Source organism: Coregonus lavaretus (assembly GCF_964263955.1).
Source record: "Coregonus lavaretus genome assembly, chromosome: 27".
Lineage (NCBI taxonomy): Eukaryota > Metazoa > Chordata > Actinopteri > Salmoniformes > Salmonidae > Coregonus > Coregonus lavaretus.
In genome coordinates, this window is record NC_140014.1 from 17,746,135 (window position 1) to 17,818,223 (window position 72,089).

A 72,089-nucleotide genomic window follows, 5' to 3' on the forward strand; every position below is an offset into this window, starting at 1 on the left:
AAAAGTTACCAGTAGCTACCCGCTAGGTTAGCTAGCCTCGTGCTTCACCGGGCTCACTCGAATACAATACTTACCTACAATAATTACCTACAATAACTACCTAAATATACTACCTACAATACCTAACTACAATACCTACCTACAATCTAAATACATGGTTTAAGCTTTACTCAACACCATATAAGAAGCCAAGCTTACCTCCTGCTAGAGAAAACACAACCTCACCCGACGTAATCCATCACTCATCACTGTCAAACGCTCCCAAAAACACTTTAGCGAGCAGGCCTTCCTAATTGACCTTGCCCAGGTATCCTGGATGGATATAGATCTCATTCTGTCAGTAGAGGATGCCTGGTTGTTCTTTAAAAGTAATTTCCTCTCAATCTTAAATAAACATGCCCCATTCAAAAAATACAGAACTAAGAACAGATATAGCCCCTTGTTCTCCTCAGACTTGACTGCCCTTAACCAGCACAAAAACATCCGGTGGCGTACTGCATTAGCATCAAATAGCCCCCACGATATGCAACTTTTCAGGGAAGTTAGGAACCAATATACACAAGCAGTTAGGAAAGCAAAGGCTAACTTTTTCAAACAGAAATTTGCATCCTGTAGCACTAACTCCAAAAGTTTTGGGACACTGTAAAGTCCATGGAGAATAAGAGCACTTCCTCCCAGCTGCTCACTGCACTGAGGCTAGGAAACACTATCACCACCGATAAATCTACAATAATCGAGAATTTCAACAAGCATTTTGCTACGGCTGGCCATGCGTTCCACCTGGCTACCACTACCCCGGCCACCAGCTCTGCACTCTCCGCTGCAACTTGCCCATGCCCCCCCCCCCCCCCCGCTTCTCCTTCACACAAATTCAGACAGCTGATGTTCTGAAAGAGCTGCACAATCTGGACCCCTACAAATCAGCTGGGCTAGACAATCTGGACCCTTTCTTTCTAAAACTAGCCGCCGAAATTGTCGCAACCCCTATTACTAGCCTGTTCAACCTCTCTTTCGTAACGTCTGAGATCCCCAGAGATTGGAAAGCTGCCGCGGTCATCCCCCTCTTCAAAGGGGGTGACACTCTAGATCCAAACTGTTACAGACCTACAGTGGGGTAAAAAAGTATTTAGTCAGCCACCAATTGTGCAAGTTCTCCCACTTAAAAAGATGAGAGAGGCCTGTAATTTTCATCATAGGTACACGTCAACTATGACATACAAAATGAGGAAATAAAATCCAGAAAATCACATTGTAGGATTTTTTATGAATTTATTTGCAAATTATGGTGGAAAATAAGTATTTGGTCAATAACAAAAGTTTCTCAATACTTTGTTATATACCCTTTGTTGGCAATGACACAGGTCAAACGTTTTCTGTAAGTATTCACAAGGTTTTCACACACTGTTGCTGGTATTTTGGCCCATTCCTCCATGCAGATCTCCTCTAGAGCAGTGATGTTTTGGGGCTGTCACTGGGCAACACGGACTTTCAACTCCCTCCAAATATTTTCTATGGGGTTGAGATCTGGAGACTGGCTAGGCCACTCCAGGACCTTGAAATGCTTCTTACGAAGCCACTCCTTCATTGCCCGGGCGGTGTGTTTGGGATCATTGTCATGCTGAAAGACCCAGCCACGTTTCATCTTCAATGCCCTTGCTGATGGAAGGAGGTTTTCACTCAAAATCTCACGATACATGGCCCCATTCATTCTTTCCTTTACACGGATCAGTCGTCCTGGTCCCTTTGCAGAAAAACAGCCCCAAAGCATGATGTTTCCACCCCATGCTTCACAGTAGGTATGGTGTTCTTTGGATGCAACTCAGCATTCTTTGTCCTCCAAACACGACGAGTTGAGTTTTTACCAAAAAGTTATATTTTGGTTTCATCTGACCATATGACATTCTCCCAATCCTCTTCTGGATCATCCAAATGCACTCTAGCAAACTTCAGACGGGCCTGGACATGTACTGGCTTAAGCAGGGGGACACGTCTGGCACTGCAGGATTTGAGTCCCTGGCGGCGTAGTGTGTTACTGATGGTAGGCTTTGTTACTTTGGTCCCAGCTCTCTGCAGGTCATTCACTAGGTCCCCCCGTGTGGTTCTGGGATTTTTGCTGACCGTTCTTGTGATCATTTTGACCCCACGGGGTGAGATCTTGCGTGGAGCCCCAGATCGAGGGAGATTATCAGTGGTCTTGTATGTCTTCCATTTCCTAATAATTGCTCCCACAGTTGATTTCTTCAAACCAAGCTGCTTACCTATTGCAGATTCAGTCTTCCCAGCCTGGTGCAGGTCTACAATTTTGTTTCTGGTGTCCTTTGACAGCTCTTTGGTCTTGGCCATAGTGGAGTTTGGAGTGTGACTGTTTGAGGTTGTGGACAGGTGTGTTTTATACTGATAACAAGTTCAAGCAGGTGCCATTAATACAGGTAACGAGTGGAGGACAGAGGAGCCTCTTAAAAAAGAAGTTACAGGTCTGTGAGAGACAGAAATCTTGCTTGTTTGTAGGTGACCAAATACTTATTTTCCACCATAATTTGCAAATAAATTCATGAAAAATCCTACAATGTGATTTTCTGGATTTTATTTTCTCAATTTGTCTGTCATAGTTGACGTGTACCTATGATGAAAATTACAGGCCTCTCTCATCTTTTTAAGTGGGAGAACTTGCACAATTGGTGGCTGACTAAATACTTTTTTCCCCCACTGTATATCCATCCTGCCCTGCCTTTCGAAAGTTTTTGAAAGCCAAGTTAACAAACAGATCACCGACCATTTCGAATCCCACCGTACCTTCTCCGCTATGCAATCCGGTTTCCGAGCTGGTCATGGGTGCACTTCAGCCACGCTCAAGGTCCTAAACGATATTATAACCGCGATCGATAATAGACAGTACTGTGCAGCCATCTTCATCGACCTGGCCAAGGCTTTCGACTCTGTCAACCACCGCATTCTTATTGGCAGACTAAATAGCCTTGGTTTCTCAAATGACTGCCTCGCCTGGTTCACCAACTACTTCTCAGATAGAGATCAATGTGTCAAATTGGAGGGCCTGTTGTCTGGACCTATGGCAGTCTCTATGGGGGTGCCACAGGGTTCAATTCTTGGGCCGACTCTTTTCTCTGTGTATATCAATGATGTCGCTCTTGCTGCTGGTGACTCTCAGATCCACCTCTACGCAGACGACACCATTTTGTATACATCTGGCCCTTCATTGGACACTGTGTTAACAAACCTCCAAACAAGCTTCAATGTCATACAACACTCCTTCAGTAGCCTCCAACTGCTCTTAAACACTAGTAAAACTAAATGCATGCTTTTCAATCGAACGCTGCTGGCACCCGCCCAACCGACTAGAATCACTACTCTCGACGGGTCTGACCTAGAGTAGACAACTACAAATACCTAGGTGTCTGGTTAGACTGTAAACTCTCCTTCCAGACTCACATTAAGAAGCTCCAATCCAGAATCTGCTTCCTATTTCGCAACAAAGCCTCCTTCAATCATGCTGCCAAACATGCCCTCGTAAAACTGACTATCCTACCGATCCTTGACTTCGGCGATGTCATTTACAAAATAGCCTCCAACACTCTACTCAGCAAATTGGATGTAGTCTATCACATTGCCGTCCGTTTTGTCTCCAAAGCCCCATACACTACCCACCACTGTGACCTGTACGCTCTTGTTGGCTGGTCCTCATTACATGTTCGTCGTCAAACCCACTGGCTCCAGGCCATCTATAAATCACTGCTAGGCAAATCCCCGCCTTATCTTAGCTCATTGGTCACCATAGCAACACCCACCCGTAGTATGCGCTCCAGCAGGTATATCTCACTGGTCATCCCCAAAGCCAACACCTCCTTTGGCCGCCATTCCTTCCAGTTCTCTGCTGCCAATGACTGGAACGAATTGCAAAAATCTCTGAAGCTGGAGACTCTTATCTCCCTCACTAACTTTAAGCATCAGTTGTCAGAGCACCTTACCGATCACTGCACCTGTACACAGCCCATCTGAAATTAGCCCACCCAACTACCTCATCCCTATATTGTTATTTATTTTGTTATTCACTGCGTTAGCACACTCCGCCAACCCTGATGTTCTACCAGTGTCTGAATCCTGGCTTAGGAAGGCCAGCAAAAATTCTGAAATTTCCATCCCCAACTATAACATTTTCCGTCTAGATAGAACTGCCAAAGGGGGTGGAGTTGCAATCTACTGTAGAGATAGCCTGCAGAGCTCTATCATACTATCCAGGTCTGTGCCCAAACAGTTTGAGCTTCTACTTCTAAAAATCCACCTTTCCAGAAATGTCTCTCACTGTTGCCGCTTGCTACAGACCACCCTCATATATTGTTATTTATTTTGCTCATATGCACCCCAGTATCTCTATTTGCACATTATCTCTTGCACATCTATCATTCCAGTGTTAATACTAATTGTAATTATTTTGCACTATAGCCTATTTATTGCCTTACCTCCATAACTTGCTACATTTGCACACACTGTATATATATTTCCTGTTGTATTTTTTTGAATTATGTTTTGTTTTACCCCATATGTAACTCTGTGTTGTTGTTTTTATCGCACTGCTTCGCTTTATCTTGGCCAGGTCGCAGTTGTAAATGAGAACTTGTTCTCAACTGGCTTACCTGGTTAAATAAAGGTGAAATAAAACAAATAAAAAATAAACAATCACAATTCCAGTGGGTCAGAAGTTTGCATACAATAAGTTGACTGTGCCTTTAAACAGCTTGGAAAATTGTCATGGCTTTAGAAGCTTCTAATAGGCTAATTGACATCATTTGAGTCAGTTGGAGGTGTACCTGTGGATGTATTTCAAGGCCTACCATCAAACTCAGTGCCTCTTTTCTTGACATCATAGGAAAATGATCAGCCAAGACCTCATAAAAAAAATGGTAGACCTCCACAAGTCTGGTTCATCCTTGGGAGCAATTTCCCATGGTATAAACACCATGGGACCACGCAGCCATTATATCGCTCAGGAAGGAGACGCGTTCTATCTCCTAGAGAATCCCAGAACAACAGCAAAGGACCTTGTGAAGATGCTGGAGGAAACAGGTACAAAAGTATCTATATCCATATATGAGTCCTATATCGACATAACCTGAAAGGCGCTCAGCAAGGAAGAAGCCACTGCTCCAAAACTGCCATAAAAAAGCCAGACTACGGTTTGCATCTGCACATGGGGACAAATATCGTACTTTTTGGAGAAACGTCCTCTGGTCTGATGAAACAAAAATAGAACTGTTTGGCCATAATGACCATCGTTATGTTTGGAGGAAAAAGGGGACCTTGCAAGCCGAAGAACACCATCCCAACCGTGAAGCACGGGGGTGGCAGCATCATGCTGTGGGGGTGCTTTGCTGCAGGAGGGACTGGTGCACTTCACAAAATAGATGGCATAATGTGGAAGGAAAATTTTGTGGATATATTGAAGCAACATATCAAGACATCAGTCAGGAAGTTAAAGCTTTGTCGCAAATGGGTCTTCCAAATGGACAATGACCCCAAGCATACTTCCAAAGTTGTGGCAAAATGGCTTAAGGACAACAAAGTAAAGTTATTGGAGTAGCCATCACAAAGCCCTGACCTCAATCCTATAGGATATTTGTGGGCAGAACTGAAAAAGCGTGTGCAAGCAAGGAGGCCTACAAACCTGACTCAGTTACACCAGCTCTGTCAGGAGGAATGGGCCAAAATTCACCCAACTTATTGTGGGAAGCTTGTGGAAGGCTACCCGAAACGTTTGACCCAAGTTAAACAATTTAAAGGCAATGCTACCAAATACTAATTGAGTGTATGTAAACCTCTGACCCACTGGGAATGTGATGAAAGAAATAAAAGCTGAAAGAAATAATTATCTCTACAATTATTCTGACATTTCACATTCTTAAAATAAAGTGGTTGTCACGACCTCCTCCGAAGCTGCCTCCTCTCCTGGTTTGGGCAGGCTTCGGCATTCGTCGTCACCGGCCTTCTAGCCGCTGCCGCTCCCCTTCTCATCATTCCATTTGTTTTGTCTTCTTTATTACACACACCTGGTTCAAATCCCCTCATTAGTATGTGTATAAGTGTTCCCTCTGCCCCCTTGTCCTTGTGGATGATTGTTTATTGTGAGGAGAGTGTAGCTTGGTTGAGCTCCATGTATTTTGTATTGCCGGGGTATATTTTCCCCTTGTGCCTGTTTGGTTCCAGTGCCCCTGTTTTGCGCACTGAAACTCTGTATTCTGTGATTTACCCTCCTGCGCCTGACTCCTTCAAATCACCCATCACAGAATCACCCACCCGACATGGAGTCAGCAGGAGAGGAGCGCATGCCTGGAGTCGTGGCATGGGTCCAGGAGAATTTGACGATGCTAGCCATGGATGGATCGGGAGAGGACCCAATCTGTCAGGACCAGCTGGGCGACCGGATCCAGCCACCCACACTCCAGCACTCAGAGGGATCCATATATCCTGACCACAGGATTTCGACGGGACAGCTGCTCTCTGCCAGGGATTCCTCCTCCAACTGGAGCTCTACTATTCCAGCATCAGCTCGGCCCCATCGGAGCGGTAGAAGGTGTCCGCCCTCGTCTCCTGCCTCTCGGGGAAAGCCCTGGAGTGGGCCAACGCGGTCTGGAATGAAGGAGGAGCCGCGTTGGACAACTACGGGGAGTTCGCTCGCCTCTTTCGGGCTGTCTTCGATCACCCGCCCAAGGGTCAAAAAGCGGGCGAACGGCTGGTCCACCTGAGGCAGGGGACGAGGACCGCGCAAGACTTTGCCCTGGAGTTCCGGACTCTAGCAGCTGGGTCCGGGTGGAACGAGCGGGCCCTCATCGACCGCTTCCGGTGCCATCTACGGGAGGACATCCGAAGGGAGCTAGCCTGCCAGGACATCATGTTGTCCTTCACTCAACTGGTGGACATGGCCATCCGTTTGGACAACCTGCTGGCGGCCAGAGGACGTCCTGGAAGGGGCCTGCTCGTTCCAACCCCACCCGACTCGGATCATGAGTTGATGGAGCTGGGCGGAGCGGCGATCCGGGAGAGCGGAGGACGACAGCGCCAGTGTCACTCTGGTGGCACAAGAGGACATTTCACTGAACGATGTCGTCAGCGTTCAGTGTAAGGCACTGGTTGATTCAGGCGCAGCTGGGAACTTTATGGACAGGTCATTTTCACACAGTCTAGGCATTACATTGGTTCCCCTATCCATTCAACTCCCCATCAGAGCACTTGACAGTCGACCATTAGGGTCCGGGTTCATTAGGGAGGTTACAGTACCAGTAAACTATGGTTACACACAAGACTCATCGCAAGAAAGTCACTTTTTTTATTATTGAGTCTCCTGCTTTCCCTGTTGTGTTAGGTATTCCCTGGTTAGCACTCCACAACCCCACCTTTTCATGGTCACAGAGGGTTCTCACGTGGTAGTCGCGAGAGTGTCAGGGTAGGTGTCTCTGTGTTTCCGTTGGTGCAACCACGGTGGAAAGTCCAGACAGTACCTCCACCGTGCCCAGTCCCCCCGAATACCTCGATTTGGCGCACGTGTTTTCCAAAACGCAGGCGACAAAATTACCACCTCATTCAGGCGGGGGATTGCGCGATAAACCTCCAGGTAGACGCTGTGCCTCCCAGGAGTCATGTGTATCCCCTGTCACAGGCTGAAACGGAGGCTATGGAAACATATGTCATTGAGTCCCTGCACCAGCGGTTTATACGTCCCTCCACTTCACCCGCCTCCTCAAGTTTATTTTTTGTGAAGAAGAAAGACGGAGGTCTGCGCCCTTGCATTGATTACCGATCACTGAACAAAGGGACAATACGATTTAGTTATCCTCTACCCCTCATTCCATCTGTGTCGAGTCAATCCATGGGGAGCGCTTCTTCACAAAATTAGATCTCCGGAGTGCATACAACCTGGTGCGTGTCCGAGAGGGGGATGTTATGATGAGTTTCTGGTATCGAGAAGTTAATGATGCAAGAGAGTAGTCGACACTCATATGGGGAGTTGATTCAGTCATTATTTAATGGTTACAATAATGGATTCAATGACAGGCGGTACGGACGTAGCCTCCTGCCATCTGAATGACTTCCATCCAAAATCTCTCAGTTTATATAATGCTCTCCGAGCTGCTTCTTCCAACATCTGCCAACCATCATTGAGTGTCACTCATCAACCACAATAGCATCCCCATACTTGGTATTGTGTCACCCTAGCCAGGCCATTCCATCACATACACCTTTTAAGATTAGCACAAGTGGCCCCCAAAATATCTTGGCACGCAAACCTTCTGTCCCTCACAAGTGACCTCTATAACACATGGTGTGTCCTTGTTCCCTCTCCTACATGCAGCTTATGAGTTTTACATACATTAATGAATCTTGTATCACAAGTCATTATAACAATCCCTCATTTTCTTTCTTTTTGTTGTTGCAAGAAGAATTCCATTAATATAACATTAATTGAACCAAACAAACCAAACATACAAATGAAATCCAGAAAATACCTTGATTCATGACAATTTGTAAGTTACATGGAAATTATAATATATTCAAATGAAAATATCCCAATAAAAATAACTTCAGTCTTGCCATCCATGTTCCTAGTGAATGATCACTAACAACCTTGAAAAGACTTCAACAGATTCAAATTACCATATTCCCCCACAATCCTTTTATCTCTATTCATACTCTTAATACCTTCCTGTATGTCTCTAATATTTCCCATAGCTTTAGTTAAATTCCCAAGACCTTCCTATTCTGATGGCAATTATGTACAACATGATTCTCCCTCTATAATCGCATACATTCCCCCTTTATCTACTATAATAGCATCCAATGCTATGCGATTATCAATTGTATATTGTTCAATGAGTAACATTTCAGACCCAATTGCTTGAAAACCCATGACTGTTAATAAGTTCAATGTTCATCTCTGTTCAACCCTGACTCTGTTCCCCTAATATGCCTGAGGAGAGATACAAAGGATAACACTCTGGTTTCAGTCCCTGTTAAATCAGTACAGCCCTGAACTAGTTAGGATTGAGGAATTCAACCAAAGTCAGATCAGATGGAAATATCATAAACATTCCTATGTCACAAATACAGAAGAACTGATTTTGTACATTTGCACACTGACAAAGACATGATCAGTCTATAATTTTAATGGTAGGTTTATTTGAACAGTGAGAGACAGAATAACAACAACAAAATCCAGAAAGAACGCATGTCAAAAATGTTATAAATTGATTTGCATTTTAATGAGGGAAATAAGTATTTGACCCCTCTGCAAAACATGACTTAGTACTTGGTGGCAAAACCCTTCTTGGCAATCAAAGAGGTCAGACATTTCTTGTAGTTGGCCACCAGGTTTGCACACATCTCAGGAGGGATTTTGTCCCACTCCTCTTTGCAGATCTTCTCCAAGTCATTAAGGTTTCGAGGCTGACGTTTGGCAACTCGAACCTAAAGCTCCCTCCACAGATTTTCTATGGGATTAAGGTCTGGAGACTGGCTAGGCCACTCCAGGACCTTAATGTGCTTCTTCTTGAGCCACTCCTTTGTTGCCTTGGCCATGTGTTTTGGGTCATTGTCATGCTGGAATACCCATCCACAACCCATTTTCAATGCCCTGGCTGAGGGAAGGAGGTTCTCACCAAAAATGTGACGGTGCATGGCCCTGTCCATCGTCCCTTTGATGCGGTGAAGTTGTCCTGTCCCCTTAGCAGAAAAACACCCCCAAAGCATAATGTTTCCACCTCCATGTTTGACGGTGTTCTTGGGGTCATAGGCAGCATTCCTCTTCCTCCAAACACGGCGAGTTGAGTTGATGCCAAAGAGCTCGATTTTGGTCTCATCTGACCACAACACTTTCACCCAGTTCTCCTCTGAATCATTCAGATGTTCATTGGCAAACTTTAGACGGCCCTGTATATGTGCTTTCTTGAGCAGGGGGACCTTGCGTGCGCTGCAGGATTTCAGTCCTTCACGGCGTAGTGTGTTACCAATTGTTTTCTTATTGACTATGGTCCCAGCTGCCTTGAGATCATTGACAAGATCCTCCCGTGTAGTTCTGGGCTGATTCCTCACCTTTCTCATGATCATTGCAACTCCACGAGGTGAGATCTTGCATGGAGCCCCAGGCCGAGGGAGATTGACAGTTATTTTGTGTTTCTTCCATTTGCGAATAATTGCACCAACTGTTGTCACCTTCTCACCAAGCTGCTTGGTGATGGTCTTGTAGCCCATTCCAGCCTTGTGTAGGTCTACTATCTTGTCCCTGACATCATTGGAGAGCTCTTTGGTCTTGGCCATGGTGGAGAGTTTGGAATCTGATTGATTGATTGCTTCTGTGGACAGGTGTCTTTTATACAGGTAAGAAACTGAGATTAGGAGCACTCCCTTTAAGAGTGTGCTCCTAATCTCAGCTCATTACCTGTATAAAAGACACCTGGGAGCCAGAAATCTTTCTGATTGAGAGGGGGTCAAATACGTATTTCCCTCATTAAAATGCAAATCAATAAAAAAAAAAATTGACATGCGTTTCTCTGGATTCTATTGTTGTTATTCTGTCTCTCACTGTTCAAATAAACCTACCATTAACATTATTGACTGATCATTTCTTTGTCAGTTGGCAAACGTACAAAATCAGCAGGGGATCAAATACTTTTTTCCCTCACTGTATGTACCACTCTAAACAACCCTATCAATACCACCCAATACTTCAAATGTATATAGTGACTAATATGTGAATACGGTAACTTAATAATCAACATGTTCATGATATCAGTCACAATCCTCACATTAACTTACATGTTTCAAACAGTAAGATTCAAAAATGTCTACTCGAAATAAATCATATAAGTGTATCCTAAGACATTACCATAATGTATCACTGTTTTAACCACAATATCTATATAAGACAGTTATCTCAATTGTACAAAGAATACCCTGCATGTCCACTATCGGCATATCTATTTATTGTGGCCATCGAGATGTTAGCTATTAAAATCAGATCCAATAATAATATCAGAGGATTAGAAATCCAGGGTTTAAAAACAAAGGTGTCATTGTACGCTGATGATTCATGTTTTCTTTTAAATCCACAACTAGAATCCCTCCACAGCCTCATAGAGGATCTAGATACATTTTCTAACCTCTCTGGATTACAACCAAATTATGACAAATGTACTATATTACGTATTGGATCACTAAAAAATAAAAATGTTACATTACCATGTAGTTTACCAATAAAATGGTCTGATGTGGATATACTCGGAATACATATCCCAAAGGAAATAAATGATCTCACTTAAAAAAAAAAAATGGAAAGTTACCAAAAATAGATAAGATCTTGCTACCATGGAAAGGTAAATACCTGTCAATTTGTGGAAAAATCACCCTGATTAACTCTTTAGTATTATCCCAGTTTATCTATTTGATTATGGTCTTGCCTACGCCTAGCGAAAAGTTTTTGAAATTATATGATAAAAAAATATTCCATTTGATTTGGAACGGCAAGCCAGACAAAATTAAACGGGCCTATTTATATAATGAATATGAATTCGGAGGACAGAAATTATTAAATATTAAAGCATTAGACCTATCACTAAAAGCTTCAGTCATACAAAGTTATACTTAAATCCGAACTGGTTCTCAAGCAAATTAGTAAGATTGTCTCACCCAATGTTCAAGAATGGCCTTTTTCCCTTTATTCAGATTACAACCACTCATTTTCAGTTATTTGAAAAGGAAATAATCTCCCAAATATCACTATTTCTAAAACAAGCCATAGAAAGTTGGTTGCAATTTCAATTTAATCCTCCAGAAACGACAGAACAAATAATGCAACTAATATTGTGGTTAAATTCAAATATACTAATTGACAAAAAACCTTTATTTTTTGACAAAATGTTAAAAAAAGGTATAATCTTTGTAAATGATATCATCAGTAGGACTGGTGGAGTTATGTTAACAAAAACATATGGAAATGTCTGCTCTACCCAAAATTACAACCAAATAATTGCAGCCTTACCGCAAAAATGGAAGAGGAAAGTGAAAGGGGGAGAAAGTAAGGAACTTGTCTGTCGGCCTTGCATTTAAGAACATAATTGGTTAAGGAAAACTGTGATAAATAAAAAAGTATATCGGTTTCATTTAAGGACCAAAGGATTGACAGCCGTCCCATATAGATTGCAAAATAGTTGGGAAGAGATTTTTGACGTACCGATCCCATGGCATAGTGTTTATGAACTGACATGCAAAACGACACCGGATTCAAAAATTAGAATCTTTCAATATAAATTATTATATAAAATTCTTGCTACCAATAGAATGTTATTTATATGGGGGATACAATCTTCCCAGCTCTGCAGATTTTGCTGCGAAGAGACAGAATCATTAGATCATTTGTTTTGGTTCTGTCCATTTGTAGCTTGTTTTTGGACACAGGTCCAGGAATGGCTAAAGGATTGCAATATTTACCTGGAGCTAACCTTGCAGATAGCATTACTGGGTGATCTGAAAAGTCATAGTCAATCGATCAATAATATAATAATACTTTTAGCAAAAATGTTTATTTTTAATTCACAATCTGTAGAAACAATGAGAATAGAAAGGTTCAGAACTTTTGTAAAACATCACAGTACAGTTGAAATATATATGGCAAATAGAAATTATATATGGATGGTGTTAAGAGATAGATGGGAGGTATTGAATAGAGTTGAAGGATGGGACTAATAACAACTAACAACAAATAATAACAAGATAACTAATAATGTAAGCATACTGTGTCCATAATAAGTATATAGGTTGTATGTTGGGAGCTTTTGGGAAAGAGCACAGTTAGAAAGATATGGCATATAGAAGGAAACCGGATGGACATCATGAAAATGATCGGAGAGGTTGAGAGTAGAAGTAGTTCAGGAGCAAAAACAAATAAAATAGAATTACTGTAAAATTGACTGTGTCCATAAAATGTAGATAGTAAGTATAAGCTGGAAGTAGAGGCCTAAGCATTGTTGTTCACTAATTTATCCCAAGTAGGGAAAGGATGGCGGTGTTGAAAAGTAATAAAGGGGAATATATATATTAAAAACATGGGGGATTGGAAGTGATGCAGACAATTACATTGATGGAAGTTACAATCTATCTGCAATATTAAGCTGATCTACCCCCCCAAAAAAATAAAAAAATAATATATATTTTTTTTTTTATCAAAAAAGATTTAAAAAACTATAAAAAAAGAAAAAAATGAAACAAAAAGAATACCCTGCATGCTGAAAATAGTTATACTAATGATTTACTTAAATCACTCAGTCATCTTATAAATTATAACCAAAACCAAATCACTTAACTCAACCAAATGTAGAATGACAATTCGTAGTGATTCACATTGGTCCTATCACTCAAAATTAAAACCCTCAACTTTAGCACCCATTACAACTGTCAGAGTGTACACTTATATTAACATACAGTATAAATATCCATAATTCTATTATGACCTTCCTCCTTCTGAAAATTAATACAGATTATTATCTCAATGCATTCTTAATACTATTAATTTATCAGTGTATATGCCTCCTACCCAAATTAGCAAATTTAGATAAATCCACATTTTTTATCCAACTCCTTCTTTCTCCGGCACTTAAATCTTCTGGCGTCTCTTCATTATGTTCTTCAGACAGCTTCATAGTTCAAAATGCATTGCCCATGACAATGTCCCAACTTCAATGTCTCATCAGATTCACCACCAAATCTACACCCCATTGTCTTGTCCATTTGCCAACCATTATACCAACAAAATGAGAAATGTTGTATTTGAACCGATCTTTCTCCATTCTCACTCAATGGTGGACTCATGTCACACTCTCTCGATATAAAAACATGAGAAAATCAGTTGATATCTTCGATTGGCTGTTGTACACCGGTTGCAGGTAGAAGTGGTGATTTAAAGGAACGTCTTCAACGCCTCTGATATTCATCTTCAGCCAGTTTAGAGGTTGTTTCATTTTAAGGTTCACACCATTCTAGGCCAAATTATCCCTGCTATGCATCAAGACACCATCTGTATTTACCTCCATAGAAGACAGAACATAACAGTTTAGTTGATTTCATTTCTAATCCAAGAAACCATATAAGCATTGACTATATGACAAATTATTATGTTTATTATTATTACCAATTATTCTTAATACCAATTTCTAATATACTTCCCAACTTCTGTTATGTAAACCCTCCAAATACAGAGAAGTGAATGAAGTGACAGTCAGGTGATTCTTTAAATTCTGGAAGATCTTTAAGTTCTTGGAGGTCTGTAGGTCTGTCCCTCCGCCAAGGGAATCAGCCAGAACACGTAGCTCATCAGTAGCATTCCCCTTGCCATCGTCTCCCATCACCTGATCCTTGTCAGCTTCAGCATCCTCAGCTCCCTCATCTCTAGATCGTCAGTGTCCTCTTAGTAGTCTGTTGCAGTGGTTTAGATGATACCAGGTCGATCTCCCCTCTATCCATACATCCATTGGTGTAGACTGGGTGACGATGTATGGTCCTTTTGGATCTGACCCTTCTTCCTTCACTAGGGTCTAGGATCATGCAGAGTCCTTCTCCATTTATCAACATCGCTCTGTGGAGTGCGTCCTTCTTGCAGCGTACCAATAGGGAAGTTGAGAGTCCCTGCTGCAAAGACACACAGACATAGACACAAAAGAAAACAATGCTCCGCAGTGGCGATGCCATCTTCCTCCTCTGGGTTTGAACACTCCTACAGTGGGACACATAGATCTAGGTATCTCTCTCTGCTACTTTCCCCTCCATCGAGGTAGCCAGCAACACCTAGTACTGACCTCCCCACCTAGGTTTTGTCCATCTCTGACTTCTTTAATCCTTTACTGCCAGTCTCCCATGTGCATACAATGCCCAGATTTTCCTGCTAGGTTTGGCAGAGAAGCCTTCACCCTTTGGGAAGAAAGTCTTAGCAACATTGTTAGGTGCAATACCATATGCTACTATACCCTGTCTTCATATCAGTCAGTAGAAGCCTTGATTAGGAAGTGCACATTCTTGCAGCTTGTTGTAGGTCACTAGTTTTATAGACAGGCCCCCTCTACATCCTGCCTTATATCAAAAATACATTTTCACCTAAAAAATGTAATCTAACTCATAACACATTAATTACTACTGCTCATATTCTTGATACAATTTGCATATTTACCAAAAAACCTAATTCGATCAGTACTTCCCCCTTTTGGACACATGACTCACATCGTGAAAACAACAACATAGCCTTTTAAACCAAAATAATAAATGACATTAAAATTACAACTTTTGATAATACCTTAACTCAATTGTATCCCCTAAAGTAATTCAAGTAAGATGAAAATTGACTAGCGCCAAGTGTTCCTCATTCAGGACTAATTCTCTTACCCTGACCTTATTATGGTCCAAATCATATACAGTTGATGTCGGACATTTACATACACTTAGGTTGAAGTCATTAAAACAAGTTTTTCAACCACTCCACACATTTTTTGTTAACAAACTATAGATTTGGCAAGTCGGTTAGGACATCAACTTTGTGCATGACACAAGTAATTTTTACAACAATTGTTTACAGACAGATTATTTCACTTATAATTCACTGTATCACAATTCCAGTGGGTCAGAAGTTTACATACACTAAGTTGACTGTGCCATTAAACTGCTTGAAAAATTCCAGAAAATTATGTCATGGCTTTAGAAGCTTCTGATAGGCTTATTGACATAATTTGAGTTAATTGGAGGTGTACCTGTGGATGTATTTCAAGGCCTACCTTCAAACTCAGTGCCTCTTTGCTTGACATCATGGGAAAATCAAAAGAAATCAGTCAAGACCTCAGAGAAAGAATAGTAGACCACCATAAGTCTGGTTCATCCTTGGGAGCAATTTCCAAATGCCTGAAGGTACCATGTTCATCTGTACAAACAATAGTACGCAAGTATAAACACCATGGGACCACGCAGCCGTCATACCGCTCAGGAAGGAGACGTGTTCTGTCTCCTAGAGTTTAACCTACTTTGGTGCGAAAAAGTGCAAATCAATCCCAGAACAACAGCAAAGGACCTTGTGAAGATGCTGGAGGAAACAGGTACAAAAGTATCTATATCCACAGTAAAATGAGTCCTATATCGACCTAACCTGAAAGGCCGCTCAGCAAGGAAGAAGCTACTGCTCCAAAACCGCCATAAACAATTCAGACTACAGTTTGCAACTGCACATGGGGACAAAGATCGTACTTTTTGGAGAAATGTCCTCTGGTCTGATGAAACAAAAATAGAACTGTTTGGCCATAATGACCATCGTTATGTTTGGAGGAAAAAGGGGATAGCTTGCAAGCCGAAGTACACCATCCCAACCGTGAAGCACGGGGGTGGCAGCATCATGCTGTGGGGGTGCTTTGCTGCAGGAGGGACTGGTGCACTTCACAAAATAGATGGCATCATGAGGATGGAAAATTATGTGGATATATTGAAGCAACATCTCAAGACATCAGTCAGGAAGTTACAACGTCAAGGTATTGGAGTGGCCATCACAAAGCCCTGACCTCAATCCTATAGAAAATGTGTGGCCAGAACTGAAAAAGCGTGTGTGAGCAAGGAGGCCTACAGACCTGACTCAGTTACACCAGCTCTGTCAGGAGGAATGGGCCAAAATTCACCCAACTTTTTGTGGGAAGCTTGTGGAAGGCTTCCCGAAACATTTGACCCAAGTTAAACAATTTAAAGGCAATGCTACCAAATACTAATTGAGTGTATGTAAACTTCTGACCCACTGGGAATGTGATGAAAGAAATAAAAGCTGAAGTAAATAATTCTCTCTACAATTATTCTGACATTCACATTCTTAAAATAAAGTGGTGATCCTAACTGACCTAAGACAGGGAATTTTTACTAGGATTAAATGTCAGGAATTGTGAAAAACTGAGTTTAAATGTATTTGGCTAAGGTGTATGTAAGCTTCCGACTTCAACTGTATATAACTATTGCCAAATTATAAACTTCTTCATAATTATCAGTATTATAAATGACCCTCAGCTCGGTAGAATAAATTACCTTAAACTCATCATCCTATGTCACTCGGTTTTCCAGTGTGGGTGATCAAATCACACTAGAAAGTCAGGACAGAGGTCAGAGGTAATTCAAACCCTTCAAAGAAGTGTGTCATTCTATAGTTGAATTATTTTAGGTGGGTTGTGTGTGTATTTATTATTTACCACCCCTGACGTACGTCAACGCTTGTGTGAGCAAGTTAATACATACATTTTATTCAAATTATTACAATATCACCTGTCTAGTAATCGATTACGCACATAACATTCATCCTATTTTCACATCGCCACATACTCCATATAGAACGTTAGAAACTCCTATGTACTCACATCAAATAATCTCGTCGTGTTTTTTTTAGAACGATTCTTACTGAACACAAATCAACTTCTTCAAACAAGGTGGGCCCTATTCTTCACCCAGTTTGATTTTACGCTATCATACATCCCGGGTACGAAGAACGTGAAGGCAGACGCACTGTCACAGCTGTACGACACAGAGGAGAGGCCCAGAGACAACAACCCCATACTCCCGGCCTCCTGCATTGTGGCGCCGGTAGTATGAGCGATGGACGCGGATATAAATCAGACGTTACGCACAGAGCCATCTCCACCTCAGTTTCCAGCTGGGCTGCAGTACGTGCCTGCTCTTGTCCGTGACCGTCTGATCTACTGGGCACACACGTCCCCCTCCTCTGGTCACCCAGGTATCGGTCGTACAGTGCGCTGCCTGACCGGAAAGTACTGGTGGCCTACCTTGGCTAAGGACGTGAGGGTGTATGTCTCCTCCTGCTCGGTGTGCGCCCAGAGTAAGGCACCTAGGCACCTAAGTTACAGCCTTTACAACGGCCATGGTCTCACCTGAGTATTGATTTCCGTACTGATCTTCCCCTCTCTCAAGGTAACACCACCATCCTGGTTGTTGTGGACCACTTTTTCAAAGCCTGCTGCCTCCTTCCTCTGCCCGGTCTCCCCACAGCCCTGCAGACTGCGGAGGCCCTGTTTACACACGTCTTCCGGCACTACGGGGTACCAGAGGACATAGTGTCTGACTGGGGTCCCCAGTTCACATCCAAGATCTGGAAGTGTTCATGGAACGTCTGGGGGTCTCGGTCAGCCTGACCACTGGTTTCCACCCCAAGTCTAATGGGCAGGTGGAACGGGTGAATCAGGATGTGGGTAGGTTCCTGCAGTCCTACTGCCAGGACTGGCCGGGGGAGTGGTCGGTGTTCTTGCCATGGGCCGAATATGCCCAGAACTCTCTCCGTCACTCCTACACTAACCTAATGCCATTCCAATGTGTTTTAGGTTACCAACCGGTTCTGGCACCGTGGCACCAGAGCCAGACCGAGGCTCCTGAGGTGGATGACTGGTTTCGGCGCACGGAGGAGACGTCGAACGCTGCTCACGTCCACCTCCAATGCGCTGTGCGTCGTCAGAAGGCCAACGCTGACCGCCACCGCAGTGAGGCCCCGGTCTTCGTACCAGGTGATCGGGTCTGGCTCTCGACCCGGAATCTGCCCCTCCGCCTGCCCTGCCGGAAGCTGAGCCCATGGTTTGTGGGGCCGTTCAAAGTCCTGAGGAGGATAAACGAGGTTACCTATAGGTTATTACTTCCACCAGATTATCGTATTAACCCCTTGTTCCATGTGTCTCTCCTCAGGCCGGTGGTGGCTGAGGTGCGGGAGGTCCCTCCGCCTCCTCTGGACATCGAGGGGGCCCCGGCGTACTCCGTCCGTTCCATCCTGGATTCAAGGCATCGGGTGGGGGGCCTTCAGTACCTCGTGGAGTGGGAGGGGTACGGTCCGGAGGAGCGGTGCTGGGTCCTGGTGAGGGATATCCTCGATCCCTCCATGTTGCGGCATTTCCACCATCGCCATCCGGCTCGCCCTGCTCCGCGTCCTCCTGGCCGGTGCTGCTGGAGCTGCGTGTCAAGGGGCAGGGGTACTGTCACGACTTCCTCCGAAGCTGCCTCCTCTCCTGGTTCGGGCAGGCTTCGGCGTTCAACGTCACCGGCCTTCTAGCCACTGCCGCTCCCCTTCTCATCATTCCATTTGTCTTGTTTATTACACACACCTGGTTAATATCCCCTCATTAGTATGTGTATAAGTGTTCCCTCTGCCCCCTTGTCCTTGTGGGTTTTTGTTTATTGTGAGGAGAGTGTAGCTCGGTTGAGCTCCGTGTATTTTGTATTGCCGGGGTATATTTTCCTTGTGTGACTGTTTGGTTCCAGTGTGCCTGTTTTGCGCACTGGACTGTTTTGACAAATTTCTGCGTAACTCTGTATTCCGGAATAAACTCTGTATTCTGTGATTTACCCTCCTGCGCCTGACTCCTTCAAATCACCTATCACAGTTGTGATCCTAACTGACCTAAAACAGGGAATTTTTACTAGGATTAAATGTCAGGAATTGTGAAAAACAGAGTTTAAATGTATTTTGGCTAAGGTGTATGTAACCTTCCGACTTCAACTGCAGGCATGTCTGTCTATTTCGCAAAATATCTCGCAATGTGTATATGTTGATTTTTTCAAGTCAGACACCATTTTAATCAGGAGAATCTCCTCTTTGTAATTATGTAAGTCTGGGCAGCGAGCTCGGTTGTCACCGATCACTAGACCAGAAATAGTCAGAAGTTTTCTTTTTTCCCTACTTCCTCATTACGCAGATATAAGTGGACACCATCGAGGTGCGGATGTTTACCTTCTACACACGTTATTATTATTTTTGTTTCGTCCTAAGAACAGATTGTAGTGGTAATATGAAAAGGGATAAATGTTTTGTGTCATTTAGGCTAAATGGAATTCTAAGCATCATTCCAGTCAAAATAAGCTCTGCGAACATTCTATTCAATTCATTTGCTATGGGCTCGCGCTAGTGTTCCAACTTAGCCAACGTTCTATTGCTGTTTTTCAGCCTTGGGTGAATTTTGACTCGTTCAATTGTGCAGCCTACTGAGGGGGACATGATTCAATTTAGCAGAAAAACACACATTCTCTTCTATATTTTGTCAACCAAACTCTCCTCATAAATAGATAGACACAGGGTTCCTTTTTTTCCTGAAGCTTCACTTCTCACTTATTCAACCCACTTGAACATCACCCAAATGTGTTGATCATATGCATGGTCATATACTGTAGCTCTGCTGGCGGCAGTGGAGAGGTGTAGTTTATGGTTTTTAATGTATGCCCATTTATAAACCTGAATCAGTCCTTAGAATAATAAAGGTTGAATTAAACCAGTATATATGAAACCAGTAAATAAGGCAATAGTGCCAAATAGTTTTGATGAGGCAGTTTGTGTTCCCATACATTTTCTTTGACATATAGTTTTAACTCTATTATTAACCCTATTATCCTTTTATTCTGCACATCTTCAATATTTCCATTTATTTCCCAAATTTAAATAATCGGAAAGAAATAAACGTAGGTGTAAAAATAAAATAATTTGTGTTCTTTTTGTAGCTAGCCATATGTCTGCCATAGGTTTGTTGATGCTTTGACCGTTTCCTGAAGGTGAATAACCAATCAAAATGAATCTCTGGCCCCAGGGCCAGCTCTAGCCTTTTGGGGGCCCTAAGCGAGAACATTAAGTTGAGACGCCGACTGAGTACCTACACATTTTAAAAAGCTGCCTGGGGCCCTAAACAACTGCATATGTCCCTTATGCCTGGAGCCGGCCCTGTCTGGCCCAGCTGTCACTCAGTGACTAAAAAGCATACTCCAGATGCATCAATTATAACAGAGTGTGAAAACTGGGAACTTGACCATTCAGCCCCTCGACAACTAAACTTTTTATGGACTGAATATGAACTATGAGCTGGAATGATGCATGACGAGCAGCTCCTGTCTAGTAAACATGTATCATTCCTGTTACCCCTGTCCATTTCAGAGAACGCTTTCACAGACCACTGCTATAAAGGTGTCTCAAGTTAATGGGCTTCTACTCGAGACTGAACATAAAAACACTTCATCACAAACAACATCCTTCATTACATCCAAGAGAGAATGGTTTAATAACAGCAAATAACTCCCACACGTCATAAAGTTTTAGATCACAGTAATGTTATCATAAGCAGGTGGAAACAGCCTTATACAGTATAATAAACAACATACTAACAGCTTTCTACTGGCATCAGACAGAAATAGTTTAAAATGAAACACTACATTATACTGTTTCATAATGTTTACCAATATTCAGAAGACAGAAAGCACATTGAAACGATTAAACAACTAAATGATTTCAATCAACATTCATGTACTGCTAACATTAGCATCCCAATTCAGTGACGAGTGATGACAGCCAAACATTTGTATGAATGTTGTGTTTTTTGTAACAATAGAACAAATCTATTGTGCTCTTTATTAATTGTTCTTGGGCTTTTTCCTCAAGGGTTTATCATCGTCACTACTTTGACTACCCTCATCCATCTCAGACAGACATTCTTGATCGTTGGCACGTTTGTTATGGTCAAGCAATGCACAGCCAAAAACAGTGTTATAGTAGCAGCAATAAGTTTTCACAGGAATTTTTTTCAGGGAATTAAAAACTCTCTCTCTAGTTTGCATTTTGTCATCACGATAAATATGGTCGAAGACTACTGCCTTATAACCGTTGTCTACTTTTCTGAAAACATCATTCAGTGGTTGGATGATGTTTGCAACTTTGCCTTCTAGGCATGACTCCCTACAAGGACTGTTGTGTGTGTAGAGTATCAAACACACTTTATCAGAAGCTTTGTTAAAATTGGATTTCAGTTCATTCAGTACGCGATATTCTGAATGAACCTCTTCTTTTTGAGCTGCTACAGCATCCTGTATATATGTGAATAGAGGAATAGCTGCAGTGACCCCACCACTGTTGAACACAACACCATTTGCCATGTCTTCCACAACCTTTTGAAAGTCAACGTTGCTTCTCTCCATCTTCCCATTGTCACATTCATCTTTTGTAAGACTGAGTGCAATTGTGAACTGGCCGCCCCTGTATTAGAAACCCAAACATACATACAGTAAATCAAGTGGTCGAAATGGAAACATTTAAAATGAGCATTTAAGACATAATACTGAATTTACGTTTCAGCCAAACAGCACCACTTAGTTTTCTATAAAGCTAGCTGAGGGATGGGGCTGGGGAATTGAAAGATGGGTCAATGCCAATTGCAAGGACTTGACAGTCCAACCAAGATCGTTTAAAACATATTTTGAAGCTACACTATAAATTGTTTTTATAAAGACTCAAATTACAACTAAAAACCTGAAAAATTAAATAAAACAACCTTATATTTTGGGTTATAATAGGGTTATGTTATATTCAATAATCATTCTTTAAAGTATCCGCTCAAAAGATTGAGAATAATGTTGTCTGTTATAATAAAGTTTAGAGTAATTGTCACATCAGCAAAAAAGACCCAAAAGCGATAAATGTAGATCCATGCAGAATTCCTAATACTAGGTAGGGTTGGTTAAACCATGGAGTTACATTGCAGAGTGCACAATAAGAGGATAACAGACTGTTCAGCCACAAGAAAAGTCATTGTAAAAAGCAATGTCGGATTATGATAGAAGCTCATGGTTGCTAAAAGTAGAAACAAACTAAAATGATCTTACTTGGCCATTTGTTGCCTTCTGCCTTTGTTCTTTTCCTTGATAATGTCCTGCAACTTTCTATGGTCGAACCTGGATAGGCAGTATGGTTATTATCACCATCACAGCATTTGGCAAAGGCAATGTGTACTTTACAGTAAATTACTGTGTTGGCACTACATGAATCAACATGCAAACATAAAATAATATAAATCACTTTATATGTTACCCACCTTTTGTGTATTATGTCTTCAATAATATTTTGCACATTTTGTTGTGATAACTCCGACTGCCCCTTCTCCACAAAGATGCTGATGAACACCAGTAAGGGAACGTAGATCTTGGCATCTTTGATGAACATGATAGTATACCTCTCTGCCGAATGACACCATTAGAAATACAGACATAAGCAGGGTTCAGATAGAGGTGCTGGGTGTGAGGTAGAACCTCCATAATAAGCTGGCCTGTGGCTTTCTGACACCTATCTCCTATTAGAGGGACAAGGCAACCTCCAAAGTATTCTTAAGAGAGGACTTTATTGACATGATATGCCAATGGGAATGGTCTAAAACAGAATAGAAACATGGAATGAAGATATGTGGTCCTCTGTAGCTCAATTGGTAGAGCATGGCGCTTGTACCGCCAGGGTAGTGGGTTCGATCCCCGGGACCACCCATACGTAGAAATGTATGCACACATGACTGTAAGTCGCTTTGGATAAAAGCGTCTGCTAAATGGCATATTATTATTATTATTATGATAACTACAATGAATAAAATACACATGTAATGTTTATATTAACGGAGGAAGAGTTTCACTGAATAGAATACTAATACTATGAATGGATGATAATGAATAGGACAATAGCAGTAGGCTGTAACAATAACAAGGAGAGCAAAGGGACTGTGTAAATACACTGCAACAGTGAATGGCAGGCTATTACATAGTAACAGGCAATAACAAGGACTGTATCCGAGTAGAGAATGTTTCATGGCATTACACAGTAATACGGCAAGAAATTGATAAATAATAGATCATAGGAAATACTGACTTATTGTTGCAGACAAAATATGAGTAATAACACAATAGTAATAAGATGAGAAACTGAGCAACACCAGCTATGCTAGCACACAATGCAACAATAACAGCAATAAGAACATATAACAAACTTACATTCTTTCACGCACCCCAAAGCCATAAATCAAACCACACACTCACAAGGAATCACACTGGGAAAGAAAACAACAGAGAATTACTTATACCCTTGTATGACCATAGGCTGGGCTGGCTGTCCAATCACAACCCAGAGGCCCTGCATGCTCAGGGCCTGGGCAGGGGTGAGGCACATGGCTACTCTCTGATTGGTTGAGCCGCAATTTTTCAAGTGATGGGTGAGACTGGTGAGGATGGGTGAGACCTAGACAACGTGGCACCAGCCAAATGAGGTAAACAAGTTGTAGTTTATCTACACCAGGGGTATTAAATCAGGGCACCTCCTGAGTATACCAATGTTACAATAACAGGCATGAGCTCTTGAATGCAGCCTCATGGCCTGTTAGAATAGGTGTTCCTTATTGTTAATTAAGTGCATGGCCTCTAGTATAAATGGTTGGCTGTCAATTCAGTCAGTCGGTTGGCATGATCTGGGAGGACGGGAGTGGTGATGGTTGTTATTATTTATAGTAAGCATAGTCAATTGTAAAAGTAGTTTTATGGCAATTCTATGATCACAACGATATACCAACTGACCCTGCTGCCAGTTCTCTGCTCTCACCTTAAGGTTGTGGTCTCTGGCTCTGCGTTCTGCTGCCGATTGGAGGCATTGCCTGGCTCCCTGTTACACCTGGGTTAACGTCCTTCAGTGGTTTGTGGTCCATTCATCAGCAGTTACCAGATCCGTTTGGCCCGCTGTCCCCAGCAGGGTGTCAACGGGAAACCCTGGTTTCTGTCCAAACATAAGAGCATTCAGAGAGTATCCTGTGGATTGGTGTTCTGACGTGTTGTATGCAAACAGTACCGGTGAGAAGTGTGCCGTCCATTATTTATTCTTCTCCAGCGGGAGAGTACGGAGCAGATCGTGAAGGGTTCTGTTAAATCGTTCACATTGGCCATTTCCCTGTGGCCTGTAGGGGGTAGATCTGGTTTTGGTGAAACCGTACATGCTGCATAAATGTTTAATAAGCTTGCTTTCTAAGCTTCTTCCCGGGTCAGAATTAATCTGGAGGGGAACGCCAAATACATAAAAACAGTTTGTTGCCAGCGCTTGGGCTACTGCTCTGGCACTCTGATCTCGGGTTGGGATCGTGTATTTGGAAAAGACATCGGTCATTACAAGGTACTGTATCGCAGTGCTTCAGGAGTCACTACAGATCCGGGTTCGATCCTGGGCTGTGTCGCAGCCGGCCGTGACCGGGAGACCCATGAGGCGGTGCACAATTGGCCCAGCGTCGTCCGGGTTAGGGGAGGGTTTGGCCGGCTGGGATGTCCTTGTCCCATCGCGCTCTAGCGACTCCTGTGGCGGGCCGGGCGCATGCACGCTGACACATTGGTGCGGCTGGCTTGCGGGTTAAGTGAGCAGTGTGTCAAGAAGCAGTGCGGCTTGGCAGGGTCTTGTTTCGGAGGATGAATGGCTCTCGACCTTTGCCTCTCCCGAGTCCGTACGGGAGTTACAGCAATGGGACAAGACTGTAACTACCAATTAGATATCACAATTGCGGGGGAAAGGGGTTAAAAAAAAAAAAACTGTTCTGAATTTATGTGAAACATCACAGCACAGTTAAAAAATATATTGGCACATGGAATCATTTTTTAAAGAAATTGTTATCCAGACAGATTGCACAGCACAAAGGTCAGTGGATAGATGCTCTCCCCACAGTGTTGATGGGTATGAGATGCACACTCTCCAGAGCAGGGGTTCTCAAAGTGGGGTCTGCAGACGAAGTACTGCAGCGGGTCCGCAGCCGGATCTCAAAATATACATTGCCTTCAGAAAGTATTCATACCCCTTGACTTATTCCACATTTTGTGTTACAGCCTGAATTAAATTGATTTTTTTCTCACCCATCTACACACAGCACCCCATAATGACAGTTCAAATGTATTTTTAGAAATGTTTGCAAATGTATTGAAAATGAAATAAATACATAAATATCACATTTACATTAGTATTCACACTCCTGAGTCAATACTTTGTAGAAGCACCTTTGGCAGTGTTTACAGCTGTGAGTCTTTCTGGGTAAGTCTCTAAGAGCTGTCACGAATTCCGCCGAGACTGCTCCTCCTCCTTGTTCGGGCAGGCTTCGGCGTTCGTCGTCCCCGGAGTACTAGCTGCTACCGTTTGATGTTCTCTATGTTTGTTTGGTTTTGTCTGTTTGGTGCACCTGTGTCTTATCACTTATTGATTATGTCACCTATAAGTTTCCTTTGGTTTTTGTTTGTAGTTGTGTGTTGTTGTCCGCCTGTCTGTTGGGGTTTTGGATTTTACTCTGGTGTATTTAAGTGTATTGACGCACTGTTTGCGCATCGCTTATATTTCGTGTTTTACGCACTGTTTACGTATCGCTCGCCTCCGTTGCTTGAGGCCCGTTCTTTTTGTATTGTCATATTTCTGACTACTAAAGTCTGTTGGACTAAGCTTCTGTGTCCTGCGCCTGACTCCAACACCACATCCACTTCAAACACTGACAAGAGCTTTCCACACCTGGATTGTGCAACAGTTGCCCATTATTCTTTTCTACGTTCTTCAAGCTCTGTCAAATTGGTTGTTGATCATTGCTAAACAACCATTTTCAGGTCTTGCCATAGATTCTGAAGTAGATTTAAGTCAAAACTTTAACTCGGCCACTCCGGAACATGCACTATATACTTGGTAAGCAACTTCAGTGTAGATTTCGCCTTGTGTTTTAGGTTATTGTCCTGCTGAAAGGTGAATTCATTACATTTTATATTTTAGTCATTTAGCAGAGGCTCTTATCTAGAGCGACTTACAGTTAGTGAGTGCATACATTTTCATACCCGGACCTCATCATCACCTTGATTATTCCCAGTGTCTGGTGGAAGCAGACTGAACCAGGTTTTCCTCTAGGATTTTGCCTGTGCTTAGCTCCATCCCGTTATTTTTTTTAATCCTGAAAAACTTCCCAGTCCTTAACGATTGCGCGCATACCAATAACATGACTCAGCCACCACTATGCTTGAAAATATGGAGTGTTACATATACGCTGGGAGTCAGGAAGCAGGTGCAGAAGGTAAGTTTAATAATAATAATAGGCAGATAAACAAAACAGGAGAATCGTACTGAACGAGACAAAACCAATACTGCCTGACGACTGAGGCTACTGAGGGCTAAATAAAGGGAGAGTAATCAAGGTGATAATGAGGTCAAGATGTGCGTAATGATGGGGAGCAGGTGTGTGTAATGATGTTGCCAGGACTAGTGGTTAGTAGACCGGCGACGTCGAGGGCTGGAGAGGGGGAGTGGGAATAGGCGTGACATGGAGAGTGGTACTCAGTAATATGTTACATTGGATTTGCCCCAAACATAACACTTTGTATTCAGGACAAAAGGTTAATTGCTTTGCCACATTTTTTGCAGTATTACTTTAGTGGCTTGTTGTAAACAGGATGCATGTTTTGGGGTATTTTTCTCTATAGGCTTCGTTCTTTTCACTCTGTCAATTAGGTTAGTATTTTGGAGTAACTATGTTGTTGATCCATCCTCAGTTTTCTGCTATCACAGCCATTGAACTCTAACTGTTTTAAAGTCACCATTAGTGGTGTGTATTCATGGATGCCTAGGGAAGCCAGGCTTCCCCAAATATTTGATTTAAAAAATATATATATATATATATATATATATATAAAATATTTTTAGTCTCTCTGTGTTTTCATAATTTTCCGTAAATTCGCAAGTTGTTGAATCTCACCAGAGAAATCACCAGAGCAACGGAAACAGCACCCCTCTGACTCAGTATGCGTAGCCCATTTATCTGATGCAGTCTGGATGTCACAACTTCCTCCGAAGCTGCCTCCTCTCCTTGTTCGGGCAGGCTTCGGCGTTCGTCGTCACCGGCCTTCTAGCCACTGCCGCTCCATATCTCATCATTCCATTTGTTTTGTCTTGTCTATTACACACACCTGGTTCATATCCCCTCATTAGTACATGTATAAGTGTTCCCTCTGCCCCCTTGTACTTGTGGGTGATTGTTTATTGTGAGGAGATAGTAGCTCGGTTGAGCTCAGTGTATTTTGTATTGCCGGGGTATTTTCCCTGTGTGCCTGTTTGTTCCAGTGCGCCTGTTTTGTGCTGGACTGGTTAACGCTGTGATTTACCCTTCTGCGCCTGACTCCTTCAAATCACGCATCACAGAATCACCCGCCTGCTATGGAGTCAGTGGGAGAGGAGTGCATGCCTGGAGTCGTAGCACGGGTCCAGGAGCATTCAACAATGCTAGCCAGCTTGGGAGAAGCGATGGATCGGGTTCTCCAGGTCATCCAACGCCTGGAGAGGAGAGGACCCGATCTGTCGAGACTAGCTGGGCAACCAGATCCAGCTACCCACACCCCAGCACCCAGAGTGATCCATATATGGAGTGCGCCAAAGCGGTCTGGAACGAAGGAGGAGCAGCGTTGTACAATACGAGGAGTTCGCTCGCCTCTTTCGGGCTGTTTTCGATCACCCGCCCGAGGGTCGAGTGAGGCGGGCGAGCGGCTGGTCTACCTGAGGCAGGGGACGAGGGCCGTGCAGGACTTCGCCTTGGAGTTCTGGACTCTAGCAGCTGGGTCCGGGTGGAACGAGCGGCCCCTCATCGACCATGTTGTCCTTCACGCAACTGATGGACATGGCCATCCGCTTGGACAACTTGCTGGCGGCCAGAGGACGTCCTGGAGGGGGTCTGCCCGTTCCAACCCGCACAACTCGGATCACGAGCTGATGGAGCTGGGTGGAGCGGCAATTCGAGAGAGCGGAGGACGACAGCGCTCTTTTGGGTCTGGAGGCGGCAGGCAGGCCACTCTCGCGTCACCCCAGGTATCGAACACCCACATTTGTTCAGAGCCCTCTGCTGCGCAATGTACCCTACCCATCCACTTTCCTGATTACATTGTAGTTCCCCAGTGTAAGGTGCTAGTCAATTCAGGCGCAGCTGGAAACTTTATGGACAGGTCATTCTCACACATTCTAGGCATGTATTGGTTTCCCTATCCATTCGACTCCCTATCAGAGCACTTGTCAGTCGACCATTAGGGTCCGGGTTTGTTAGGGAAATTACAACCCCAGTCACTATGGTTACCCACGAGACTCATCGCAAGCAAGTCATTTTTTTTTCATTGAGTCTCCTGCTTTCCCTGTTGTATTATGTATTCCTTGGTTAGCACTCCACAACCCCACCTTCTCATGGCCGCAGAGGGTTCTCACGGGGTGGTTGCGAGAGTGTCAGGGTAGGTGTCTCGGTGTTTCTGTTGGTGCAACCACGGTGGAAAGTCCAGACAGTACCTCCACCATGCGCATTCCCCCCGAATACCTCGATTTGGCACACGCGTTTTCTAAAATGCAGGCGACCAAGTTACCAGCTCATCGGGCGGGGGATTGCGCAATGAACCTCCGGGTAGACGCTGTGCCTCCCAGGAGTCATGTGTATCCCCTGTCACAGGCTGAAACGGAGGCTATGGAGACATAAGTCTCTGAGTCCCTGCACCAGGGGTTTATACGTCCCTCCACTTCACCCGCCTCCTCAAGTTTATTTTTTGTGAAGAAGAAAGATGGCGGTCTGCGCCCTTGCATTGATTATCGATCACTGAACAAGGAGACAATACGATTCAGTTATCCTCTCCACCTCATTCCTTCAGTGATCGAGTCAATGCATGGGGCGCGCTTCTTCACCAAATTAGATCTCCGGAGTGCGTACAACCTGGTGCGTGTCCAAGAGGGAGATGAGTGGAGGACAGCATTCAGCACAACCACAGGGCATTATGAATACCTGGTGATGCCGAAAAGGTTGATGAATGCTCCATCTGTCTTCCAGTCCTTTGTGATCGAGGTGTTTCGGGACATGCTTGGTCGCGGTGTAGTGGTCTACATCGATGACATTCTGGTGTATTCCACTACGCGCGCCGAGCATGTGTCCCTGGTTCGCAAAGGGCTGGTCCGACTGTTGGAACATGACCTTCATGCCAAGACAGAAAAGTGTCTGTTTTCCAGCAGTCCATCTCCTTCCTCGGATATCGCATTACCACCTCAAGTGTGGAGATGGAGGGAGATCGCATTTCAGGCGTGCGTAATTGGCCGACTCCAACCACGGTTAAGGAGGTGCAGCGCTTTATTGGCTTTGCCACCTACTATCGGAGGTTTATCCGGGGCTTTGACAAGGTCGCAGCTCCCATTACATCTTTGTTGAAGGGTGGGCCGTCCCGGCTCCGCTGTTCTGCTGAGGCTGACAAGGTCTTCAGTAACTTGAGGGGTCTGTTCACCTCAGCCCCGGTACTAGCCCACCCCTATCCATCATTACAGTTCATAGTGGAGGTGGATGCGTCCGAGGTAGGGATAGGCACTGTCCTATCTCAACGCTTGTGCACGCCACCCAAGCTCCACCCCTGTGCCTTCTTCTCCAAGAAGCTCAGCCCGGCGGAGCAGAACTACGACGTTTGTGATCGGGAGCTGTTGGCTGTTGTCCGAGCCCTGACCGTGTGGAGGCATTGGCTTGAAGGGGCGAAACACCCTTTCCTCATCTGGACGGACCACCGTAACCTGGAGTACATCCGGACAGCGAGGAGGCTGAATCCTCGCCAGGCCAGGTGGGCCCTATTCTTCACCCAGTTTGATTTCACACTATCATACATCCCGGGTACGAAGAACGTGCCTGCTCTTGTCCGTGACCGTCTGATCTACTGGGCACACACGTCCCCCTGGTCACCCAGGTATCGGTCGTACAGTGCGCTGCCTGACCGGAAAGTACTGGTGGCCTACCTTGGCTAAGGACGTGAGGGTGTATGTCTCCTCCTGCTCAGTGTGCGCCCAGAGTAAGGCACCTAGGCACCTCCCAGCGGGTAAGTTACAGCCTTTACCAGTTCCACAACAACCATGGTTTCACCTGAGTGATGATTTCCTTACCGATCTTCCCCTCTCTCAAGGTAACACCACCATCCTGGTCGTTCTGGACCGTTTTTCCAAGGCCTGCCGCCTCCTTCCTCTGCCCGGTCTCCCCACGGCCCTGCATACTGCGGAGGCCCTGTTTACACATGTCTTCCGGCACTACGGTGTACCAGAGGACATAGTGTCTGACCAGGGTCCCCAGTTCACATCCAAGGTCTGGAAGGCTTTCATGGAACGTCTGGGGGTCTCAGTCAGCCTGACCTCTGGTTTCCACCCCTAGTCTAATGGGCAGGTGGAACGGGTAAATCAGGATGTGGGTAGGTTCCTGCGGTCCTACTGCCAGGGCCGGCTGTGGGAGTGGTCGGTGTTCTTGCCATAGGCCAAATATGCCCAGAACTCTCTCCGTCACTCCTCCACTAACCTAATTTTACCCATGCACCACAACTGGTCACCATTGGCCTCATGGTGAAATCCCTGAGTGGTTTCCTTCCTCTCCGGCAACTGAGTTAGGAAGGACGCATGTATCTTTGTTGCGACTTGGTATATTTATACACCATCCAAAGTGTAATTAATAACTTCACCATGCTCAAAGGGATATTCAATGTCTTTTTTTTTCTCCCTTCTACCATTAGGTGCCCTTCTTTACAAGGCATTGGAAAACCTCCCTGCTCTTTGTGGTTGAATCTGTTTGAAATTCATTGTTCGACTGACGGACCTTACAGATAATTGTATGTGTTGGGTACAGAGATGAGCTAGTCATTAAAAAATAATGTTAAACACTATTATTGCACATGGAGTGAGTCCATACAACTTATTATTTGACTTGTTAAGCAAATGTTTACTCCTGAACTTATTTAGGCTTGCCATAACAAAGGGGTTGAATACTTATTGACTCCAGACATTTCAGCTTTTCATTTTTAATTAATTTGTAAAATTTTAGAAAAACATAATTACACTTTGACATTATGGGGTATGTGTGTTGGCCAGTGACAAACAATCTCAATTAAATCAATTTTAAATTCAGGCTGTAACAGTAGTGATGTGTGGGTAAAATCACTGGGGAAGCCAAGCCAGGAAAAAAAAGACATATTACAACCTATGTGTTGTGATAATTTATATTGTTTGCTCGATAAGCTGTTAGTTCATATGCCTTGCCACCGTGATATCAGTGGCGACACGTCATTCAGGGCAGGTGGGGTATCCTGTTTTGCATGTTATTTTGGCATTAATACGTGTCACATATCAGTTTCATATCAATCACTAGCCTGCTATTCAGTGGAGTGGGTGTGTGGTCCCAATTCAGGGTTTAAGGGTCTCTTTTCCAAGCTTAAAATGACAAACATTAAAATTGGCCATGATGTCAATCCAGCATGATTTCTGCCACGCTCAAAACAACTGTTAACTCAGAACTGGGAAATCTGACTTAAATGAGTTCAAGACAACTGGGAACTCTGGAAAAAATTAGCTCTGTCTGGGAAAATACGTTTTGAACAGTCATCCAACTTGGAATTGTAAGTCGGGAACTCGAGCCTCTTTCTAGAGCTACGACCTGAAGATCACTGACGTCAACCTTGTTTTTTTCTGAGTTCCCAGTTGTCTTGAAAGCACCATAAATCCAGAGAATGCCGGCTTTGATGACAAAGTTTGATGACAAAATCTGCCCACGAAGGACTGCCGCGCCACCTTCCTGTTCAAGTGAGCACAGCACAACAAGGTGGGTCCAAAAATGTATTGTACTCTGCTGTATAAATGATGTAAAATTCCAGGGAGATATGTATACTGTAGCTAAGAAAGTAATACTAAGTGTATGTTGTGTTGTAAGCTGTTAGTAGCCCATGTGCCTCACCCTAATAATTTGGTATATTTTCCCCTCTTAATTTCGCCTACTGTTCTGACTTGGTGGTGCACATGTAGCCTATAACCTGTTTTAGAGAAATGTAATTATCAAATATTGTAAGAGCTTTCATTGTCTGCTTATATGCCCCCTTTATTTATCTTACGGTTCTGACTTGGTGTACTGGGAGAACACTGTAAGAACGGCCCATGTTCTGAATTCTGTCACTGTACATTTCAAAAGTGCTGAACAAATAGTTATATTGACTACGTCCGTTCTAGCTCGCTCATTAATGTCTTAATCGAAATTACGGATTGGCTCTTATCCGCTTGTCGTCCCCATAGTTTGTACATCTCAATTGTCAGTAGAAACCACATTTGTTTAAGCAAGTCAGCTATATCAGCTATGTTTTTTAAAAGGCAGTAAATGAGGCTGCCAGACAAGGCTCCGCTAATAGCCAGGTGTAACAGTGGTAAGGTGCTGGGACTGCTGTTGGGACTCTGCTGTTGGGACAGCTTTATGTAGGCCCTAACAGTTTGTGGGCACAGTTTGTCACCGTTATAGTGCAATTAATGTATTGTTTAGTGTTGTGTTGTATTGTGCCTAAGGCCTAGACAATAAGAAGACAGTGGCAGAATAAATTCAACCACACCTTTGTCACAAAACCAGAGAGCAACATCTGTCCGGTGGAGTCCAAAAGCATATTGCACGTAACAAACAGTTACATGACCTACAGCATGGTCAATCAAGTTAATGTTTCCGCCATTTTCGGACTACTAAAGAACTATTGATTAAGAACATTTTTTACATGCGTTTTTCTGGATTTTTTTGTTGTTATTCTGTCTCTCACTGTTCAAATAAACCTACCATTAAAATTATAGACTGATCATTTCTTTGTCAGTGGGCAAACATACGAAATCAGCAGGGGATCAAATACTTTTTTCCCTCACTATATTCAGCCTCTTGTGAATTGAAGGAAAATTATGAAACACACTGAGACAAAATCTATTATTTAATATGTTTTATTCTTGGTAAATTTTTTGGGGATGCCAGGCTTCCCTTGGCATCCATGACACACCACTGGGCTGTAACACAACAAATAAATGCACTGAAATTTAGTTTTAAAGCTGCAAAGTTTGTAGAATTGCAGTATATTAGCTTAAAAAGCTGCTGCAACAAAAAATCTCTCCGCCTCATGGAAAGATGTGTAGAACTGCTAGAAATCAGCTTGAAAACTGCAAAATGTTCTCTCTGATTCCAAGAGGCGGCCATTTAAAATGTTCCTTCCCAGAGCCCAAGGCTTGGTTTGCACTGCCGAAGTCATAGTAAAACTCCTTGTATGCGATTTCTATCTCATTCGAGTTGTGTTCTGATTATGAGGGGGTCCCTGATTAATTTGTTATCACAAAAAGGGTCCCTGGCCCAAACAAGTTTGAGAACCCCTGCTCCAGAGACACAGGAATCAGCCTGTATGAGCTGATGACAGGAAGAACCATGAAACTACCCATTGACCCAGATGTGAACCCTGCTGACCTGGGGCCTCTGATGTTTGCAAAGCAGCAGACTGTTTTGACTCATTTACAGGACAGGCTCAAGGTCCTGTATGCACAGGCATCTATGAGGCAACAGCAATCAACAGCAGCAAACAAAGCACTGTTCAATCCTGTAGTTGAACCCCCCCCCCTTCCCGGCAAACCATCATTTTCTGTAAACAAATCCGTTGACCAAGATGCAATTCGATGCGTGGTAAATGTACTGTTGGGAAAAAAACACGTTATAATAAAGCCATAATAACATTTGTGATGTGGCATAGGCTACAGTTGAGCAGAGGCATTTTTAGGACTTCCACACATTTTTAGCAGGGTCCCTAAAAATGGGCATTTAAAAAACTAATTTCATGGAATTTTACGTCATTTACATGACAGAAGATATTAGCTGAATCTTTTTTAATACCATAAATGACCGGAATGAGTGGCTACTCTGACACTGACAAACTGAGATCAATATGGTCTTGAATTCAAACAAACAATAGCCCAGACCAATGAAGCGACACACCGATTGTACATTATTACAAAGCAATATACACTGAGCGTACAAAACATTAACATGCTCTTTCCGTGACATAGACTGACCAGGTGAATCCAGGTGAAAGCTATGATCCCTTATTGATGTCACTTGTTAAATCCACTTCAAATCAGTGTAGATGAAGGGGAGGAGACAGGTTAAAGAATGATTTTTAAGCCTTGAGATAATTGAGACATGGATTGTGTATGTGTGCCATTGAGGGTGAATGGGCAAGACAAAAGTGCCTTTGAACGGGGTATGGTAGTAGGTGCCAGGCGCAGCGGTTTGAGTGTGTCAAGAACTGCAACGCTGCTGGGTTTTTCATGCTGAACAGTTTCCTGTGTGTATCAAGAATGGTCCACCACCCAAAGGACATCTAGCCAATGGGAGGCCAGTGGTCAAAAACAGGTTATTGATGAAAGAGGACAAAGGAGGCTGGCACAAATTGTGCAGAGCAACAGACGGGCTACAGTTATTCAACTGACAGTCCAGTTCAATATTGGTGCCCAAATAACCAAAAAATAATGCACAACTCGTCATACCTTGATATGAATGGGGTATGGCAGCCGACGAACTTACAGAGTTCCACTTTTTTCAAAAAAAACTTGCAGTTGCAGAGGGCTATGGAACGAAAACACTGGACACTGGAGAATTGAAAAACATTGCTTGATGAATCCCGGTTCCTACTGTTTCACGCTGATGGGAGGACTAGGGTATGGAGAAAACCACGAGTGCATACATCCATCAAATCAAATGAAATTGTATTTGTCACATGCGCCGATTACCGTGAAACGCTTACTTACAAGCCCTTAACCAACAATGCAATTCAAAAAATAGAGTTAAGTAAATATTTACTAAATAAACTAAAGTAAAAAATTAAATAAAAATGTACACAATAAAATTTCAATAACGAGACTATATACAGGGGGTACCTGTACCGAATCAATGTAGGGGGTACAGGTTAGTCGAGGTAATTTCTACATGTAGGTAGGGGGGGGGGGGGGTCAATGTAAATAGTCAGAGTGGCCATTTGATTAAGTGTTCAGCTGTCTTATGGCTTGGAAGCTGTTAAGGAGCCTTTTGGACCTAGACTTGGCGCTCCGGTACTGCTTGCCATGCGGTAGCAGAGAGAACAGTCTATGACTTGGGTGACTGGAGTCTTTGACAATTTTTTGGGCCTTCCTATGATACCGCCTAGTATATAGGTCCTGGATGGCAGGAAGCTTGGCCCCAGTGATGTACTGGGCCGTACGCACAATCCTCTGTAGCGCTTTATGAGCAGTTGCCATACCAGGCGGTGATGCAACCAGTCAGGATGCTCTCGAGGGTGCAGCTGTATAACTTTTTGAGGATCTGGGGAACCATGCCAAATCTTTTCAGTCTCCTGAGGGGGAAAGGTGTTGTCGTGCCCTCTTCACAACTGTCTTGGTGTGTTTGGACCATGATAGGTCATTGGTGATGTGGACACCAAAGAACTTGAAGCTCTCAACCCGCTCCACTACTGCCCTGTCGATGTTAATGGGGGCCTGTTCGGCCCTCCTTTTCCTGTAGTCCACAATCAGCTCCGTTGTCTTGCTCACATAGAGGGAGAGATTGTTGTCCTGGCACCACTCCCTATAGGCTGGCTCATCGTTGTCGGTGATCAGGCCTACTACTGTTGTGTCATCAGCAAACTTAATGATGGTGTTGGAATCGTGCTTAGCCACACAGTTGTGTGTGAACAGGGAGTACAGGAGGGGACTAAGCACGCACCCCTGAGGGGCCCCAGTGTTGAGGATCAGCGTAGCAGATGTGTTGTTGCCTACCCTTACCACCTGGGGGCGGCCCGTCAGGAAGTCCAGGATCCAGTTGCAGAGGGAGGTGTTTAGTCCCAGGGTCCTTAGCTTAGTGATGAGCTTTGTGGGCACTCTGGTGTTGAACGCTGAGCTGTAGTCAATGAACAGCATTCTCACGTAGGTGTTCCTTTTGTCCAGGTGGGAAAGGGTAGTGTGGAGTGCGATTGAGATTGCGTCATCTGTGGATCTGTTGGGGAGGTATGCGAATTGGAGTGGGTCTAGGGTTTCCGGGATGATGGTGTTGATGTGAGTGATGATCAGCATTTCAAAGCCCTTGATGGCTACTGACATGAGTGCTACGGGGTGGTAGTCATTTAGGCAGGTTACCTTCACTTTCTTGGGCACAGGGACTATGGTGGTCTGCTTGAAACATGTAGGTATTACAGACTCGGTCAGGGAGAGGTTGAAAATGTCAGTGAAGACACTTGCCAGTTGGTCCGCGCATGCTCTGAGTACACGTCCTAGTAATCCGTCTGGCCCCGCAGCCTTGTGAATGTTGACCTGTTTAAAGGTCTTGCTCACAGCGGCTACAGAGAGCGTGATCACACAGTCATCCGGAACAGCTGCTGCTCTCATGCATGCTTCAGTGTTGCTTGCCTCGAAGCGAGCATTAAAGGCATTTCGCTAGTCTGGTAGGCTCGCATCACTGGGCAGCTCGCGGCTGGGTTTCCCATTGTAGTCCGTAATAGTTTGCAAGCCCTGCTACATCCGACGTGCATCAGAGCCGGTGTAGTAGGATTCAATCTTAGTCCTGTATTGACGCTTTGCCTGTTTGATGGTTCGTCTGAGGGCATAGCGGGATTTCTTATAAGTGTCCGGATTAGTATCCCGCTCCTTGACAGGTTTTCTTTTTCTTTTTACTATTTCTTACATTGTAGAATAATAGTGAAGACATCAAAACTATGATATAACACATATGGAATCATGTAGTAACCAAAACAGTGTTAAACATACAGTGGGGGAAAAAAGTATTTAGTCAGCCACCAATTGTGCAAGTTCTCCCACTTAAAAAGGTGAGAGAGGCCTGTAATTTTCATCATAGGTACACGTCAACTATGACGGACAAATTGAGGGAAAAAAATCCAGAAAATCACATTGTAGGATTTTTTATGAATTTATTTGCAAATTATGGTGGAAAATAAGTATTTGGTCACCTACAAACAAGCAAGATTTCTGGCTCTCACAGACCTGTAACTTCTTCTTTAAGAGGCTCCTCTGTCCTCCACTCATTACCTGTATTAATGGCACCTGTTTGAACTTGTTTTCAGTATAAAAGACACCTGTCCACAACCTCAAACAGTCACACTCCAAACTCCACTATGGCCAAGACCAAAGAGCTGTCAAAGGACACCAGAAACAAAATTGTAGACCTGCACCAGGCTTTGAAGACTGAATCTGCAATAGGTAAGCAGCTTGGTTTGAAGAAATCAACTGTGGGAGCAATTAATAGGAAATGGAAGACATACAAGACCACTGATAATCTCCCTCGATCTGGGGCTCCACGCAAGATCTCACCCCGTGGGGTCAAAATGATCACAAGAACGGTGAGCAAAAATCCTAGAACCACACGGGGGACCTAGTGAATGACCTGCAGAGAGCTGGGACCAAAGTAACAAAGCCTACCATCAGTAACACACTATGCCGCCAGGGACTCAAATCCTGCAGTGCCAGACGTGCCCCCCTGTTTAAGCCAGTACATGTCCAGGCCTATCTGAAGTTTGCTTGAGTGCATTTGGATGATCCAGAAGAGGATTGGGAGAATGTCATATGGTCAGATGAAACCAAAATATAACTTTTTGGTAAAAACTCAATTCGTCGTGTTTGGAGGACAAAGAATGCTGAGTTGCATCCAAAGAACACCATACCTACAGTGAAGCATGGGGGTGGAAACATCATGCTTTGGGGCTGTTTTTCTGCAAAGGGACCAGGACAACTGATCCGTGTAAAGGAAAGAATGAATGGGGCCATGTATCGTGAGATTTTGAGTGAAAACCTCCTTCCATCAGCAAGGGCATTGAAGATTAAACGTGGCTGGGTCTTTCAGCATGACAATGATCCCAAACACACCGCCCGGGCAACGAAGGAGTGGCTTCGTAAGAAGCATTTCAAGGTCCTGGAGTGGCCTAGCCAGTCTCCAGATCTCAACCCCATAGAAAATCTTTGGAGGGAGTTGAAAGTCCGTGTTGCCCAGCGACAGCCCCAAAACATCACTGCTCTAGAGGAGATCTGCATGGAGGAATGGGCCAAAATACCAGCAACAGTGTGTGAAAACCTTGTGAAGACTTACAGAAAACGTTTGACCTGTGTCATTGCCAACAAAGGGTATATAACAAAGTATTGAGAAACTTTTGTTATTGACCAAATGCTTATTTTCCACCATAATTTGCAAATAAATTCATTAAAAATCCTACAATGTGATTTTCTGGATTTTTTTTTCTCATTTTGTCTGTCATAGTTGACATGTACCTATGATGAAAATTACAGGCCTCTCTCATCTTTCTAAGTGGGAGAACTTGCACGATTTGTGGCTGACTAAATACTTTTTTTCCCCACTGTATATATTTTATATTTGAGATTCTTCAAAGTAGCCACCCTTTGCCTTGATGACATCTTTGCATACTCTTTGCATTCTCTCAACCAGCTTCACCTGGAATGCTTTTCCAACAGTCTCAAAGGAGTTCCCACATATGCTGAGCACTTGTTAGCTGCTTTTCCTTCACTCTGCGGTCCGACTCATCCCAAATAATTTCAATTGCATTGAGGTCGGGGGATTGTGGAGGCCAGGTCATCTGATGCAGCACTCCATCCCTCTCCTTCTTGGTAAAATAGCCCTTACAAAGCCTGGAGGTGCCCAAGGACACTAAGATAACCTGCCTAAATGACGACCGACCCGTAGCACTCACGTCTGTAGCCATGAAGTGCTTTGAAAGGCTGGTCATGGCTCACATCAACACCATCATCCCAGAAACCCTAGACCCACTCCAATTTGCATACCGCCTCAACAGATCCACAGATGATGCAATCTCTATTGAACTCCACACTGCCCTTTCCCACCTGGACAAGAGGAACACCTACGTGAGAATGCTATTCATTGACTACAGCTCAGCGTTCAACACCATAGTGCCCTCAAAGCTCATCACTAAGCTAAGGACCCTGGGACTAAACACCTCCCTCTGCAACTGGATCCTGGACTTCCTGACAGGCTGCCCCAAAGTGGTAAGGGTAGGTAACAACACATCTGCCACGATGATCCTCAACACAGGGGCCCCTCCTGTACTCCCTGTTCACCCATGACTGCATGGCCAGGCACGACTCCAACACCATCATAAAGTTCGCCGACAACACAACAGTGGTAGGCCTGATCACCGACAATGATGAGACAGCCTATAGGAAGGAGGTCAGAGACCTGGCCATGTGGTGCCAGGATAACAACCTCTCCATCAACGTGATCAAGACAAAGGAGATGATTGTGGACTACAGGGGGAAAAAAGAGGACTGAGCACGCCCCCATTCTCATGGGTGGCTGTAGTGGAACAAGTTGAGAGCTTCAAGTTCCTTGTTGTCCACATCACCAACAAACTAGCATGGTCCAAACACACCAAGACAGTCATGAAGAGGGCACGACAAAGCCTATTCCCCCTCAGGAGACTGAAAAGATTTGGCATGGGTCCTCAGATCCTCAAAATGTTCTACAGCTGCACCATCGAGAGCATCCTGACTGGTTGCATCACCGCCTGGTATGGCTACTGCTCGGCCTTTGACCGCAAGGCACTACAGAGGGTAGTGCATACGGCCCAGTACATCACTGGAGGCAAGCTACCTGCTATCCAGGACCTCTATACCAGGCGGTGTCAGAGGAAGGCCCTAAAAATTGTCAAAGACTCCAGCCACTCTAGTCATAGACTGTTCTCTCTGCTACCGCACGGCAAGCGGTACCGAAACACCAAGTCTAGGTCAAAAAGGCTTCTTAACAGCTTCTACCCCCAAGCCATAAGACTCCCCTACCTTGTCACAACACAACTGATTGGCTCAAACACATTAAGAAGGAAAGATATTTAAGAAGGAACACCTGTTAATTGAAATGCATTCCAGGTGACTACCTCATGAAGATGGTTGAGAGAATGCCAAGAGTGTGCAAAGCTGTCATCAAGGCAAAGTGTGGCTATTTGAAATATATTTTGATTTGTTTAAATATAATATTAAATACAAATAAAGAAAAACACTGGAATGAGTAGGTGTATACAAACTGTTGACTGGAATTGTATGTATTCAATTTTTTTGCTAAACAGGCGGGGTTCAAAACAGGTGGGGCTCAAAACTGGTGGGGCTCTGCCCCAACTGCCCTGAATGATGGGTCCCCACTGGTTACAGGGTAATATTGCCGCTTTTTTTCCGTTTTTCAAGCAATCTTTTTTTTAGGGAGCATGCGAGCACACTCGTTTGGGGGGGGTCGGGCGTGAGCAAGGGGTCCGAGGTGGGGTGTTGTGAGATTATTTAAGATACTCTTTGAAGAGGTAGGGTTTCAAATGTTTTATGAAGACGGGCATGGACTCTGCTGTCGACAAGTTAATAGGCAATTTCATGTTTTGTAAAAGTTATATTGAATTGTGCGTGCTTGTACAATATTTGGTTATGGGTTCCGCAATAAGGTAATTATTAACTCCGCAGTGTAACTCAAATGTCAGTTTAGTAGCTCATAGTTCTCTATCGTAGCAGCAACTTTACTGGTAAATGAGGATGGTGTGAGGGTAATTCTCTGTCATTGAGCAACATTGCTGCATCATATAGAGTGTTGTTTAGTTATGAATAACAAACGGTTTAGTCTGTAACCATAGTGAACCCAGAAGTCGTCTTGTGTGGGAGGATTTTCCTCTCTCATCTCATACATTTGGTTAACCTTTATCTTACATCAGGTTTGTTGTTGCAGGCAACAGCCCAGATCAGGCCTGAAATAAGTGGTTCATGTGAAATGAGTGCGGCGAGCTAGTTAGGTTGGCTCCAGTCAGATGGCATTAGCTGAAACAGCCCCACTAGCCCAGCTTGGGGGTATTTTTAACTGTCTCCTATAAATGCCCCATTCAGGTCAGTATCCCCCCACCATCCTAGTAACCTCAGCCAGAATACCTTCACTTCTGTGTACACAGGAGGACCACAGTCAGGCCTGCCAGCTGTTAACACACAAGCACACACACACACAATTCTATATACAGTCATTCTTCACTCAGTTTGAAGAATATAAATACACGAGAACACACACATATCATATGATTTGGCACAGGGCTGTCTGTGTGTTGGCAGATTAGAGGAACGGAATGTGTTAGCATGGTGCCCACACGTAACGCTGTCGCCCAGGCTGGCATTCCTCTCAGCCGGGAAGTGTGCCCAGTGAACAGCAGGAAAGGAATGCAGACAAATAGCTGTCTTTATTAAACAATACTGCTGCAATTAAAGTCTCTCTGTCTCAGACTGCTCTTTATGCATCTCCCTCCAACACTCCTCCTCCTCCTCGTCTGATGCTGGGCTGATCTGGGAGATAAAGACTCATCCGTGGCATGATCTGACGAGACAATGATTATCACACTGTTTCACTGGGGAAATAATCATAGTGAGGAGACAGCTCTCTATCTCTCTCTCTCTCTCTCTCTTTCTCTCTGGTAATGAATTTATCCCATGCAGAGCGCCATCACCAAGACTAACACAGAGTATTTAAGCAAAACCGCTATCCAGATGTTTCCGGGATAAGACAAAACAACAATAATATATTTTCGGAACCCTGTTTGTTTTGTGGAACATAAGGAACTCAACTGGACAGGGCCGCGGGAAGATATTTGGGCATGGGGATGCTGTGATTATTTTCGCCGTTGGGGGAGTGCAGAAAACAGACGGATATATCTGTCCGCTAATACAGGACTAGTAAAGGCCCAGTGCACTACTTTTGTAGGAAAACATTTTTCCCCAAAAAATGTGAGGGTGCTACAGTAGCACCCTCAGCACCCCTACTTCCCGTGGCTATGCATCTGTACCTGTAATTCAGACACGTTGTCTTCCTTCCCAAAAAAACTTCCAGATAATGTTTTTTATTGAACAGTGTTGAATGTCAGCCAGTCTATTAGGAGTCCAGGGGATCTGCTTTGTCTCTTTTATTTTTCCTTGTCTATTTAATCTTAATTCATTCATTAAGCTGTGGCTGAGTTGGCCTGTATTTTTAGGGAGGGTGAAAGAGAGTTGAAATGTTTCCATCCAACCTGTTTAATGCATGTGAGTAAAGTACATGTCGGATAAAAAATGTCATAACAGGCCTGATGGAAACAGAAGATTTGTCTGTAAACTTTCCAACTGTTGACAAAACAAAATGCCAATTATGCTCAAATATTGATATAATAACCATATTGAAGTAAACTTGGAGTCACGTGATGATATGTTGTGTGATCCTCCCACTATGACTCGTCAGGAAAGCATGCAGTTTATTAGGCTACAGATTAAATAAGTTATGATGAACTTCACAGGGTGGTGAAAGTGCAAGGTGATGAGCTTGATGCTCCTTTCCAATAAATATTGAGGGTCTTATTCTGGTGACATAATCATCTATGCTTGACTGCCGTTTGACAAATAAAAATAATCTCTCTCTTTTGTCCATAATAATCTCATCATGTAAGCTATACCTGTATCTGCTAGCTGTTGGCTAGAGTGCACGTGCCAAGACCAGAGCGGGCACACTCGCTATGTATTGCAATTCTTTTTGTGAGAAAACCATCAGTAGAATTGACATTGCGATGGAAACCCATTTAACTTGTATTTTTTATTCGGTACATGTGAATTTATTTGCAAAAGGTATTTTTATGTGCACTACGTGTCACGCCCTGACTTATGGGACTCTGCATGTTGAGTCAGGGTGTGGTGTTCTATGTAGTGTTTTCTATGTTTCTTTCTAGGTTGTGTATGTCTATGTTTGGCCGGGTGTGATTCCCAATCAGAGACAGCTGTCGCTCGTTGTCTCTGATTGGGGACCATATTTAGGCAGCCTATTGGCACTCTAGTTGTGGGATCTTGTTCCGTGTGGAGGCTTGTTTTGTGTGTAGCCTTAGGACTTCACGTTTCGTTGGTTTGTTGTTTTGTCGTGTGTTTATTAGTCTAAATAAACATGTACGCATTTCACGCTGCGCCTTGGTCTGACCCGTCCTTAAACGAACGTGACACTACGTCATCACGCACAGCCTTGTATCTGCAACAAGTCAATTTGATGGTGGGATTTTAGAATATTTGCATGAAAATCTGTTGCTAATTGGAAAGAAACCTAGCTAGTGACATACTTTCTGTGCATTAGCCCAAATGCTTTTCAAGCTAAAGTTCGAAAAGGTTTGGAGCCATCAGAAAGTAAGATTCACTATTACGCCCAGCTATTCTTTAATTCACATTGCCTACTTTCTCACTTTGGACCAGTACCACTCCAGATGTGAAAGTTTGATATAGGAGGTTGACACCCTGACCCTGGCGTTGACCCCTACATATGAGCATTCTTTAAGATAGGTCCTTCTCAAGGTCATGCATGCATGATGGCATGAATGAAACAATAAACACATGCATATTAGCTGTTCCTTTTTTGTATAGTAATACAGATAAATTGTCGTAATCGTACAGTTGTTATATTATTTTCCTCTTACTCCTCTATATTTGTTGTATTAATAGTAATTATATCAATGATGACAAGTAATTTTTGTACAACCGTTCTGTTTCTATTTCAGTTACCTCACTGATTGGAGCGATTTGTATGTTCCATGTAACAGGGATACAGCTTTCAGTGTATAATTCCGCCATTAATATTTAATTGCCATCAAAGTGTGTTTTCAAAGTATAGGGTGACGTTCCAGCCTTCCAGCCCAGTCACGATAGAGCCAATTCCGGACCAGGACGAGGAACGCGGTGTGGTTCCAAAGAGCTGTGTTTTTAGTCATCTTATACCTCCCTCCTCGCGGGCTGGCACCTGTAGCGCCTCTCCAGCAACAGTAAATCACGTGACCATTTCCTTGTGAGGAAATCCTAATCCCCGGGTAGATCCACCGGACGAGGGCCGCTGCACCAACTCAAGACATGTTGAAACCCGAGGCGACGGTATTAAGAATGAAAATCGCTAGAAAGTGGTCCCCGTGCGCGGCTTGTTTTGTCATCAATGCTCCATTAGTGTCACTTTATTCCACGCTGCCCCTCCTTCTCCCCTCATTGTGTTTGAGTCAATATCGGGAAAGCCTGCTCGTTTCTGCCCAAATGGTTACAATATACCTTCTTCACGCCTAAAGAGCTGACAAAGGTTATTAGGCTGACCTGCGCTGCAGGAGAAAGAGCTAAACAGATAAATCATATCTGCACCAACTATGTAATGTCGAGCCCCAAGTCCAGGGAATAGGATGGGGGGTTATTAGATGTGGCAGGAATTTAGGGAGCAGCCATCTTGACATGCATGTATCACTCATAATAGAACATACACCCAAATAAGATAAATGCAACACATCTGGTGCACTTCTGGTTCTCTTTGTCTCGCTGGTCCTTTTTTTCCATCAGTTTTCATCCACTGTATCCTCCCCCTTAAATGTGGTGTTCCATAGAGTGCAATCCTACATTTTTGCAATCCTATAACATTTGCTCTCGCCTCATGCAGAAGGTCAGGACTCAGGAGAGATAAAGCCTCAGTGAAGGTTGAGCCTGAGAGGCCTGCTGCATGGTAATGTCGATACAGGCAGGGCTGACACACGGCTGTTGTTTATGATGTGGCTTGCCCAGGTGGTCCACCCGCGGCCACAGGCCAACCGAGCCTAGACTCCACAGATCTATAGCCTGACATATACACACACAGCCTGACACACACACACACACACACACACACACACACACACACACACACAGTGCCTGTCTTTACATCTTGAGTACGGTAAGATGTAAAGGTACTACTTTCACCCAGTAAACACACCGTCTGCATAAAAGTCAACTGGGAAGTGTTATTAATTTGGTGATGTCAAATACGTGATAAGCCATCTGTAATGACACTACTATATGCTATTATGGGGTAATGCACACACACACTGCATATTGTCTGCTTCTATTGTTTGACTCCTTGTTTTCTTCCGTATACACAACAGAAAAACAGACATCTACAGTGCCCTCCGTAATTATTGGGACAGTAAAGCATTTATTTCTTATTTTGGCGCTATTCTTCAAAAGTTTGGATTTGAAATCAAGCAATGACTATGAGGTTAAAGTGCAGACTGTCAGCTTTAATTTGAGGGTATTTTCATCCATATCAGGTGAACCGTTTAGAAATTACAGCACTTTTTGTAGATAGTCCACCATTTTAGGGGAGCAAAAGCATTGGGACAAATTCACTTATACTGTTTGTGTATTAATGTCTTAGGGGTAGGATATTTGTGCATCTAACTTTCTCACTCATCATTATTCACGATTCATTCAGGATTATCCATAATCATGGTAGCATCCACATTCATGTAGAAGTGTTTAGAAACATTTTACTTTCTATTCTTATTTACAATAAAAGTGACTCCAAAATGACACAATACATTATTTACCATTCATTTCTATTGGGCACAAAATAATCTGAAACACAACCAAAACAAACAGCAAATGCATCCAACTAATTTGTAGAGTTACAAGCTTGATGTAGTCATTGTGTGCTATGAATGTGGGACTAAATACTTAACTTTTTACCACTTTAATACACATATAAGTGAATTTGTCCCAATACTTTTGCTCCCCTAAAATGGGGGGACTATGACAGTCTGCACTTTAACCTCATAGTCATTGTTTGATTTAAAATCCAAACTCCTGGAGTATAGAGCCAAAATAATAAAAATGTATTCACGTCCCAATAGTTACGGAGGGCACTGTATGTCACTGGAGGTTGGTGGCACCTTAATTGGGGAGGATGGGCTCATAGTAATGGCTGGAACGGAATTAATGGAATGGAATTGAACTCATCAAACATATGGTTTCCATTATTATGAGCTGTCCTCCCCTCAGCAGCTTCCTGTGATCTATGTACACCACACACACACACACACACACACACACACACACACACACACACACACACACACACACACACCCACACACATACACACAGCAGGGGAAGTAACAGATCTCTATAATGCCCTGCCCTAGAGCTTTCTCAGTACGTCAATAAATAAAGCAAATAGCATTAACAATAACTTGAACTATATGATTGGGGCTCTAATATGATGAAATTAGTATCAGTGTTTTAAGGTTTGGCTATTTAGGCGAAATCCTAAGCCAGAGAGGGAGTAATTTGGACATAGGGAAATTGATTTTGACCATCAGCACTCTCTCATTTTCAAACAGTGCCTGCGGCTAACCAGGTTAATTTATGCTAAGCACATTACACAGGTAGCTTCTCCTTTCCTCCACAATGATTATGTGTCTCGGTTGAGGAATTGATATTTCTTCCAAATAAGAAAATTATCATATTGCATGACTGGAAGGAGGAAATTAAGACTGGCAGAGGCACAGAGTGAAACCTAGAAGTAGTTATTGTATTTTCATTTTTGTGAAGGGTGACGTGCAGGGATCAGATTTCTCCTGCTATTTTGGAGAATGGCTGTCAGGTCTCATCAATAAGAATACAGTGATACAGGCCCACAGTAAGTGGTGCAGGAGGGACCTGGAGGCAAGAGGGAGTAGGCCATCCGTTTCAAAGGGACAAAAAGTGCATGCCATTTTCTGAATATATTTATGATTCTATAAGAGAGTTATGATCATTTTTGTTGCTCATTTGACTTGCTCTCATTCAGATGTACTTCTCCCGAGTATATTAGAATTTGAATTGGCCCTTTGCCTGCCGTTAAAGCGTGAGATAGTATTCATGCTGATAACGTAATGGTCAGTGCAGTCTTTCTTCACAATGAATGCTACATCTTAGCTGGGACTTTTATCTGCTTTACTAGGCAAGCAAGTCAATTTATGAGTAACTGTGATGATGGGCTAATCAGAGCAGGCTATGTAGCTTTTAAAATGTGTCATACCACCTTACAAGTAATTTATTTTACTTTACTGACTTTATTGTACCTGTAGTGAAACTTTATTTGCAGTATCATGTACAAGTTTCAACCATGTTTAAAAGGGACAAGAAAATATACACATTAGAAAATGTATTCACTATGATGATATAAAGTCATCAGTATATACCGTATGAAGACAAGCCTGCTGGTCTTGATGAGTGGGCAGAGACATTAAAATACAGGATATCACACATGGCACATATGATAGTCTAGGTTTTCCTGCAAGCTGATGTCTACCTGTGCCCTGATGGGAGTAGATCAAATTCATGGGGATGGCTTGGGTCAGAAAATATTTTCTGGGCTTTGCTGAGGGCCCTAACCTTAAAGCTCTTATCCAAGCCTGTCTGTCTGACTCCAAGTACCTTTCTTGCTGTTGTGATAATTCTTCTCAGCATATTCTTTTGAGTGAAAGTGGCATTACCAAATCACCAGACAATGCAAAGGGATAACCCCTTCATCAACCGTCTCTCTCCTATCATGCTCAGCCAGCCGCCACGTCACTGGAGAACAGTAATGGTAACAGCCAGCCGACACACCACTGGAGAACAGTAATGGTAACAGCCAGCCGACACACCACTGGAGAACAGTAATGGTAACAGCCAGCCGACACACCACTGGAGAACAGTAATGGTAACAGCCAGCCGACACACCACTGGAGAACAGTAATGGTAACAGCCAGCCGACACACCACTGGAGAACAGTAATGGTAACAGCCAGCCGACACACCACTGGAGAACAGTAATGGTAACAGGGATCTCCTTTTCCATCCTCAAACCCCTACTTCCAACAGCAATTACCATATTGTTATTGTATTGTTATATACAGTATGGTGTATTACCCTGAAAAATACTATAATTACAGACATGTAGGGGTATCTGGGCAAAAATAATGTCCTCATGGTGAGTAACTAGAACTTTTTACCATACTATTACCATGGTATTACCACTTTATTCCGTGCTGCAATGTAAAGTGCTTACGGTTTGTTATTCTGAATTTAAGTAGAAGTTGCTGTAGGCTACAACTTTCCAATTACATCAAGAAATATTTTTCTTTACAATGATTCCCTACATTATATTCATGCCTTGGGATCCTTTTGAGCCACTCAACCCATACTCATACTGAAAAGGACATCATTTCATATCCGAAGTTGTACTCAAATATAATGCAAATATACTTACATCAGATTTCAAATGAGCTGATCTACTTACACAAAATAAGCAGCCAATAGAGTTTCATTGATTAAAATACGTAAAGCTCATTGGTCAGTGTGTGATTTGAAACTGTCTCTCTATACGTCTTCCCTTTAGTACAATGACAGCGATACTGGGTGCACATCCAGGTGGAACACCTTAACCAGAAGAGGTCGAGATTCCTGATAAAAACATATGCCATTATATAAAAAAACAAGTCACTCATGACATCATGCTGCTGAAGCTGCATAAGGTATACCCTCAGTTCACTACCATTCGCCTTCCTCCCTCTACATGCAAGACACCTGAGTTGAAGGAAAATGTGAGAATTGCAGGCTGGATATACACAGAAGGTGAATTACACACAGAGTTGAGTGATGCACAAGAAGCTATTTGCAGGTATTATATAATTTTCTCATCGAACTCCACAGATGGTACAAAGCCAGAGAAACTGCAGTGTTCAAAATCAAGAGACCTCCAAGTCACTGAGTGTAACCCCACAACAGATGCTGAGATCAAGATTCAAATGCAATTCTGTGTAGTAGGTCCAGGGACGATAAATGCCAGCCATGTAAGATTGATTTCAATTCACACACTTACAATTCCCTGCCTAGTTACATATCATTTTCTGCCCAAAAAATAACAGTGGTGACTAATTTATCAAATTACATTTACAGTAAAAGTCAATCGAACAACCTTTATAAGCTGTTATCATTACTTTATCAAATGAAAAGTTGATAACTGAATAATGTGATTAGTACTATAGGCATTCAAGCTATTGTTTTTACTTCTTAATGTAGGCCCATCACATTAAATAGATGTGTTTATTCTTCTGTACCTCACACAGGGGCACTCTGGAGGAAGTATGATTAACAATGATGGCCTCCTGTATGGTGTGACCGTCTGGGGTAGTAAAAAATAGTGTAAAGTTACAATCACCTTCATGGATGTTTGCTAGTACCAAGAATGGATAATAGGAGAAATCAATAAAGATAATCAACTGGATAGTGAGTAAATGAATTATGTACTCCAATTAAAATGAGATCTCAGATCTCCTTAAGGATATGAGTGAGTCCTGGAATATTCTTTTCCTCTTTATGTATGTAGGCCTATGTATAATTCCATTTTTTGAGATTTTTTTTAAATTATCTTGCAGGATTGTAGTGCTTTGGCAGAAAGCCAATAGCGGTGTGTGGGTAAAATCACTGGGGAAGCCAAGCCAGAAAAAAACGAATATTACAACCTACAGTACCAGTCAAAAGTTTGGACACACCTACTCATTCAAGGGTTTTTCTTTATTTTCACTATTTTTTACATTGTACAATAATAGTTAAGACATCAAGACTATGAAATAACACATATGGAATCATGTAGTAACCAAAAAAGTGTTAAACAAATCACAATATATTTTAGATTTTTCAAATAGCCACCCTTTGCCTTGATGACAGCTTTGCACACTCTTGGCATTCTCTCAACCAGCTTCACCTGGAATGCTTTTCCAACAGTCTTGAAGGTGTTCCCACATATGCTGAGCACTTGTTGGCTGCTTTTCCTTCACTCTGCCGTCCGACTCATCCCAAACCATCTCAATTGGGTTGAGGTCGGGGGATTGTGGAGGCCAGGTCATCTGATGCAGCACTCCATCACTCTCCTTCTTGGTAAAATAGCCCTTACACAGCCTGGAGGTGTGTTGAGTCATTGTCCTGTTGAAAAACAAATGATAGTCCCATTAAGCGCAAACCAGATGGGATGGCGTATCGCTGCAGAATGCTGTGGTAGCCGTGCTGGTTAAGTGTGCCTTGAATTCTAAATAAATCACAGACAGTGTCACCAGAAAAGCACTCCCACACCATAACACCTCCTCCTCCTCCATGCTTTATGGTGGGAACTACACATGCAGAGATAATCCATTCACCCACACCGTGTCTCACAAAGACGCGGCGGTGTGAACCAAAAATCTCAAATTTGGATTCCAGACCAAAGGACAAATTTCCACCTGTCTAATGCTCGTGTTTCTTGGCCCAAGCAGGTCTCTTCTTCTTATTGGTGTCCTTTAGTAGTGGTTTCTTTGCAGCAATTCGACCATGAAGGCCTGATTCACACAGTCCCCTCTGAACAGTTGATGTTGAGATGTGTCTGTTACTTGAACTCTGTGAAGCATTTATTTGGCCCAAATGCATTAAGAAGGAAATAAATTCCACAAATTAACATTTAAGAAGGCACACCTGTTAATTGAAATGCATTCCAGGTGACTACCTCATGAAGCTGGTTGAGAGAATGCCAAGCGTGCGCAAAGCTGTCATCAAGGCAATGGATGGCTATTTGAAGAATCTCAAATATTAAAATATATTTAGATTTGTTTAACACTTTTTTGGTTACTACGTGATTCCGTATGTGTTATTTAATAGTTTTGATGTCTTCACTATTATTCTACAATGTAAAAACATTAAAAATAAAGCAAAACCCTTGAATGAGTGGGTGTGTCCAAGCTTTAGACTGGTAGTGTATGTGTTGTGATAATTTTGCTCTATAATCTGTTAGTTCATATGCCTTCCGACCGTCATATGTAGGCCTCAGGCCAAGACAATAAGAAGACACAGTGGCAGAATAAATTCAACAAAACCTTTGTTTCATCACAAAACCGGAGAGCAAACTCTGTCTGCTGAAGTCCACAAAGCATATTGCATGTAACAAACAGTTACATGACCTACAGCATGGTCAAGCAAGTTCATTTTCCCGACATTTTCACTAAACAACTATTGATTTAGAACCACGGAGAGTTACTGCAAGTCGCAAAGAAAACAGGAACTGCCTCCACTATTCCAGGACCATTTCAACTTCAACATTTCAACATCATCAAATCATCTATGCTTAGTCTAATACAGTGACAACTAAAAGATACCAAAAACAATTTATTCCAATCAACGTAAGCTAAATATGATGTGGCTGTCCATGCATGGTTCTGATTTCTGTGTGTGTGTGCGCGTTCGTGCAAGTAGTAAAAACATGTTGACTCATCCTACTTGTAGAGAAATGCCAATGCCATCCTCCTCTCTTTCATGTTGAAGAAATGGTGTATCACTCTGTCATACAGTACATCAGGGGTGTCAAACGTCTGGCCCGGGGGCCAGATCAGGCCCGCAAACAGGTTTAAACCCGGCCCGCGAGATGATTAAAAAAATAAATAATTGTAAAGTATAAAAATGCGCGGCAATTTTTCAATAAAATAAACTGCTGTTCCAATTGCGTCCACTGGATGGCGCAATAGCAATTGTGTTAAGCAAGCAAACTGTTTATACCGGGGCAGAGCAAGTAGGTCAAGCACATGCAGCCAATGAGCTACTTTGTTTTGCCCGCGATATTTATTACGGCTTCTACTTTTAACATTATGTGCTTTGGCACCCTCATTGCCCCAATATGTCTCTGTCAAAAAATAGAAAAGTGGACGCAGAGTGCAGAGTGTTCCAAGAAAAATGGTCATCCTATTTATTCACGGAATTGAATGGGAAAGCTGTATGTTTGGTGTGTTCAGAGCATGTTGCAGTGCTGAAAGAATATAACCTTCGTCGCCACTATGTGAGTCTTCATGCCGACAAATATGACAACTTTCAAGGACAGCGGAGATGAGAGAAGGTGAATGAACTGTTGGCGGGTCTGAAGAAACAGCAGTCTGTGTTTACTCACAGCCGAGACATCAGTGACGCTGCAGTGAAAGCTAGCTACCTCATTGCTAATGAAATCGCAGTGGCTTCAAAACCATTTAGTGAGGGTGAATTTGTAAAAACATGCATGATGAAGGCAGCGGAGATTGTGTGCCCTGAAAAGCGGCAGGCTTTTGCAAATATCAGCCTGACAAGAAACACAGTTGCAGACAGGATTTCCGATCTTTCAGTGGATTTGGACAGCCAGTTGAAGCAAAAAGTAAAGTCATGTATTGCGTTTTCGGTTGCAATTGATGAAAGCACGGACATTACAGATGTTGCACAACTGGCCATTTTCATCCGCGGAGTTGATGACACATTGACCGTCACCGAGGAGTTCGTGGAGTTGGTGCCGATGACAGATACAACGACAGCAGCTGATATTTTTACAGCACTCGTCGGCGCGCTGGACAGGGTCGGAGTGGACTGGTCCCGCGCTGTCAGCCTGGCTACAGATGGTGCGCCCTCAATGATCGGGAAAAAAGCAGGCGTTGTGACAAAGTTCAGAGAGAAAGTGCAATCTGCAAATGGAGGACGTTATTTTTTGACTTTTCACTGTATTTTGCACCAGGAGGCTTTGTGTTGCAAGTCATTAAAGATGGATAACGTCATGAAGGTGGTCATCCAAACTGTTAATTTCATCCGATCCAGAAGCCTGAATCACCGTCAGTTTGACAGCCTTCTCAGAGAGAAAGACCACATCTATGGCCTGCCATACCACACTGAGGTAAGATGGTTAAGCCGAGGTGCTGTGCTGAGGCGTTTCTTTGATTTACGAGAAGAAATTGAACAGTTCATGGAAGAAAAGGGCAAACCAGTGTTAGAATTTCATTCCGAAGAATGGATGCAGGACCTTGCATTTATGGTGGATGTTACAGAGCACCTGAATAACTTGAACAAACAGCTGCAAGGGCGCAACAAAGTTGTCACGCAGTATTATGACAGCATACGTTCTTTCAAGTTGAAGCTGTCATTGTGGGAGACGCAACTTGCCGGTGGTGATGCAGCACACTTCCCCTGTCTGAAAAATGTGTGCGCGACCCAACATGTGGCAGACATGAAGCGGTTCAAAGATAAAATAACGGGACTGTTACGGGAGTTTGAGCAACGCTTTTAGATGTATGTTTATATGTTTTTATGTTGATGTGCTATTGTTTTTAATTGATTTTATTTTATTTGTATATTTAACCTATTCTTGACTCTGTGGTTCTTGCACTTGTTTGGGGAACAGGATTTCATTATTTTTATCTACATTTCTGCCTGAGAAATGACACCCTGATATAGTTCTGTGATCTGTGATATACTTCTGTGAATCACTGAGGCATTGTGTGTTTGTGTGTTCTTTGTCCTCAGAACTTTCAAATAACTTGAGGTGTTTTATGATTAATAGTGATGTTGTGCTTTTGGACACTGTCCTCAGGCTCCAGCTTTATGTTTATATGTTTTTATGTTGATGTGCTATTGTTTTTAATTGTTTTTATTTTATTTGTATATTTAACCTATTCTTGACTCTGTGGTTCTTGCACTTGTTTGGGGAACAGGATTTCATTATTTTTATCTACATTTCTGCCTGAGAAATGACACCCTGATATAGTTCTGTGATCTGTGAAACAGTTCTGTTAATTACTGAGGCATTGTGTGTTTGTGTGTTCTTTTTCTTTAGAATGTTCAAATAAACTTGACGTGTTTTATGATTAATAGTGATGTTGTGCTTGTACTATTTTGGACACACTGTCCTCAGGCTCCAGCTTTATGTTGTATGTTGATCGTATTAAAACAAAGAAAACAATCTGAAGTTGTTGTTTTTAAGTTATATATACCATGATTTTTCCGGTCCGGCCCACTTGGGAATAGAATTTCTTCCATGTGGCCCCTGAGCTAAAATGAGTTTGACACCCCTGCAGTACATGCTTTCATTTTTTGTTGTCCTAGGCTACCTGGCTAAAAAGCTTGCTCGCTAGCCTAACTTCCTTTCATGGGTAACGTTAGCTAGTTAACATTAGCCTTCGACATCTAGCTACATATTGAACTTCCATCCTCTCAGGCGAGGGGCACAATGTATGAATTTATGGTTGGATTAGAATAGCCGTTATAATCATTGGCTAGTACGGAGAATTAAGTAAAACCCCAAGTCCACACCATGGCTAATTTAGGAAAGGTTTAATTTTAGCTAGCTAGCTAGCCACCGGAGGACAACAACACAATGAGTTTATGTCAGTGACATTTGGCTCTCGGTGCGATGTGATTGGAGTGATGCCAAATCCAAACTGACTTCCCTTTACACTTGTTTTTGGTGCCTCAGGACCATTCAAGGTTGCGCTCACTTAGTTTAGCCTATTATTTTTTCTTTATTTTTATCAAGGGAGGCTAAATGCTCGCTGGCTTCCTTTGCATTCAATGCTACGGGCGGCAACAATGTCATACTCTTTTGGACCAGGAAGCATCAGATACAGTGGGGGAAAAAAGTATTTAGCCATGTATCGTGAGATTTTGAGTGAAAACCTCCTTCCATCAGCAAGGGCATTGAAGATGAAACGTGGCTGGGTCTTTCAGCATGACAATGATCCCAAACACACCGCCCGGGCAACGAAGGAGTGGCTTCGTAAGAAGCATTTCAAGGTCCTGGAGTGGCCTAGCCAGTCTCCAGATCTCAACCCCATAGAAAATCTTTGGAGGGAGTTGAAAGTCTGTGTTGCCCAGCGACAGCCCCAAAACATCAATGCTCTAGAGGAGATCTGCATGGAGGAATGGGCCAAAATACCAGCAACAGTGTGTGAAAACCTTGTGAAGACTTACAGAAAACGTTTGACCTGTGTCATTGCCAACAAAAGGGTATATAACAAAGTATTGAGAAACTTTTGTTATTGACCAAATACTTATTTTCCACTATCATTTGCTAATAAATTCATTAAAAAATCCTACAATGTGATTTTCTGGATTTTTTTTCTCATTTTGTCTGTCATAGTTGACGTGTACCTATGATGAAATTTACAGGCCTCTCTGATCTTTTTAAGTGGGAGAACTTGCACAATTGGTGGCTGACTAAATACTTTTTTTCCCCACTGTAGATGGCCTACACATACAAAGACCATACAGAGACAGAGGGGCGCTGTTTTGCTCGCTTGGATGCCTTCTCTGGTGAGATACATTCAGCCTCTTGCGAATTGAAGGAAAATTATGAAACAGAGATTAAATATAAATAATTGTATGTATTTTAATAATTTTTTGGTCAATTTTTTGGGGAAGCCTGGCTTCCATTGGCATCCATGAATACACATCACTGCAGAAAGCAAAAGCTTTAAAAAATAAATTCCAAATTTTTGAAGGTATCTAAACCCTACAACCTTCATATTGATCGGTAGTAATTTTTTTAGGTTTAAGGGATTTCCAGAATGGTAACAGGATGACACACAATGACAGACTGAACACAGATGGATTAATTTGATTTAATTCATTTTATATTTTAAAAAATATACATATACAGCCAAGAACAGTCAGTGCATCAAAGAAAACTATCCATGATAAAAAACAATAGTATTTTAGTTATTTTATTTTCATTTTTGTGAAGGTTGACATGCAGGGATCAGATTTCTCCTGCTATATTGGAGAATGGCAGTCAGGACACATCAATAAGAATACAGTGATACAGGCCCACTGTAAATGGTGCAGGAGGGATTTGCCTTTTGCCTTGTCGTTAACAGTGACATAGAATTCATGCTGATAACCAAATTGTCAGTGTATCTTTCTTCACAATAAATGCTCTAGCTGGGACTTTAACTTAACTAGGCGAACAAGTCAATTGAAGAGTAACTGTGAAAATCTATGGGCTAATGTGATAGGCTTTCCCTCTGAGCAGATTTTTACAATGAAGTGTCTCATGTTATCAGGACAGGAGTACTGTGCCCCAGTCATTTAGCCAGTGCCTGTGTCTAAGTCAGGAATTGGCAACTGGCGGCCGGCACCCCCTTTTGTAGGCCTGTGGACCAATTAATTAGCGACCGGGGGGCCCCCATTGATTTTGTTAGTCACTCTCACTCTGATATCATGTTTTTAAAAGATCTTACATTTCTCTCCACCCTATGGCAAAATATGTAGAATTGCAGGAAATTAGCTGTAAAACTGCACATTTTTCTCTCCACCCCATGGAAAAATTAGTAGAATTGCAGCAAACTTGCTTAAAAACTGCAACATTTTCCAAAAGGTTAAGGCCAGCTCTGACTGCATGTGTGGGTATGGATGTGGGTACACAGACCCGCGATGATCAGTTCAGATTTTTTGTGGCCCCCATCCCCATCAAAGTTGCCCATCCCTGGTCTAGGTCCTCCTCACCCCAGCTGTGGCCTGCCTGCCTATCTGTGGCCCAGCCAACAATAGACAGATTGTAGCCGAAGCCCTGGCGGTTTAAGTGGAACCAGATGGAGGAACCTGATACTGGACCAGCCAGCTATAGGCCTCAGATGGATGGTGGTTACTGCCACTGATCCTGACCCTCCCCATACACACACACACACACACACATACACGCACGCCTTGTCCATCAAATCAAATCGAATCACATTTTATTTGTCACATGCGCCGAATACAACAGGTGTAGACCTTACAGTGACATGCTTACTTACAAGCCCTTAACCAACAATGCAGTTTTAAGAAAGAATACCCCCAAAAATCACAAAAAAATACAATATAAAATAATACAAATTAAAAGTAACAAATAATTAAAGAGCAGCAGTAACTTTTAGCAAAAACGTTTATTTTCAATTTACGATCTTTAGAAACAATGAGAATAGAAAGGTTCAGAACTTTTGTAAAACATCACAGTACAGTTAAAAAATATATGGCAAATAGAAATCCAATATGGATGGTGTTAAGAGATAGATGGGAGGTGTTGAATGGAGCTGAAGGATGGGACTAATAACAACAACTAATAACAACAAGATAACTAATGTAAAGCATACTGTGTCCATAATAAGTATATAGGTTATAGGTTGAGAGCTTTTGTGAAAGAGCACAGTTAGAAAAATATGGCATATAGAAGCAAAACAGATGGACATCATGAAAATGATTGGAGGAAGTAAAAACAAACAAAATATAATTATTGTAGAATTTGACTGTGTTTATAAAATGTATATAGTATGTATGGGCTGGAAGTAGAGGCCTAAGCGTTGTTGTTCACTAGTTTACTCTAATTGGGGAAGGGGTGGTGGTGTTGGAAAGTAATAAAGGGAAATATAATTTAAAAAAGGATATGTGTGTGTGTATGGATGTATGTACAGTGGGGAAAAAAAGTATTTAGTCAGCCACCAATTGTGCAAGTTCTCCCACTTAAAAAGATGAGAGAGGCCTGTAATTTTCATCATAGGTACACGTCAACTATGACAGACGAAATGAGGAAAAAAAATCCAGAAAATCACATTGTAGGATTTTTTATGAATTTATTTGCAAATTATGGTGGAAAATAAGTATTTGGTCAATAACAAAAGTTTCTCAATACTTTGTTATATAACCTTTGTTGGCAATGACACAAGTCAAACGTTTTCTGTAAGTCTTCACAAGGTTTTCACACACTGTTGCTGGTATTTTGGCCCATTCCTCCATGCAGATCTCCTCTAGAGCATTGATGTTTTGGGGCTGTCGCTGGGCAACACAGACTTTCAACTCCCTCCAACGATTTTCTATGGGGTTGAGATCTGGAGACTGGCTAGGCCACTCCAGGACCTTGAAATGCTTCTTAAGAAGCCACTCCTTCGTTGCCCGGGTGGTGTGTTTGGGATCATTGTCATGCTGAAAGACCCAGCCACGTTTCATCTTCAATGCCCTTGCTGATGGAAGGAGGTTTTCACTCAAAATCTCACGATACATGGTCCCATTCATTCTTTCCTTTACACGGATCAGTCGTCCTGGTCCCTTTGCAGAAAAACAGCCCCAAAGCATGATGTTTCCACCCCCATGCTTCACAGTAGGTATGGTGTTCTTTGGATGCAACTCAGCATTCTTTGTCCTCCAAACACGACGAGTTGAGTTTTTACCAAAAAGTTATATTTTGGTTTCATCTGACCATATGACATTCTCCCAATCCTCTTCTGGATCATCCAAATGCACTCTAGCAAACTTCAGACGGGCCTGGACATGTACTGGCTTAAGCAGGGGGACACGTTTCACACTGCAGGATTTGAGTCCCTGGCGGCGTAGTGTGTTACTGATGGTAGGCTTTGTTACTTTGGTCCCAGATCTCTGCAGGTCATTCACTAGGTCCCCCCGTGTGGTTCTGGGATTTTTGCTCACCGTTCTTGTGATCATTTTGACCCCACGGGGTGAGATCTTGCGTGGAGCCCCAGATCGAGGGAGATTATCAGTGGTCTTGTATGTCTTCCATTTCCTAATAATTGCTCCCACAGTTGATTTCTTCAAACCAAGCTGCTTACCTATTGCAGATTCAGTCTTCCCAGCCTGGTGCAGGTCTACCATTTTGTTTCTGGTGTCCTTTGACAGCTCTTTGGTCTTGGCCATAGTGAAGTTTGAAGTGTGACTGTTTGAGGTTGTGGACAGGTGTCTTTTATACTGATAACAAGTTCAAACAGGTGCCATTAATACAGGTAACGAGTGGAGGACAGAGGAGCCTCTTAAAGAAGAAGTTACAGGTCTGTGAGAGCCAGAAATCTTGCTTGTTTGTAGGTGACCAAATACTTATTTTCCACCATAATTTGCAAATAAATTCATTAAAAATCCTACAATGTGATTTTCGGGAATTTTTTTTCTCAATTTTTCTGTCATAGTTGACGTGTACCTATGATGAAAATTACAGGCCTCTCTCATCTTTTTAAGTGGGAGATCTTGCACAATTGGTGGCTGACTAAATACTTTTTTCCCCCACTGTATATACAGTGAGTGTCAGGGCGTGCTGTAGGTGCAATGGTGGAATCAAACGCAGGACTCAGAACGATATTCCAAAGGCTTGTATTACTGCCCAAACTAAGGCAAAAGGACAACTTTGCCCGAAGGCGAAAAATACGCACGAAGGCGAAAAGTAACAGCGCACAAACAGGTGCGACAAATGGTAACTGCGCACAAACAGGTGCGAAAATACTCCAGCGCAGTGGAGAGAAGCTCAACCGAGCAATACACACAACTGACGGAAAATAATTACACACAACACTAGACCAACACAACGAGAAACTTATAGGACACTAATCACGCCAAAACAGAAACAGGTGTGGAAACAAACAGACAAAAGCAAACGAACATGAAACATACAGCGGTGGCAGCTAGAATTCCGGAGACGACGAACGCCGAAACCTGCCCGAACAAGGGAGAGAGGCAGCCTCGGCCGAAACCGTGACAGTACCCCCCCCTTGACGCGCGGCTCCAGACGTGCGCCGACTCCGGCCTCGGGGACGACCAGGAGGACGCGAAGCAGGGCGCGACGGATGCCCCCGATGGAATTCCGTCAGGAGCGACGGGTCCAAAATGTCTCTCCTCGGCACCCAGCACCGCTCCTCCGGACCGTACCCCTCCCACTCCACTAGATACTGGAGACCCCCCATCCGACGTCTCGAATCCAAAATGGACCTCACGGAGTACGCCGGTACCCCCTCGATGTCCAATGGGGGCGGAGGAGTCTCCAAGATCTCATTTTCTTGGAGTGGGCCCGCTACCACCGGCCTGAGAAGGGACACATGGAACGAGGGGTTAATACACTTATACTCCACAGGTAGCTGTAATCTATAACATACCTCGTTCAACCTTCTCAGGACTTTAAACGGCCCCACAAACCGCCGACCCAGTTTCCGACAGGGCAGGCGGAGGGGCAGGTTTCTGGTAGAGAGCCAGACTCGATCACCAGGTGCGTACACCGGTCCCTCACTGCGGTGGAGATCAGCGCTCGCCTTCTGACGTCGGAGGGCCCGCTGCAGGTGGACGTGTGCAGCGTTCCACGTCTCCTCCGAGCGCCGCGCCCACTCATCCACCGCAGGAGCCTCGATCTGGCTCTGCTGCCAGGGTGCCAGAACCGGCTGGTAACCCAACACACATTGAAATGGAGTTAGGTTAGTGGAGGAATGGCGTAGGGAATTCTGGGCCATCTCGGCCCAGGGAACGTACCTTGACCACTCCTCCGGCCGGTCCTGGCAGTATGTTCTGAGAAACCTACCCACATCCTGGTTTACGCGTTCCACCTGCCCATTACTCTCCGGGTGGTAACCCGAGGTGAGGCTCACCGAGACCCCCAACCGCTCCATAAACGCTCTCCAGACTCTGGAGGTGAATTGGGGACCCCGATCAGCCACAATGTCCTCGGGTACCCCGTAGTGCCGGAACACATGGGTAAACAGTGCCTCGGCAGGTTGTAGGGCAGTAGGAAGACCCGGCATGGGGAGCAAACGACAGGCCTTAGAGAACCGGTCCACAACGACCAGGATGGTAGTATTCCCTTGGGAGAGGGGAAGGTCTGTTATAAAGTCCACAGAGAGGTGGGACCATGGTCGTTGTGGAACGGGCAGGGGTAGCAACTTACCCCTAGGTAGATGTCTAGGCGCCTTACACTGGGCGCACACCGAGCAGGAGCCAACGTGGGCCACCAGTACTTGGCACTAAGACAGTGCACTGTCCGGCCGATACCCGGATGTCCAGAGGAGGGTGACGTGTGAGCCCAATAGATCAATCGATCCCGAACCTCGAGCGGAACGTACTTCCGACCCTCCGGGCACTGTGGTGGACTAGGGTCGGTGCGTAACGCCCGCTCGAGTTCAGCATCGACCTCCCACACTACCGGTGCCACCAGACACGACTCAGGTAGTATGGGAGTGGGCTCCACGGACCTCTCCTCCGTGTCATACCGCCGAGACAGCGCATCTGCCTTGCCATTCTGTGACCCAGGGATGTACGTGATCTTAAAAGTAAACCTGGTCAAGAACATACTCCATCTTGCCTGGCGAGGGTTCAGCCTCCTCGCCGCCCGGATGTACTCCAGGTTACGGTGGTCCGTCAAAATGAGGAAAGGGTGTTGAGCCCCCTCAAGCCAGTGCCTCCACACCTTTAGAGCCTGTACCACGGCTAACAGCTCCCTGTCCCCTACGTCATAGTTCCGCTCCGCCGGACTGAGCTTCTTAGAATAAAAAGCACAGGGGCGGAGTTTAGGTGGCGCGCCAGACCGTTGTGAAAGCACGGCTCCTAAACCGGCCTCCGACGCGTCCACCTCTACCTGGAACGGCAAAGAGGGATCCGGATGTGCCAGCACCGGGGCCGAGGTAAACAGGTCCTTCAGCCTCCCAAACGCCCTGTCCGCCTCGGCCGACCACTGCAGACGCACCGGACCCCCCTTCAACAGAGACGTGATGGGAGCTGCCACCTGTCCAAAACCCCGGATAAACCTCCTGTAGTAATTTGCAAACCCCAAAAACTGCTGCACCTCCTTCACAGTGGTTGGTGTTTGCCAATTACGCACGGCCGACACCCGGTCTACCTCCATCTTCACCCCTGACGCAGACAACTGATAACCCAAAAAGGAGACCGACTCCTGGAAAAACAGACACTTCTCTGCCTTCACATACAGGTCGTGCTCCACCAGCCTCCGCAACACTCTACGCACCAGGGCCACATGCTCGACACGGGTAGGCGAGTACACGAGAATGTCATCAATGTACACCACCACCCCCTGCCCCTGCATGTCCCTGAAGATCTCATCCACGAATGATTGGAAAACTGACGGAGCGTTCATCAACCCGTATGGCATGACCAGATACTCGTAATGGCCCGAGGTGGTACTAAAGGCTGTTTTCCATTCATCACCCTCCCTGATGCGCACCAAGTTGTACGCGCTCCTGAGATCTAATTTCGTGAAGAAACGCGCCCCATGCAACGACTCAGTCATGGTCGCAATCAGCGGGAGTGGATAACTATACTTCACCGTAATCTGATTGAGACCACGGTAATCGATGCACGGGCGCAAACCACCATCCTTTTTCTTCACAAAAAAGAAACTCGAGGACGCAGGGGAAGTGGAAGGCCGTATGTATCCTTGTCTCAGAGATTCGTCTATGTAAATCTCCATAGCTTTCTTCTCCTCCTGAGACAGAGGATACACATGGCTCCGTGGGAGCGCAGCTCCTGCCTGGAGGTCTATCGCACAATCCCCCTGCCTATGGGGTGGCAACCGCGTCGCCCTCGCCTTACTAAACGCAATAGCCAAATCCCCATACTCAGGTGGAACGTGCAATGCGGGCACCTGGTTTGGACTCTCCACCGAGGTAGCCCCTACGGAAACGCCCAAACATCTACCCACACACTGAGCAGACCACTCCATCAGAGCCCTCTCCTGCCACGAAATAGCTGGGTTATGGGTACTCAACCAGGGCATGCCCAGCACCACCGGATACGCAGGAGAGTCAATCAGGAACAGCTGAATCATCTCCTGATGATCCCCCTGCGCACACATCCTAAGTGGCGCCGTGACTTCCCTGATTAAGCCCGTACCCAACGGACGACTATCTAGGGCATGAACGGGGAAAGGAACATCAACAGGAATAAGGGGAATCCCTAACGCTAAACAAAACTTTTTATCAATAAAATTCCCAGCCGCGCCTGAATCTACCAGCGCCTTATGCTGGGAATGAGGTGCTACCTGTGGAAAACTTACAGGCATACAAAAATGGGCAACAGTGAGCTCTGGGTGAGTGGGGCGCCTACTCACCTGGAGGGAATCCCCAGTGCGGGACCTGTCGTCATCTCCCCTAGGAGGCCATCCCCAGCACCTAGCCGCGGTGTGTCCTCCCCGACCACAGTTGGTGCAGTGGATGGACCCCCTAGCCTGCCGACTCCTCCTCTCTCTAGCGCCAGCGCCCCCGAGCTCCATAGGACACGGCTCGGAGGCGCTGGAGGGTGAAATGGACGGACCCTCCGCAGGACGTCCGCGGGTAGCCAGTAGGTTATCCAGCCTGATGGACATGTCGACCAGCTGGTCGAAAGAGAGGCTGGTGTCCCTACAAGCCAGCTCCCGACGGACGTCCTCTCGTAGGCTACATCTGTATAGATCGATGAGGGCACGATCATTCCACCCTGCATCTGCCGCTAGAGTACGGAATTCGAGAGCGAATTCCTGGGCACTCCTCCTCCCCTGCCGGAGGAAGACCAGACGCTCCCCCGCCGCTTTCCCCTCCGGGGGATGGTCAAACACCGCCCTGAAGCGGCGGGAGAACTCGTCGTAGGTAATCGTCGTGGCGTCGATCTTCCTCCACTCCGCGTTGGCCCACTCCAACGCTTTTCCGGCCAGGCAGGAGATCAGGGCGGACACGCTCTCATGCCCCGAAGGTGCCGGGTGCACTGTGGCCAGGTATAGCTCCACCTGGAGTAGGAATCCCTGACACCCAGCCGCGGTTCCGTCGTAGGCCCTCGGGAGAGATAGTCGGACTCCTCGAGGTTCCGGCGCTGGAATGGGCGGGCTGGCCGATGGTGCTGGCAGGGAGGGAGGCGGTGGAGGCGTACCCCAGCCTCGGAGGGTGGAAATCACCTCCTGCAGGGCGGTCCCCATCTGCAGGATCTGATCTTGTTGGTCCCGAACCTGGGCCTCCAGTCTCGTCTGGGCTGCTTCGGCTCCTGCTGATTCCATTGATGGTGTGTAATTCTGTCAGGGCGTGCTGTAGGTGCAATGGTGGAATCAAACGCAGGACTCAGAACGATATTCCAAAGGCTTGTATTACTGCCCAAACTAAGGCAAAAGGACAACTTTGCCCGAAGGCGAAAAATATGCACGAAGGCGAAAAGTAACAGCGCACAAACAGGTGCGACAAATGGTAACTGCGCACAAACAGGTGCGAAAATACTCCAGCGCAGTGGAGAGAAGCTCAACCGAGCAATACACACAACTGACGGAAAATAATTACACACAACACTAGACCAACACAACGAGAAACTTATAGGACACTAATCACGCCAAAACAGAAACAGGTGTGGAAACAAACAGACAAAAGCAAACGAACATGAAACATACAGCGGTGGCAGCTAGAATTCCGGAGACGACGAACGCCGAAACCTGCCCGAACAAGGGAGAGAGGCAGCCTCGGCCGAAACCGTGACAGTGAGGGGGAAAGTATTTGATCCCCTGCTGATTTTGTACATTTGCACACTGACAAAGACATGATCAGTCTATAATTTTAATGGTAGGTTTATTTGAACAGTGAGAGACAGAATAACAACAAAAAAATTCAGAAAAACGCATGTAAAAAATGTTATAAATTCATTTGCATTTTAATGAGGAAAATAAGTATTTGACCCCTCTGCAAAACATGACTTAGTACTTGGTGGCAAAACCCTTGTTGGCAATCACAGAGGTCAGAAGTTTCTTGTAGTTGGCCACCAGGTTTGCACACATCTCTTTGCAGATCTTCTCCAAGTCATTAAGGTTTCGAGCCTGATGTTTGGCAACTCGAACCTTCAGCTCCCTCCACAGATTTTCTATGGGATTAAGGTCTGGAGACTGGCTAGGCCACTCCAGGACGTTAATGTGCTTCTTCTTGAGCCACTCCTTTGTTGCCTTGGCCGTGTGTTTTGGGTCATTGTCATGCTGGAATACCCATCCACGACCCATTTTCAATGCCCTGGCTGAGGGAAGGAGGTTCTCACCCAAGATTTGACGGTACATGGCGCCGTCCATCGTCCCTTTGATGCGGTGAAGTTGTCTTGTCCCCTTAGCAGAAAAACACCCCCAAAGCATATAATGTTTCCACCTCCATGTTTGATGGTGGGGATGGTGTTCTTGGGGTCTTAGGCAGCTTTCCTCCTCCTCCAAACACAGCGAGATGAGTTGATGCCAAAGAGCTTGATTTTGGTCTCATCTGACCACAACACTTTCACCCAGTTCTCCTCTGAATCATTCAGATGTTCATTGGCAAACTTCAGACGGCCCTGTATACGTGCTTTTTGAGCAGGGGGACCTTGCGGGCGCTGCAGGATTTCAGTCCTTTACGGCGTAGTGTGTTACCAATTGTTTTCTTGGTGACTATGGTCCCAGCTGCCTTGAGATCATTGACAAGATCCTCCCGTGTAGTTCTGGGCTGATTCCTCACCGTTCTCATGATCATTGCAACTCCACGAGGTGAGCCCCAGGCCGAGGTAGATTGACAGGTCTTTTGTGTTTCTTCCATTTGCGAATAATAGCACCAACTGTTGTCACCTTCTCACCAAGCTGCTTGGCGATGGTCTTGTAGCCCATTCCAGCCTTGTGTAGGTCTACAATCTTGTCCCTGACATCCTTGGAGAGCTCTTTGGTCTTGGCCATGGTGGAGAGTTTGGAATCTGATTGATTGATTGCTTCTGTGGACAGGTGTCTTTTATACAGGTAACAAGCTGAGATTAGGAGAACTCCATTTAAGAGTGTGCTCCTAATCTCAGCTCGTTACCTGTATAAAAGACACCTGGGAGCCAGAAATCTTTCTGATTGAGAGGGGGTCAAATACTTATTTCCCTCATTAAAATGCAAATCAATTTATAACATTTTTCACATGCATTTTTCTGGATTGTATTGCTGTTATTCTGTTTTTCACTGTTCAAATAAACCTACCATTAAAATTATAGACTGATCATTTCTTTATCAGTGGGCAAACGTACAAAATCAGCAGGGGATCAAATACGTGTTTCCCTCACTGTATGTATGTATGTATGTATGTATGTATGTATGTATATATACTGTATGTGTGTGTATGTGTGTGTATGTATGTGTATATGTGTATGTGTATGTGTGTATATCTGTATGTATATACAGTGGGGAGAACAAGTATTTGATACACTGCCGATTTTGCAGGGTTTCCTACTTACAAAGCATGTAGAGGTTTGTAATTTGTATCATAGGTACACTTCAACTGTGAAAGACGGAATCTAAAACAAAAATCCAGAAAATCACAGTGCATGATTTTTAAGTAATTAATTTGCATTTTATTGCATGACATACAGTGGGGAAAAAAGTATTTAGTCAGCCACCAATTGTGCAAGTTCTCCCACTTAAAAAGATGAGAGAGGCCTGTAATTTTCATCATAGGTACATGTCAACTATGACAGACAAAATGCGAGAAAAAAAATCCAGAAAATCACATTGTAGGATTTTTAATGAATTTATTTGCAGATTATGGTGGAAAATAAGTATTTGGTCAATAACAAAAGTTTCTCAATACTTTGTTATATACCCTTTGTTGGCAATGACACAGGTCAAACGTTTTCTATAAGTCTTCACAAGGTTTTCACACACTGTTGCTGGTATTTTGGCCCATTCCTCCATGCAGATCTCCTCTAGAGCAGTGATGTTTTGGGGCTGTCGCTTGGCAACACGGACTTTCAACTCCCTCCAAAGATTTTCTATGGGGTTGAGATCTGGAGACTGGCTAGGCCACTCCAGGACCTTGAAATGCTTCTTACGAAACCACTCCTTCGTTGCCCGGGCGGTGTGTTTGGGATCATTGTCATGCTGAAAGACCCAGCCACGTTTCATCTTCAATGCCCTTGCTGATGGAAGGAGGTTTTCACTCAAAATCTCACGATACATGGCCCCATTCATTCTTTCCTTTACACGGATCAGTCGTCCTGGTCCCTTTGCAGAAAAACAGCCCCAAAGCATGATGTTTCCATCCCCATGCTTCACAGTAGGTATGGTGTTCTTTGGATGCAACTCAGCATTCTTTGTCCTCCAAACACGCCGAGTTGAGTTTTTACCAAAAAGTTATATTTTGGTTTCATCTGACCATATGACATTCTCCCAATCCTCTTTTGGATCATTCAAATGCACTCTAGCAAACTTCAGACGGGCCTGCACATGTACTGGCTTAAGCATGGGGACACGTATGGCACTGCAGGATTTGAGTCCCTGGCGGCGTAGTGTGTTACTGATGGTAGGCTTTGTTACTTTGGTCCCAGCTCTCTGCAGGTCATTCACTAGGTCCCCCCGTGTGGTTCTAGGATTTTTGCTCACCGTTCTTGTGATAATTTTGACCCCACAGGGTGAGATCTTGCGTGGAGCCCCAGATCGAGGGAGATTATCAGTGGTCTTGTATGTCTTCCATTTCCTAATAATTGCTCCCACAGTTGATTTCTTCAAACCAAGCTGCTTACCTATTGCAGATTCAGTCTTCCCAGCCTGGTGCAGGTCTACAATTTTGTTTCTGGTGTCCTTTGACAGCTCTTTGGTCTTGGCCATAGTGGAGTTTGGAGTGTGACTGTTTGAGGTTGTGGACAGGTGTCTTTTATACTGATAACAAGTTCAAACAGGTGCCATTAATACAGGTAACGAGTGGAGGACAGAGGAGCCTCTTAAAGAAGAAGTTACAGGTCTGTGTGAGCCAGAAATCTTGCTTGTTTGTAGGTGACCAAATACTTATTTTCCACCATAATTTGCAAATAAATTCATTAAAAATCCTACAATGTGATTTTCTGGATTTTTTTTCTCAATTTGTCTGTCATAGTTGACGTGTACCTATGATGAAAATTACAGGCCTCTCTCATCTTTTTAAGTGGGAGGACTTGCACAATTGGTGGCTGACTAAATACTTTTTTCCCCCACTGTAAGTATTTGATACATCAGAAAAGCAGAACTTAATATTTGGTACAGAAACCTTTGTTTGCAATTACAGAGATCATATGTTTCCTGTAGGTCTTGACCAAGTTTGCACACACTGCAGCAGGGATTTTGGCCCACTCCTCCATACAGACCTTCTCCAGTTCCTTCAGGTTTCGGGGCTGTCGCTGGGCAAAACGGACTTTAAGCTCCCTCCAAAGATTTTCTATTGGGTTCAGGTCTGGAGACTGGCTAGGCCACTCCAGGACCTTGAGATGCTTTTTACGGAGGCACTCCTTAGTTGCCCTGGCTGTGTGTTTCGGGTCGTTGTCATGCTGGAAGAGGTTGTTGGCCAAGATCTTGCGATACATGGCCCCATCCATCCTCCCATCAATACGGTGCAGTCGTCCTGTCCCCTTTGCAGAAAAGCATCCCCTAAGAATGATGTTTCCAAATCAAATCAAATCAAATTTTATTGGTCACATGCGCCGAATATAACAGGTGCAGACTTTACAGTGAAATGCTTACTTACAGCCCTTAACCAACAGTGCATTTATTTTTAACAAAAAATTTAAAAATAAAACAACAAAAAAAGTGTTGAGAAAAAAAGAGCAGAAGTAAAATAAAATAACAGTAGGGAGGCTATATATACAGAGGGGTACCGGTGCAGAGTCAATGTGCGGGGGCACTGGCTAGTTGACCTCCATGTTTCACGGTTGGGATGGTGTTCTTGGGGTTGTACTCATCCTTCTTCTTCCTCCAAACACGGCGAGTGGAGTTTAGATCAAAAAGCTCTATTTTTGTCTCATCAGACCACATGAGCTTCTCCCATTCCACCTCTGGATCATCCAGATGGTCATTGGCAAACTTCAGACGGGCCTGGACATGCGCTGGCTTGAGCAGGGGGACCTTGCGTGCGCTGCAGGATTTTAATCCATGACAGCGTAGTGTGTTACAAATGGTTTTCTTTGAGACTGTGGTCCCAGCTCTCTTCAGGTCATTGACCAGGTCCTGCCGTGTAGTTCTGGGCTGATCCCTCACCTTCCTCATGATCATTGATGCCCCACGAGGTGAGATCTTGCATGGAGCCCCAGACCGAGGGTGATTGACCGTCATCTTGAACTTCTTCCATTTTCTAATAATTGCGCCAACAGTTGTTGCCTTCTCACCAAGCTGCTTGCCTATTGTCCAGTAGCCCATCCCAGCCTTGTGCAGGTCTACAATTTTATTCCTGATGTCCTTACACAGCTCACTGGTCTTGGCCATTGTGGAGAGGTTGGAGTCTGTTTGATTGAGTGTGTGGACAGGTGTCTTTTATACAGGTAACGAGTTCAAACAGGTGCAGTTAATACAGGTAATGAGTGGAGAACAGGAGGGCTAATTCTTACTGGTTGGTAGGTGATCAAATACTTATGTCATGCAATAAAATGCAAATTAATTACTTAAAAATCATACAATGTGATTTTCTGGATTTTTGTTTTCGATTCCGTCTCTCACTGTTGAAGTGTACCCATGATAAAAATTACAGACCTCTACATGCTTTGTAAGTAGGAAAACCTGCAAAATCGGCAGTGTATCAAATACTTGTTCTCCCCACTGTATATGTGTGTGTGTGTATGTATATACACTGCTCAAAAAAATAAAAGGAACACTTAAACAACACAATGTAACTCCAAGTCAATCACACTTCTGTGAAATTAAACTGTCCAATAGGTGGAAATGATAGGCAATTAGCAAGACACCCCCAATAAAGGACTGGTTTTTCAGGTGGTGACCACAGACCACTTCTCAGTTCCTATGCATCCTGGCTGATGTTTTGGTCACTTTTGAATGCTGGCGGTGCTTTCACTCTAGTGGTAGCATGAGACGGAGTCTACAACCCACACAAGTGGCTCAGGTAGTGCAGCTCATCCAGGATGGCACATCAATGCGAGCTGTGGCAAGAAGGTTTGCTGTGTCTGTCAGCGTAGTGTCCAGAGCATGGAGGCGCTACCAGGAGACAGGCCAGTACATCAGGAGACGTGGAGGAGGCCGTAGGAGGGCAACAACCCAGCAGCAGGACTGCTACCTCCGCCTTTGTGCAAGGAGGAGCAGGAGGAGCACTGCCAAAGCCCTGCAAAATGACCTCCAGCAGGCCACAAATGTGCATGTGTCTGCTCAAACGGTCAGAAACAGACTCCATGAGGGTGGTATGAGGGCCCAACGTCCACAGGTGGGGGTTGTGCTTACAGCCCATAACCGTGCAGGAACAGAGAACACCAAGATTGGCAAATTCGCCACTGGCGCCCTGTGCTCTTCACAGATGAAAGCAGGTTCACACTGAGCTCGTGACAGGCGTGACAGAGTCTGGAGACGCTGTGGAGAACATTCTGCTGCCTGCAACATCCTCCAGCATGACCGGTTTGGCGGTGGGTCAGTCATGGTGTGGGGTGGCATTTCTTTGGGGGGCCGCACAGCCCTCCATGTGCTCGCCAGAGGTAGCCAGACTGCCATTAGGTACCGAGATGAGATCCTCAGACCCCTTGTGAGACCATATGCTGGTGCGGTTGGCCCTGGGTTCCTCCTAATGCAAGACAATGCTAGACCTCATGTGGCTGGAGTGTGTCAGCAGTTCCTGCAAGAGGAAGGCATTGATGCTATGGACTGGCCCGCCCGTTCCCCAGACCTGAATCCAATTGAGCACATCTGGGACATCATGTCTCGCTCCATCCACCAACGCCACGTTGCACCACAGACCAGGAGTTGGCTTTAGATGCTTTAGTCCAGGTCTGGGAGGAGATCCCTCAGGAGACCATCCGCCACCTCATCAGGAGCATGCCCTGGCGTTGTAGGGATGTCATACAGGCACGTGGAGGCCACACACACTACTGAGCCTCATTTTGACTTGTTTTAAGGACATTACATCAAAGTTGGATCAGCCTGTAGTGTGGTTTTCCACTTTAATTTTGAGGGTGACTCCAAATCCAGACCTCCATGGGGTGATAAATTTGATTTCCATTGATAATTTTTGTGTGATTTTGTTGTCAGCACATTCAACTATGTAAAGAAAAAAGTATTATTTCATTCATTCAGATCTAGGATGTGTTATTTTCGTGTTCCCTTAATTTTTTTGAGCAGTGTATATATATATATGTTTGTATGTATATATATATATATTTGCGAGAAAAAAAACATATGGGGGATTGGAAGTGATGCAGACAATTACATTGATGGAAGTTACAATCTGTCTGAATATATAATATCTATCTAAAATATATTTTAAAAAGAGCAGCAGTAAAAATAACAATAGCGAGGCTATATACAGGGGGTACCAGTACCGAGTCAATGTGAGGGGGCACCGGTTAGTCGAGGTAATTGAGTAAAATGTACATGTAGGTAGAGTTATTAAAGTGACTATGCATATATAATAAACAGAGAGTAGCAGCAGCGTAAGGGGGGGGGGGGGGGGGGGGCAATGCAAATAGTCTGGGTAGCCATTTGATTAGATGTTCAGGAGTCTTATGGCTTGGGGGTAGAAGCTATTTAGAAGCCTCTTGGACCTAGTATTGGCGCTCCGGTACCGCTTGCTGTGCGGTAGCAGAGAGAACAGTCTATGACTAGGGTGGGGGGGGGGGGGCAATGCAAATAGTCTGGGTAGCCATTTGATTAGATGTTCAGGAGTCTTATGGCTTGGGGGTAGAAGCTATTTAGAAGCCTCTTGGACCTAGTATTGGCGCTCCGGTACCGCTTGCTGTGCGGTAGCAGAGAGAACAGTCTATGACTAGGGGGGGGGGGGGGGGGGGGGGGGGGGGGGGGGGGGCAATGCAAATAGTCTGGGTAGCCATTTGATTAGATGTTCAGGAGTCTTATGGCTTGGGGGTAGAAGCTATTTAGAAGCCTCTTGGACCTAGTATTGGCGCTCCGGTACCGCTTGCTGTGCGGTAGCAGAGAGAACAGTCTATGACTAGGGTGGCTGGAGTCCCTGACACCTCCTGGTATAGAGGTCCTGGATGGCAGGAAGCTTGGCCCCAGTGATGTACTGGGCCGTACGCACTACCCTCTGTTGTGCCTTGCGGTCGGAGGCCAAGCAGTTGCCATTCCAGGCAGTGATGCAAC

At 44.2% G+C, this 72,089-nt stretch overlaps 2 long non-coding RNA genes across 3 annotated transcripts; one reads left to right on the top strand and one right to left on the bottom strand.

The window, feature by feature from the left end:
* Nucleotides 1-21,073: 21,073 nt before the first annotated feature.
* On the bottom strand, nucleotides 21,074-23,927 carry LOC311102679. Its single transcript, XR_014610032.1, has 4 exons — nucleotides 23,845-23,927; nucleotides 22,905-23,046; nucleotides 22,696-22,764; nucleotides 21,074-22,069 (listed from the first exon to the last, which is right to left on the bottom strand). It is a non-coding gene; the product is annotated as an uncharacterized lncRNA (long non-coding RNA).
* A 2,001-nt stretch (nucleotides 23,928-25,928) lies between these two features.
* LOC311102794 lies at nucleotides 25,929-49,829 on the top strand. Of its 2 annotated transcripts, XR_014610042.1 has the most exons (6): nucleotides 26,125-26,539; nucleotides 32,354-32,474; nucleotides 48,060-48,318; nucleotides 48,882-49,117; nucleotides 49,196-49,335; nucleotides 49,612-49,829. It is a non-coding gene; the product is annotated as an uncharacterized lncRNA (long non-coding RNA). The 2 variants fall into 2 exon arrangements; XR_014610041.1 differs by having other exon boundaries at nucleotides 25,929-26,539; nucleotides 48,060-49,117.
* The last annotated feature ends 22,260 nt before the right edge of the window (nucleotides 49,830-72,089 follow it).